Raw genomic sequence first — 61,901 nt, forward strand, 5'->3', positions numbered from 1 at the left:
CGAGGCCTTGGAAACAACGGGACGCTGCCCACCTAAAAGCTTCAAGGATGGTGCTCAGCTTGAAGGTACAGCTTGCGTGTCTGGGAAGACGTCAGATGCCAGCCCCTCTCTGCCAGTGACCAATGACAGGACCCCGTCAGGGAGCACAGAGAGCCCTGTGACAGACATTGACACCTTCATCAGGGCAGCCTCTGAGGCCAGGTCACAGTCTTCTCAGAAAGCAGAGCACAGGCCTCACCCAGGCATTTTTAAGGACCAGCCACCGGAAGGGGCTGGGGATGGCAGTTCCCACCCTGCTCAGTCCGTCAGGAGGGACCAGACATCCTCCCCAGCGAAGACTGGGGGCACGGGCTCACCCCCGCCCCCACAGTGGGCCCCCCAGCCTTCCGTTTTGGATTCCGTCCATCCTGACAAACATTTTGCTGTGAACAAGAACTTTTTGAACAACTACTCCAGAAATTTTAGCAATTTCCATGAAGCCAGTATCTCCCTGTCGGGCCGGGGGGACAGCACAGAGCCGTCTCTCTTATCCATGTATGGTGACGCCGAAGACTCATCTTCAGACCCTGAGTCTCTTGCCGAAGCCTCGCAAGCAGCTGCCGGGAAGAGCTGGTCACCTCCCCATTCTCGTGGGTCCTCTCCTAAGGCAGGGACTAGTGAGTCCGAGGATGAGCAGATAGAAATTTGCTCCACAGGTGGCTGCCCTGCCACCCTGGCGACTGCCCATCATCCCCCTGCCCAGGCTGCACTCCGTCGAGTTCTACCACTCCAGCACAGTGCTCTGAGGGAGCCGGTGGGAGACTCCTGTGAAAAAGCCTGCTTCTTGCCCGGCGCCTCCCACACTGCCATCCCAAGCTCTTCCCAGCCATTGTCCTTCCCGGATGTGAGCTCTCAGGAGCACAAGACGCGGGTGGGCATAAATGCTTCACAGAGCCACAGGTCCTTAAGCACAGAAGAAACCATGGCCCCCACCAACAAGAGCCCACTCATGGGAGACAGCCAGTCTTCTGAAACGACCAGCCGTGGTCACAACCTGCCATCTGCGCTTAGGAGCCCAACCATGGTAAATGGCTTGGAATGTGACCTGCTGGATGGGGGAGCCCCAAACCAAGAAGCAGTTGCTGCTGGCATGATGCACAGTGTGTACACCCTGGGTGCCGAGGGCCCCAAGAATGGAGAGGCTGTTTTGGCAAACCTACACATCGCCGAGAACCGCAACCTGGATGACTTACTACAGAAACCAAAAGCCACCTCCAGGAAGCCCATCATGGCCTGGTTTAAAGAAATAAATAAAAACAGCCAGGGGACACATTCGCAAAGCAAATCCGAGAAGGAACAGTCATCGGGGCCGGCTACAGGTCCGGGCTGCACCAGCCACAGCAAGGGGGTGGCTGTGCCTAAGAGTCCTCCTCCGCTGCACAAGAGTCCGGAAAACAAAGACCTGCCCGAGAAAAGCCCAGCGGAAACACTAAGTAACTGTCAGAAACCCAAGTACGGCCCGAAGCTGAAGAAACTGAATGGTAAAAGCAAGGTGGGTCCTGAGGCCCCTGTGGCCAGCTCTGGGAAGGTTAGTGGGACCGATCACAGGAAGACCTTGATTTCCCCTCAGGCCTCCCATAAAATGCTTTCCAAGGCGGCATCACACCGGCTCCACAGAGCCGACCAAGAAGAGCCGAACAACACTCCTGTGGATACCCCCAAGCCTCCCCAGGGCATATCTGAGGGCAAGCCACCCCTGGCTGCCTCTGGGTCACCGCGGACCTCGGCATCAGACACCAGCATCCGAACCTTGACTTTACCCCTGACCTCCCCCAGGACTCTCCCTGAGCAAAGTGCAAGCGGTAGGTTCCACATGGCTGTCTCCCCGGAATCTGACACAAGCCGTCCAACCACCGCCAGGTCCCCTGGGTGTGGAGCAGAGGGCAAGGTGCCCCGGGGTGACTCTGGGTCAGCCAGTCCCACAGCACCAAGGAGCAGCGTGGCCTTGGCGGGGGTCAGACAGAGCAAGCAGTTCACGCCCAGCCACGTGGACGTGGACGTGGTGGTGTCAGAAGCAGCCCAGCCCCGGGGGATCGGTGAGAAAGGAAGTGAAAAAATCACTAACGATGCCCTCGAAAAGATGAACCCACTGAAAATAGTTGATATTCCTTCTGAAAGAATGCCAAAGAATGCATGCGGTGACAAGCCACCTAACGGTGACAGACAGGGAGGGTTCTTGACCCAGAGCGGCTGTCAGGAAAAGAGTGGAATCAGCCCCCGGCAGTCAGCAGGATCATCCCCAAAACACCCACCTCCTCCCCCCTCTCACACCTCCCAGGTGGAGCGGGAAATGCGCTGGTCCTTCGGCATGGCCAAACCAGCCTCCTCCCCGCAGCTGCCTGCTAAAACGCCAGATTCCTCCCAGGGCCGATCGAGCCAGATGCCAGCCTCCCTAGGGGTGCCCAAGAATGGTGTACCCATAGGCCCTGGGGGAGAGGAACAGCCCTACTTCACACCCAGGCCAGCCACCAGGACTTACTCCATGCCAGCTCAGTTCTCAAGCCACTTTGGACGAGAAGGTCCTTCCCCACACAGCCCAAGTCTCTCACCTCAGGACCCCCAGGTCCCTGGGACGAGTGTCAGTCTCTCTGAGGCCAAGACAGCCAAAGGCATGACGAATGGACAGGGTATGTACAGTGTGAAGCCTCTGCTGGAAACATCAAAGAACCTGCCGCCCACGGATGGCGGGGATGGGGGTGCCGCCCCTGAGACAGAGAGCTGCCCCATCCCAGACAAAGTCAAAGCCGCCAGGAGACATTACTACCATGAGCAGAATTGGCCCCATGAATCTACCTCGTTTTTCTCTGTGAAGCAGAGGATCAAGTCTTTTGAGAACCTGGCCAATTCTGACCGGCCTGCAGCCAAGTCGACAACATCCCCATTCTTAGCTGTGAGCTCCAAGCCTCCCATTAGCAGACGGTCATCTGGCAGCATCCCTTCAGGGAGCCTCAGCCACCCCAGCGATGTGACGACAGCCAGGTCCCTGAGAAGAAGCCTGAGTTCCTGCAGTGAGAGCCAGAGCGACGCCAGCAACCTTCTCCCGCAGATGACCAAGTCCCCGTCCAGTATGACGCTGACTGTCTCCAGGCAGAGTCCACCAGAGCCGAGCAACAAGGGCCCCAGTTCAGACCCAAAGAAATCACTTGTCCCCGTGGGGATTCCCACCCCCACACTGACCCCGGCCTCACCCGCGAAGAGGAACAAGTCCTCGGTGCGCCACGCCCAGCCGTCCCCTGTGTCCCGATCCAAGCTCCAGGAGCTGCGAGCCTTGAGCATGCCCGATCTGGACAAGCTGTGTGGTGGGGAGGACTACTCTGCTGGTCCAGGCACCGTGCTCTTCAGAACCCAGCTGGAAATCATCCCCAGGAGGTCACCCGGTTCCCCGGCTCCGTCTCCAGCCGGCTCCCCAGCTCGAGGCCATCCAGGCCTTGACGGAGCTGCCTCCCTTCCATGTCCTGCAAACGGAAGGACCAGAGTCTACCCAGGAGGAAACAGCTCTCCAACCAGTGAGCCTGCAGTACCCGCTGGAGCCAAGGAAGGGGATGATGTGCGGGCCCTGCCTTCCGGAAGAAGCTGGTCGGTGAGGTGAGTACCCTCCCCTCTTACGTGAACCGGCCTGCTTCCACTGAGAATACTTTTAGGTTTATAAAAAAAAAGATGCAAAAGTAATAAGGGTGTCCCCATGCTATATCTCCCCAGCTCTTCCTAATCAACATCTTACACAACCCTAGTCCATTAGTGAGAAATAAGGATTTAACCCTCCACAACCAACCATATGCAAAGCCATGGACTTCAGCTTCGGCTGGATCGATTCCACCAATGTTCTTTTCTATTCCAGGATCCAGTCCAGACCACACTGCATTTTCTTTGTTCTTTTCTATTCTTTTCTTTCTTTTTTTTTTGGGGGGGGGGGTGGTTGTTGTTTTTGTTTTTCGAAAATGGGTTTCTCTGGGTAACAGCTCTGGCTGTCCTCACTCGCTCTGTAGACCAGGATGGCCTCAAGTGCACAGAGATCTGTCTGCCTCCTGAGTACTGGGATTAAAGGCGTGCCCCACCACCACCCAGCCACATTGCATTCATTATCAGTCCTGGAAGCATAAAAAGCCCCGGAAGCCATATATGCCTGCTAATGTGTGGAGCTGAGGACATGATACCAAGCAAGGTGGGGACCAGCAGGCTGTGCCTCAGGGACTCTCTGGATCTCTAAAAGCGGCTGGAGCTAAGTGGGAAATTGAACGTTTGAAGTAAACATATCAGAAGTTGTCTGCTAAACTCTGGCACTGGTCCCTTAATATGCTAGAGGGATCCCCAAACTCACATCCTCCACTGTCAGTGAAGGATATTCATGCAGGATTCTATGGTGACTCTGGAGGGGGAGTTACCCCCAACAGGAGGCTGGAAAGTCAGAAAACACCCACAGATGAGTCCTTAGGAAATGGCGAGGTTCCTTTTTTTTATACATATATCTAACCTTCTTCAAATGTATTTTTCACTTAGTTTGGATCAACTTCTTGCCTCAGCGGGGGACCAGCAGAAATTACAGGCCATTTTGTCATTAGTGGGGTCAAAATCTACCATTTCCACTCTCATTCAGGAAGCGAAGGCACAATCAGAGGTGAGTGGACACACAACAAATCAGAGGTGAGTGGACACACAAAATCCAGGGATGCGGCGGCGGCGGCAGGAGCACCACTGGTGGGTGGGGGCAGGTGCTGGTCTGTCTGCCACTACCTGGAGGGACTGGACCTTGCTGCGATGGGAAATGTCAAGTCCCCTGCAGCAGCTGCTCACCAGCCGAGGAAATGCTCAATGACCGGGTACCTCTGTCCTTTGCAGTGTGGACATAGACTAGTAAGGGGAGCCACCTGCTGGTAAGAGGCTCACACTGTTAGAGACCCACTTGTGCCCTGAAGTTGATTTAAGTAAGAGCTGCTAACCCCCAGGTTAACAGGACAAAGACAAAGAATTTAAATGAACCGTATGTGACCGTGAACAGTCACCAAAGAGAACGTGAGTTCCCATCTAGAATGCCTCTTGGGGTAGTAAGAAACTGAACCTCGACAGATGAGTATTTGTAGAGAAAAAGGCAAACAGGAATGACTGATAACATACTGGGTGACTCGAATCATCTGCAATCATTATTACAGCAATTACTCACACACCTGGTATCATCTGGGACTTCTCAGTTAAGTTGCAGCCTTACCATCTAATGGGCCAGGATGGTGAGGAGATTGGGGGTGGGTGGGCACAGGGGTGATAAATAGCTTAGTTCCCACTCCATTCCGATGTCAGCCTACTTGGTTCAGGTCCGTACAGTCAAGAGCCTTAGTGGAAGCGAATGCTTTCACTTTGAGTGAAAGGGACTATTCATCAGCTTGCCACCTCCTTTGATGCCAGGCATGTGTGACAGGGCCACAGTCTCACTCTGAGACATCGTCTCATTCTTGCCGGGCCTTCTTGACTCCAAAGGTGTCATAACAGATCAAAATGTGCAAGGACACAGGAAAGCCTCAACCAGACCCAGACATGAGATGCATTCTCGGAAGGCAGAAGCAAAGCAGTGGCGTCGGTGCAGACCGAATGCCAGGCCCGGCCGTGGGTCTGACCCCCGGAACAAGTGTACAGTTTGGTGTCGAGGACCATCCCTGCTTCCATCAAAACGTAGTTTTCTTCCCCTGTCCCTCCTTTGATTTCAGCTGAGTTCAGAAGAGAAGGCAGAGCTCGCCTTTCCCTGCTGTCTTTGTGCTTTTCTCACAGAGAGTGTGGTGTGCAGGCACTCAAACCGGAACTGCACAAACCAATGTCCTGTGGCCTTCTGGTGTACCATGAAAGATGAGTGAGGCCAAACTTCAGCCTGCTTTTCTGGCTACCACACACCCAAGCTTTGGAGGGAGGGCGCTGTTCATCTGGCTTCTCAATGCCGTCCCAAGTTTCTCAGGCAAAATGTGCCCTGAGCATCAGCTGCTAGTATACTTGTTTACCCAAATGCTTCTGCTTAAAATACACTGTCCCTGTTCTAGGAAGGACGGACATTGAAGAGCGTTTGTATCCCAGCATCAGACTACCTTCCAGAAACTGTGCAAAGACCATCATTCACTAAGCCTTGTGCTTCTGTGTTTGTTTAGAAAGCCTAGAGGCCAAGGTCACCTTTCTATCCCCTGGTCTGGGTGGTTGAAGATGCCCAAGTCTTCATGACTTACAATAGAACTAAACACTCCTCCATCAGATTTCATGATCAACTGAATCCATAAATGGTTTTCTGTTCCTTTTCACCCAATCCTTAAAGGTTATTGGTAGCTTTCTCTTGTATTGGTATGCCTGAGAACATCTTGAAGTCATTGAGGATTACTTCATGAAAAACCAAGCATTGTAGAGTCTTCAAATGTTAATGAATCATGTCTAAAATTCAAATTTCAAATTTCACAATACTTAGCCTACTTATATGTAATCTATCTCAAGGTATCTCTTGACTGATGTTTGAAGCAAGACAGTCTAACGTTATTTAACCCTAGAACACTAATAATATTCTAATCTTGTATGGGTGACAATTTTCACCTACCTTGTTTTATGACTGCTGGCCAATCAATTGCACCTGAAATTCAATAACCCAAATATGGGAACATTGGTGTCTAAAACATGGCTGCAGTGTGCCTTTATCTTGCTTGCCTCTTGGCATTTATCTTTTTGTTGTTGAAACCCAGGTTTGCTAATAATTGTGGACTTAGGGAGTTTAGCGCAATTGGTAGAGTGCCTGCCTAGCATGCACAATGGCCTGGGTTTGATCTCCAGGATCACATGCACCCAGGTATGTTGTAGGCAGACTTTCTCTGTATTCCAGCAGTCAGCTCTGTCCTGCCAGCCAGCTCCCAAATAACCACACAGAGACTTAATATTAATTATAAATGCTCGGCCGATAGCTTAGGCTTTTTAGCTAGCTCTTATAATTTAAATCAATCCATTTCTGTTAATCCATGCTACCCTGAGGCTCGTTTACCTCATCTACCTACTTCCCATCTTGCTCTGTGTCTCCAGGCATCTCCTCCTGACTCTACCCTTCTCCCCTTCTGCCCTGATTAGAAAATCCTGATTAGATACTGGACATTTAGCTTTTTTATTAAACTAATTACAGTGACAGATATTCACTCATTGTAAAGGGATATTCCACAATATGGTGGCACATTGCAATCCTAGTCCTTGGAAGATGGAAACAAGATCATACTATAATCAAAATATGCCATATTTAAAAATCTATTTCCAATTTTCAAAGAAGATCAGAAGTAAACAATCACCTTTGGGAACATAACAAGTTTTGAGGCCAGCCTGGGCTACATGGACCCTACCTCAAAATAATACTATATAAAACTAATAGACTTAGAGAAGTATGGCATGAAGAATTCCCTATGCAACAGAGCAGTGTAATGTGGTCAAATCTAGGGAGGCGGCAATCTTCCTTCAATGGCTTGAAGACTTGGAGACCTAGGAAAGCTCCTGCCTCCATCCTCATTCATGTTTCCCGGGTTCCACAGCTGCAGGGTGGATCCTCAAAACCTTGCACATAAGCTCACCTGGGACGGATATAAGAAGGCTAAGCTGGGGGCTCCTCTGCCATTTCTGGGTTAAATGGAGACCGTGTCAAGCACCTCCTTCATGAGACTTAGATCCAAGTTTCTCACTCTGGGTACAAGGAATACACAGTAAACGGTCTTGTTTTTCTTCACTAGAATAAAGAAGACACTTGCTTCATAGTCTTGAATAAAAAAGAAGGCTCAGGTCTGGGATTCAGTGTGGCAGGAGGGTCAGACGTGGAGCCAAAACCAGTCATGGTAAGAGGTCGCGTTACGAGGCTCTCGGGGTTCCGCGATAAGCCCCAGAATTTGATCAGGACACAAATTCCAATCAGATCACTGAATTTTGGTCCCTTTCACCAACATGAAAACGGGAGCATGAGAGAATGGCACACAGTGTTGCCACTGTCAAAGATTGGTGTTTTTACACATAGCTAACATGTGTGTAGGCCGGATGCAATGTATGTCAGCACGGTTATCTATAGTGTAGTCATTTATGTTTAAGCACTAGAAATGAAAGTCAAGTGCATAACAGTAACATTCTGTATCACTTGGCGACCTTGAGGCCATTTTTACTGGGCAAGCCCGAGTCTTATCTGTCTCTATGCCTGTTGCCCCATGGGAATACGGGTAGATGCTGCTGTGGTGGCGATTTGTAATTCGGCCCTGAAAGTTAGCATGAGGAAGCCCCTTCACCATAGATTTGCTGCTCCTCTCTCACTCTCGGTTGCCAAGGTTGTGAATGGATTTGTTCTTTCCCTTTCTGTCCTAGGTCCACAGGGTGTTTTCTCAGGGTGTGGCTTCTCAGGAAGGGACTGTGAGCCGAGGGGATTTCCTTCTCTCCATCAATGGCACTTCCTTGGCTGGTTTAGCCCACAGCGAGGTCGTGAAAGTTCTGCACCAGGCACAGCTGCACAAACAGGCCCTCGTGATCATCAGGAAAGGGAATGCGTGTCCCAGGCCCGCCCTCAGGCAGGAGCCTCCCTCTGCCCATGGAAAGGGTCCACTCCCCAGAAAGACCTTGCCGCTGGAGCCTGGGGCTGGTAAGTCATCCACTGATAGTGAGCAGGGCGTGAGCAGCTCCTGATAAAGCCGACTAGCCTGGACTAGCAAGATAAAATAGGAGTGAATAAAAGAGCCCTTACAACAGGGGATTCAGTGTTGAAGGAGAGATTTCTGAACACGCTGTCTCCTTGAGAAACACCAGTTGGCACTGTCTCCTGTTTTCAGCAGAATATAAGAAGATAAAGGGGTAAACATGTTTCTGTGTTTGCAAGTAGAGACTGCAGTCTTTATGTGCCAAGGGCTTAGGAGGGCCTCAGAATGGCCTCCCCTTGTATCATCCACACTGGCTCAGAATAGACTTTCCTTGCACTGTCCACACCAAGTTCCACGCTAGTTCTGTTCCACGCCTCAGACAAGCCCTGCCGACTCCCTCAGCATTTTTTCCTGCTGTCCGTCTGGAGGACAGGTAGCCCCCAGTTCAAGGCAGGCGGGCCTTTGTTTCTTCTTAGCATCCATCCTGACAGTCAGGAGTGGCCAAATGCCTCTGCTTAGTTTGGCATAGATGTGGCCTGAGCTAGCCATAAAGGCTTTTCTGAAAATGCTGAGTTTGATTCTGTTAGATACACAGAAACTCTTTTGTCCAGGTGCCTCTGCAGAGCACAGTGTCCTCAATCTTCTTGTCCTGTGAGGTCATCGACACTCTTCATAGCTGTGGTCCTTCCCAGTCTAGGGAGACACCCCAGTCATCAGCCATGGTCATGCTCACCTCTGTCCAGGCAGGCACCATCTAAACGGCTTGGTGTATTATTCAGTGGGAACTCAGCTTGTCCATGGAAACACTGAGCGCTCAATCCTGACGGCTTCCAGAATGTGAGCCGCATTCGTGAGTCCCCTCTGTCGTTTCAATGCAGGATTCCTGTACATGTCTGTGCATCTGGCCTGAACCAGACTCTGCAGCACCTTGAGGGCTTCTGCTTACCGCTCTTCCGTATTCCGTTGCGACCTCCTTCCAGACTGACAGGCAGCCATCTATCTGATGTGGGCCCGTCTGTACAGTGGAGGCACCTGGACAGCTGTTAAACCCCGATGACCAGGAATGCCCCTGCTCAGCTGAACCAAAAGTTCTGGGGAGTGGGGACCAGGCATGAGTACACTACAATGCAGTCAGGGGATTGCAGGAGAGAGCCCCAGTTGGTGACCACTGTGAAAGCCTACTCCCCCCCCCACACATTTTTTTGTTTTTTCGAGATAGGGTTTCTCTGTGTAGACCAGGCTGGCCTTGAACTCAGCGATCCGTCTGCCTCTGCCTTCCGAGTGCTGGGATTAAAGGCGTGTACCACCACCGCCTGGCTCCTTTCCCCCTTTTAAAATTATACCATTAAAAAATTATACCACTCACAGTGGCGCATGCCGTAAATCTCAGTATTTAGAAGGCAGAGGTAGGTAAATCTCTGGCCAGGCCAGCCTGGTCTGCAGAGGAAGTTCCAGGATAACCAAGACTACTACATAGAGAGACCCTGTCTCAAAACCACAAATATATATATCACTCCCAGTATTTAGCAAATTAGACCATGCGGACTGGCTCTAAACTGCAATAAGGAACTGGCAGTGACGTGGGTCTGACTGTAGTCCTAAGGACTGTATTAGGAACTGGCAGTGATGTGGGTCTGGCTGTAGTCCTAAGGACTGTATTAGGAACTGGCAGTGATGTGGGTCTGACTGTAGTCCTAAGGATTGTATTAGGTAGGCAGTTTCATTCATTCGTGGTTCCTCTCCTCCCTTCCAAGCAGCTAAGTACACCTTTCCACTCAGCTCCGTAGTACAGACTTACGGGAACTAAAAGGCAAGTGTACAATTCCTATTCAGTCCCCAGCCTGGCCTTTCCAAACAAGCCACAGAGCTGATATCACCATGGAAACACCTCTCCCCCCCACAAGAGCCAGATGCCAATGAAGGACGCCAGTGTGAGGGAGGCAACCATGCCCCAGGGACACAGGGTTTCCTCTCATGGAAGCTCGAAGGGCACAGGGCAAGGAAGGAAGCCCCACCCGGCTCCAGGGAGCTTCCCAATGAATTATGACAGTCTCTCATGAGCCTGGGCACTTCAATGCCTCCGCTTCCAATAGCAGATGGTGGCATTCTGTTGCTATGGCAGCCACGGTTGGCAGGAAATCGAATTTGATTCACTGAGTAGGGACTTCCATCCTCACCGGGATGTGTGCTACCAGAATGTGAGGCTTGATGAGAGAGCAGTGTCCCCTGGGCATTTCGGCCCGGGAGAGAAAGCATTCTCTGCTCTTGCGGGAATCCACAGAAAGCAGAGGATGCGGGTCCAGCAGGGCACAGCCAGGCAGGGGCCTCAACCCTGATGCTGGGATCAAAGATTGTAAACAGTTCCCAGCCGACAAGACTCAGGAGTAACCAGAGTCCGTGGTACCCCAGGCAGTGCGTTTGGGGGGCATTGGACGGGTGGCATGTGGAACGGCCCGTTATCTTTATCATGACGAACGTCCTTGCTACAGGGAGAAACGGAGCTGCTCACGATGCTCTGTGCGTTGAAGTGCTGAAAACCTCAGCCGGCCTGGGACTGAGTCTGGACGGAGGCAAATCATCCGTGTCTGGAGACGGGCCCCTGGTAATTAAGAGGGTGTACAAAGGTAAGTATAGCTCCATGAAAACCCACCCCTCTGTATAGGAACTGAGCTGTCCCTAATGTCTCTGATGCTTTTTTTTTTTTTTTTTTTTGGTTTTTCGAGACAGGGTTTCTCTGTGTAGCTTTGTGCCTTTCCTGGGACTCACTTGGTAGTCCAGGCTGGCCTCGAACTCAGAGATTCGCCTGCCTCTGCCTCCCGAGTGCTGGGATTAAAGGCGTGCGCCACCACCTCCCAGCCTAAGATATTTTCTATTCATTTTCCATATCAACCACAGATCCCCCTCCCCTCTCTCCTCCCGCCTTGCCCCTAACCCCCCAAACGCCCCCCCCCAAGGTAAGGCCTCCCATGGGGAGTCAGCAGGGCCTGGTACATTCAGTAGAGGCAGGTCCAAGCCCCTCCCCCTGCATCAAGGCTGTGCAAGGTGTCCCGCCATAGGGAGTGGGCTCTCATCTGTGGTGCTTTCAATGCTCTATGACATGGAGTTGTCTTTTGCACGTATTAAAATTCCCAAGGTCCAGGGAGGTACCAGGGTAAGCACTATCGTCAGGTAAGAGCACCTAATATCAACCAAGATTTCCAGTGACTTCAAATACTAGGCTGCAAAAAAAAAAAAAAAAAAAAAAAAGAAGGGAGATAAACAGTGTTGAACGGTTTCTTCGTGAACTTGAAATTTTCATTTTATGATCTTGGGAAATCGTTTGGGCTGGGGGGGGGGGATCTGCTTTTTGTTTCTGGGTTGTTGTCTTTGTGTGTGCACACGTGTGTATGGTATGCATATGTATATGCATGCTTGTGTGTGCACACGTGAAGGCCCAAAGCTGGTATCAGGTATCCTCCTCCATTGCTTTCCACTTTATTGACTGAGACAGGACCTTTGACTCAGCCCTGTGCTTGCCCGTTGAGATCTGCCTCCAGATTGCTGGGATTACAGGTGATTTATTTGCACACGTGCCTGGCTCTTATGTGAGTTCTGGAAATCTAAACTCTGGCCCTCACACTTGCATTCATTCTGAACAATCAGAAATTATATAATTGTATGGCTGACATCAGCATATAAATACTTACAAATAGACCAGACACTCATTTATAGTTAGATATAAGTAAGCTATCAAGTCATGAGGTTGGTTGTTCCTTCCTTAAGATGTATGTATTTGCTTTTTTTTTTTCCCCAGACAGAAAGGGTCTCACTATGTAGGCCCTGGCTGGCCTGGAACTCAGAGATCCACCTGCCTCTGCCTCCCTGATCTAATTTGGTCAAGTTTCTGAACTTGTGATCTCCTTCTGTAATTACATATCTACGCTGAAACCTCTCTCCACTCCAGACACAAAGTATTAATATGAACACACACCTGCGAATCTCTGAGTTCAAGGCCAACCTAGACTACAGAGAGAGTCCCAGGACAGCCAAGGCTACACAGAGAAACCCTGTCAATAATAATAATAATAATAATAATAATAATAATAATAATAATAATATAGGGAAGAGAGGCAGAAGGCCAAAACTGCCAGTTTGTGCAGCCCACAGAAGCCACAGGACAAAATTAAGCAGGGAATGCTGGCCCAAGTTGTTGGGCTGCTCCTTTCTAGAATTTCTCCGTGGATACAGAACTTCCATCATCATCCAGTCACAGGACCATCTCTGAGAGACCCACCTTCCCACACCAAGGCCATCCCTGCTCCTTCCCCTGAACCTGTCACATTTTGTTCTAGTTCTGTTCTCAGCCGTGGCCAAACACACACGAGCAGTAAATTCATCCCATCTTAGAACAGTTGTAAAACATCTCCAGCTGGACAGTGGCTCACGCCCGCAGTCCCAGCACTCAGGAGACAGAGGGCGCTGTGGTAAGTCTGAGGCCAGCCTGGACTACAGACAGGGAGTTCTAGGCCAGCCGGAACTACAAAGCAAGACCCTGTCTGAAAACAAAATCAAATTTCCATGGAAAGTAGAAACGAAGCCCCTAGTGGTGAGCTGCCGCCCTGTGTGGCTCAGAAATGTGCAATCAGAGCTGGAGCTTACAAGTTCACCAAGGGCAGGAGCCGAGCACCTCCTGGTTCAGTGGGCTGCCAGATGTAGGCATCTAGTGATGGGAAGGACTGGGGCTTGTGCCCCGACAGGGAACCAGAAGCAAGACAGCTTGCTTGACAGCTCCCAATAGCATCAGAGACAGGCTGTCTCTGTTTATGGTCCCACGCACAAGCAGAAAACAAGCGTGAATCTGGAGTCAGCCCTGTTCTATGTACTATGAGGCTTAGCAGTGCTAGGCTGGAGGAACCCCCCCCACACACACACACACATCCACTGACAGAGGAAGAACAGAGACCAAGCAGGGAAGCATGAAGCCGGTCAACTGTAGGAGTACTCTCAAGGAACAGCTCCCAGAGGAAGAAGGCAAGATGTGTGAGGCCATCTGATGCCAGCTAAACTCACACTGAGAACCCATTAGAAACTAAAGGCAGGCTAGCAGCCGGGCACAGTCATTACAGACCACATCTGCTGGCATCTTCATCTTGGACCTCCCCATCTTTAAAACCATCTCTGGCTTTCCCACCTTCTGAAACTTCCACCAGCAACCTGAAATTGATCATTACATTCAGTCTGTGCCTTAAACCAAAGTGAGATAGCATTATATACACCTACCTCCTGGATTCCCGTCATCTCAGGTCCCTTCCTGAGTACCAGCTCCAGACAAGGCACTGAAGGGTGTGGTGTGTGTGTGTGTGTGTGTGTGTGTGTGTGTGTGTGTGTGTGTGTACACACGTGTGCACCATACAAGTGCAGAGAGGCCAGCAGATGAAGTTGGAACCCCTGAAGCTCCAGTCATTAGTGGCTTTAAAGCCACCAGACATGGGTGCTGGGAAGTAGTCGTCCGAACTTACGGCCTCTGCAGAGCATCAGCGGCATCTTACCTGCTCAGCCATCTCTCCAGCACCTTTCAGTAACATCTTTATTATCACGTGTGTGGTGCTCACGGAGGCCAGGGCACAACTTTCCCAGTCTGTCACCTTTACCCACTGAACCATCTGCCAGCTCTAAAGACCTAAAGGAGCTTTCAGAACTGTACATCTGCTCAGTCTTTTGAGATCTGAGGTTTCTGAGGAAGTCCATCGTTCCTCTTCCTTCAGAAGTTTTCTCTCTGAACGCTGCCATTTCTTCCGCAGAGTGATTTAGGTCTGTCCGTAGCGGGAGGAAATGGAGTTTAAGCTCGTCTCTTGGAAGCCCGTGAATGGGCTCGAACCTCCACACAGCAGTAACACAGGCGTGTGGGCTGCTCTGCGTGGAGGCGAGCCATGGGTTAAGCTACCCCACGGTCCCCATGACCCGATGAACGGGTGACCAACCAACCACCAGTGCCCAGAGCCAGACAGCTCCGGGGCTCCTGGTTAATCCCGAGCTTGTGGGATGTTGGCGCTTTATATAGTGCCTGGTTTCCTTTGACCAACTCTGCGTTACTGGTTTGTTTGTTTTTAGTTTAGTGATTTTACTGTTTGAGGACATAAGACATATTTATGCCAGTATCCCAGAGGCTGGGAATGATTCATATTTGAGTGGGAGGACCCACTTAGTCTTATAGTAAATGCTATTCTCTATCCAAATCAGGCAGAAGTTAGCATCCTTATCCTGTGCCTCAAGATGCTTGTGAACAAGAAATCCTTTCTTAATTAAAGTGTAGACACCCCTAGGGAAGAACAAAGGCAAGTCTTTTGGATTTAAGGATTTGTGCAGCATCCTAAGTCCCTCAGGATCACACCAATTTGTGACCTTCTTGGCCAGTTCGTAAATCTGTTCCTTCACGTAGTTAGACATCAATGTCAGCCGGGTGGGGATGCCCTGGAGTAGGGCAGAACCCTCTGAGACAGGCCCTTCCCTGGAACCTGCATGTGACCCATGATGGCGGTGGTCTGGTAGCAAAAAAAAAGTGATTTGTGGTTTTTTTAGTCTGGATACTCCATTTGAATAAATACATTATCTTCCCTTTGTGAGTTGTGGGCTTGTGTATATGGGGAGGGACGTGCTCTACAGTTACTTTGTATTGTTTAACTTATAGTGAGACTCTCTCTCTCAAAAAAAAAAAAATGAAGCTTCCTCTCCTAAGACTATAGGAACATCGTATTTACCGCTTAAATCTTCAGTTACCTTTTTTAAGGATGCAGGCGCTACAAGTTTCTTCGGCATTTGTTCTGACAGGTGGCGCAGCGGAACAAGCTGGGACAATAGAAGCTGGCGATGAAATCCTCGCTATCAATGGGAAACCTTTGGTTGGGCTGGTGCACTTTGATGCCTGGAATATTATGAAGTCCGTTCCAGAAGGGCCTGTGCAGCTAGTGATTAGAAAGCACAGGAATTCGTGAGTTTTAGCAACGATCTCCTCCCCCAGATTCACTTCTTTTAACCAATCAGAATGACTTCTTTTAATGATGGGTTCTTGACTCAACCAACAGCTTCTACAGATGTCCCCGATTGTACTTGACATGAAGCCTGGACTCCGGAAACCTCCTTCCGGGACCACCAAGGCTGGGGAGTGTCATTTCTGTTCAGTGCCTGCCCCGCCCCGCCCTGCCCCGCCCCGCCCCCTTACATTTGCCGTGATATCAAGAGCTCTGCTCTTCTTCTGGACCACCTGGCTACACCTTTGCATCCCTCCCCTCTTACCACTCCCCAGCATCAGTCCTGGTGAGTAGGGACCAGAAGGGTAACACAAATGCCCCGGCTAAAATGATGTATGAATGTAGATTTATATAATTTTGTAAGTCAATGACACAGTGCTTTTAGGTATGTACCTGCAGTGGAAGGCAGAGTTATGGGTCTGTGTATGTTACCCTGAAAAAAAAAGAGACTTAAAGAAAATGAATTTATGACCTAGTTGTTAGGCAGAGCTCAGGAATTACGCAACAGTGAAAAAGATGACAATGTTAAAAAGTGCTATTTTTTAATGAACGTAATGTATGATGTGGACTAGGAAGTTCCGATCATTTTGTGTTTCTGAGAGTGTAGGTCATAAGGCTGCTACAGAGTGACAGTTCTGATGAATTGCAATAAATAGTTGTGAGCCTCCCTGCACGGGAGGAGGAAGGTCTAGCCTGAAAGCACCTTGCATCTAGTTCTCAAACTTGAGTGTATGTTTGAATACAAGACTGGTCAACCCAAGAGCAGGCAAAACCGTCAACGTGTTTCTGTTCCCACACACATGCACCACCACCTCAAAGGCAATTTTGAGAGTTAAACCCTTCAGTTGCAAGCGTAGGCATTCTGTGGTCCAAACTGAGGAGGCGCTTCTAAGCGTCCTCTTGGGGAGATTTCCTTGATGGTTTTTCTCCTTTCCCCCACCAGACCTGAAGAAGCATGGAGTTTGTAGTCCAGCTTTCTTCCCTGACAGAGCTCTGCAGCGGCTCAACTTTTTGCTATTTTGGTTTTTACCATTTTGCAAATTCTTCCTCTTGCCAAAACCAGGCTCCCACAGACCATTCTGACTCAAGTTGCTTATGAAAGCTGTCTGGCTGCTTGGAGCCTCTCTCTCCGGAGTCCTCCTTCCTCACAAAGCTGGCTTTTTCCCTTTGCACTGGCCCTTACTTTCTTAAATCCCAAAGCCTCACCAGCTTCACTTACCAAGCAAGGAGGAAAATGGAAAAACAGGGTGAGTCCCTCTCAAGGAAAAGGTCTATCCAGTGTTTACCACCCAATCCTCAGGTGGTGCCACCCAGTGTTGGGTCTTGAGGGTTTGGATGGAAACTGCATTTGCCAATCCCACATGCATGATGCTACGATTCTGTTTCTTGAACCCCCAGCCGGGTCTAGGGAGGCATCACCGAGGTGCTTGCTGTTGCCTCTGTACATTTTTCCTGAGCCCATCCTTGCTGGCCATCTGTAGAGTAAACCCAAAGAGGGTCCTCAGATGGGCACAGAACAGCTGGCTCCTTTTCAGCAGGTTACACAAAGAAAACTACAGTCCGGGAGTTAGCTAGAAAAGCCTGATTTAGCATCTACTTTTCATTACAGTTACAGTAGGAGTCTATAAGTGCAAGGTGCATGCTACGTTGTTGTTCCAGTCTCTGGGGTCAGTTTCTGCTTTCTTACTCAATGATCATTTGAAGTCAGCACGAAAACCTTTTTTTTTTTTGTTTTGGTTTGGCCTCCACTCCTTTACAGTCATGTCTGTTAGTAAGAAAAGTCCAGTCCTTTCTGACCAGATGGGACTTTCTGGGCCAATGGGGTGGTCTCTTTCTGAGTGTTCCCAAAGCTCCTAGCTAAAGAATACAAGGACGACCTCTGGCTTACCACACTACGTCGGGTCACCAGGCATTGGGACTCGACCTTTCCAGAAAGTCTTCCTGGCTAACAGTGGGAATGTAAGGGATGAAGCAAACGCTAGCTTACCGTCGACCCTGAGGTAGAAAGCTATTTATTTGTCTTCAGTGTTCAAGGCATGACCAGTACTGCTAATTAGTCTAATGAAGCCCCCACACTTCCTGCAGTGAACACTAATGGTGTTGTTGGAAACCTTTTTTCTTTCAAGTGGTCAGTCATTCAAAGTAAGCTATGAGGGTAAAATGTGTCCTGACATATAAACCGTAGTTGTGAGAAAACGGCTCAAGTAGGTTGGGGTCCATTTCCACCCTCCCACACATAATGCGTTGTATGGTCGACTTAATTGGCACCACACCTGTTGTACATTATACAGTATTCTTTATTTATGTAAAATAAAATGCCTTATATATTGAAGAGTAAGTGCAATAATATGAAATGGCCTGTACATTTAAAAAATGTTGTCGCCAAGTTATGTAAATCCACATCTCTGTAAACAATTTTTTTAAGTAATTTTCAAAAAATAAACACTGCTTACTACTTGACTTGGCCTTGTGATTGTGCAGTGAGCAATACCAGGTCTCTTTTTAAATGTGCTATTACCTTCTTATCAGCTACACTGGGAAGAGGAGCAGAGGCAAGAGCCCTTGGCTAGCTGCGCTCTTCCATGGCTACACACGGGATCTGGACGGCCTCAAAGCAGGGCACCTCTAACATCTGTTGACATCTGGATCTGGCTGGCTCAAATTCCTGGTCACTTCTTCCCACTACATATTGCCTTTAACAACCCTAGTAACTGCCTCTTTCTCCCCTTCAAGGCCGATCCATTCACACTTCCTCTCCACAGACACAGATATACTAACACTAGAACCCCCGGGCTCAAGACCCTGCTGCACTGGCCTGTCTTGCCGGCCATCCCAGAGCCTTCCAAATGGCCAGAATCTTGGCACCTACGCCCGTTACTGCAGACAAATCCCAAACCCACAATGAAAGACACCACCATAAATTCCTGATCTCCAATGTCCACTAGACTCTTTGCTACTCAGCAATTCTTTGCCAGTTTTTCCTCTCATTGTTCAGGAAAGGCATTTTTTTTCCTAAAAGGAAATCCTATCTTCCCCCTCACACTTTCACAGGGTGAAATAAAAACCATCTTTATTGAGGGTCTGCAGCTTTACAAAACAAGTCCTACACAGGACTTGAGAATATACATTCTCAAAGTAAGGTTCTGGTTGCCTTAGCAGAGAGAGTGCTTAACAGTGTAACTCCCTCTGAAGCCCGCTGAAATAAACGAGAGGAACTCTGGTTGTGATATAATATGGAAATAAACACCAGCCCATCTTATGAATTTGGAAAGTTCTATCAACATATATAGTAAGAGCTGAGACCAAACTAAAGAACAATGATACAGGTCACTTTTCTCTCTAAATAAAAAAAGACACTGGTGGCAGAAGAAAGGGAGGGTTCTGAAAAACGCCACCAACACTCTTCACTTGGAGAAAGGTCTAGACTAGAAACAGGTTGTGCTCAATTGGAATCCTCGTCATGCCTCAGGACAGTGGGGGAGGGGAAGCTATGGGGGGTGTAACTTTCCTTTTTCCCAAGCATCAAGTGGTTGGTCAGAGCAGTTAGTTACAGCCAAGGAATGAGCTCGTCTGAGGGACGCCACCAGGTAAGATCCCGAAATAGAAGGTCCAGCCTATGACCTCGCCCAGAAAGGCTACAGCCACCCGCCATCAATCCGCATGTGCTGTTCCTGATCCTGCCTCCCCAGACCAGGTGATGAGCACTGCTGATTCAATCAGCTGGTGTGCAGATCCTCCTCTCTTGGCCAAAGGGATGAATTCAACAACGCTAAACAAACCACACAGAATCTACTGCTGACAAGTCTCGGGCACATGGCAGGCTTAGAACTCTGATTTCACTAAATTAAACTAGGCCATATGAACATATGAGTGGTATGGAAAAAAATAAGCAAAACAGATAAACACAACTGATAAACATTTGACTCACAGTTTCAGACATCTTGTCCCTCGTCACTTGGCTCTGTCACCTTCGGACTGTGGCAGCACATACAGCATGGACAAGGATGACTGTCTACCACACAGTAGCTAGGAAGCAAAAGGTAAGAGAGAGGACAGGCCCCCAAATTCCTTCAGGAGTATGCCACCCTCCTGAAGGTCCCCGCGCCTCTCAACAGGGCCACACTGGCAGCCAAGCCTTCAGAATATGGGCCTCAGATTCAAACCAACTGGGTGTGGTGACAGGCAGCGGAGGCAAAGGGATCAGGAGTTTAAGGTCATTCTGGAGTATATGCAGTGTGTGGGTCAGCCTGAGGTACACAAGATCCTGTCTCAAAAAGACCAAAAAGAGGAAGAGTTCAGGTAAAAACAGACCCAGAGAGCTTAGAACCACTCTACCAAAAGAGAAAAGAGCCAGAGAAAAGGCACCTGGATTTACATCTCTATTCCACAAGAAGAATTCATGTGGAAATAAGAATATAATGTACATCAAATCCTGTGCAAAATCCTAAGAAGCAGGAGGAGCAGATACAATCCTTGCAGAGAACAGGACCACACACGAGCGATGTGCCCAGGAAAAGGTCTGTGACTCCAAACCTCAAAATGCACACAAATACACTGAGAAACATGATAAAAAAAAATTTTTTTTAAGTATGACTGAATAACCATATGAAAATAAAGTTCTAAAGTCCAATGTTTCCTTGGGAGGCAGCCAGACATGATGACAGCCTGTAACCCCAGCACTCAGGAGACAAAGAAAAGAGGATCACTGCAAGTCCAAGGCCAGCCTGGGCTACATGGTGGCATCCTATGTCAGAAACTGGGAAGGTCAGGCGGTGGTGGTGCACGCCTTTAATCCCAGCATTCAGGAGGCAGGCGGATCTCTTGAGTTCAAAGCCAGCCACCTACAGAGCAGAGTTCCAGGACAGCCAGGGCTACACAGAGAAATACAAAAAAACAGAAAAACTGGGGAGCTGGGGCAGTCCAAATTGCTTGCACTTATGTGGGTTCAGAAGCCAAGGATGGTCCTATACTTGTAACCACAGCTCTGAAGAGGTGGAAATAGGAAGGTCCCAGGGCTCACTGGCTTGCCAATCCCAACGTAAGAAAGAGGTGAGCTTCAGACCAAGGAGACCAAAGGCAATAGATGTTCCTGAGGATTACAAACATACGCACATTTAAAAAAATAGCAAACCTCTACAGCTCAGAAAAAAAAAAAACGTCAGGAGAGTCATTCAGAAGTGCCCATTCCCAATGAATAAACAAAAGGAAACAATGCAAAAGAGGGGAATGTCTAAAAACCAACACAAAATAGACAGCGAAGAACCCGAGGGAAAGTCACAGGCACAGCTTACACCAGCCAAACTGGCAAGCTCTGCGTTCAAGTGGAAGACCTTGCCTCAACAAAGATGGTGGAGAACGACTGGAAGACACCCTCCGTCAACCTGTCCTTCACACACATGTGCACCTGCACACATAAATGCACATACCTACATGCAAAAAAAAACAAAAACCAACCAAACAAACAAACAGGAGATGCAAGGTAGGGCTGCAGAATACTAAATAACCTGCCTGAAATAGAGGAGAAAAAAAGAAGGCTGAGACAGCACTTAGAAGAATTTATCATGTATAGCCAGAATCAAAAATTCTGTGCTTGTCACTGGGAGAACTAGCCAGAAGGCCCCCAGACAAGAACGTATTTACAAGGGACAGAATATCACTAATTGCCAGGGTTTGACAAGAATGCTTTATGCCAGAATGTTCATAAGTTACTCAAAATAATAGTAATAGTAGTAGTAGTAATAATAATAATAATAATAATAATAACTTTAGAATTTTAACCAAAGTGACTTCCAAGTAAAAGGCCACAAGCCACCCGGCACAGAAAAGCTTGGGACTGCATTCTCCCAACCCCTCTGCAGGAGGCCCTAGGAGAGATGAGAAAGAGAAGGTGATGAGCAGTTAGGGTGAGCACTTGAAGAGAGAACAGTCAGGGCTGCTCTTCCAAGGCCGATGAGCACCCACAGAAGTGAAGGGGGAGTGCAGCTGTGCAGTACAACGTGGTCTACAGCCCTCGACTAGCATATACAAGGTCCCAGGTTCAATCCCCAAGACTGCCAGTAAACAATCTCTGCTCTAAGAATGTCACGAGTGTCAAGAGAACCAGCAAATGAACATATAATGCTTTCATTTGAACACCACTGATCTTGACAATCAGATTCTAAGAAAAGTCCTACAACTCTACACATGAATCTCAATTATCAACAGGAAGTCAGGAAGTACTTTTAAAATTGTTGGTCAATGTAATAAAATACACATAAAATGTACCAATCCCATCACTAGGAGAGTGCAGTTCAGTAACATTAAGTGTTACATAAGTGTATAGCCACCACCATTATCTCCGGAACCTCATCATGCCAAACTCAAAAAGTTAGTTGTATTTTTATACATAAAAACACATATGCATTTTTTTTTCCTCTAAAAGCAGTAATCACAGTTAAGTACGGAAGAGTGCAGAGTGTGGCCTTGAAGTACTATTTCATGGAAAAAGAATTCATGGCTTTTTGGAGACACTGATGATTCCATATATGGGGTAAGAATGTACAAAGTAAACCTAGACTCTGTTGCCACACTAAGAGGTCATCAAAAGACAACTGGAACTAAACAGTAAAAACTCAAGATCCAGGCTGGAGAGATGGCGCTGTGGGTGGCAGCCTGCTGACCTGAGTTTGATCCCAAGACCCCCAAGGTGTAAGAAGAAAAGCAACCCCTGAAAGCTGTACTCTGATCTCCACACACAGTGGGGTGCAGACACCTAGGTGTTCTCTCCCTCTCCCTCCCCTTTCTCACTCAAATAGAAACAGAACTGTATTTTGATTTTTTTAAGCCAGGGTCTCACTATGTAACTCTGGCTGTCCTAGAACTCACTGTGTAGAATGGCCTCATTCTTCCTGAGTGCTGGAACAGAAGGCATGCACAATCATACCCAGACAGAAAATGTTTTTTAAAAAAATCTTTGAAGAGAACTTACCTGTCCAAAGATAGGAAACTTGAGTATTAATGAGGATAATTGTAATACAACACATGTCTGTTGTACCATACTATGAAAAATAACCAGGCACTGAAAAATAGTTGTGATTTCACTTATATGTGGCTTCAAAAAACTAATTTACTAGAACAGAACATAGCAAAGCAGTTAGAAGACTGGGATAAGAATAGACATGATTAATAAAAGGATATAAAGTTCCAGGAGTGGGTCTATTGCACTGTGATTAGCGTTCACAGTTCTAGAGCTGCAGAGGTAGCACAGGGGGAGAGCACATGTTTAGCATGCACAAGGACCTGGGTTCAATCCCCAGTACCAGAAAAAAGGTATTTCAAAGCCACTGAATCATTCACCATTCTCACCCCAATAAGCTGCTGAAGGTGCTTAGGTTCATTTACTCTCTACAATGTATACACAGATCGAAACAACATTACACCCCACAAATACAAAAAGTGCTTGCCAGTTACAGGGACATAAATAGGTACGCAGCTAGCTCACTTCCCAAAACTGGTTTTTATGTGCACGGGTGTGAAGGTAGCAAGAGGGCATTGGATCCCCCAAAGCCTGAGTTACAGATGGTTGTAAGCAAGCGCCCAACATGGGTTCTGTGAACCCAACTCTGGTCCTCTGCACCCGCAGGAAGCACTCTGAAGAGTTGAGTCATCGCTCCAGCTTGTTACCACAAATTCTTTAGGGAGAATCAGGAAACAAGGAAACTCGAAGAGTGTGCCCTACCTCTCTGTGAAGTGTGCTGGAAGGTCATGGAGATGATCATCCTGAAACAAACATTCTAGCTAAAAAAGAAATGTAAGATTTAAAATACCATCACTCCACAACCCCAAACCCCAGGATTATCTGCGGACAGTGACTCAAGGCTGTAAGGACAGCATTCAGAATGCTGAGGCAGGAGTTCGAGGACAACCCAGGCTTCACACTGTTCAGGGCAGCCCTGTCTCCAAAGCAAAGGAAAGGAGAACAGAGGCAAGCCTTTATCTGAGCCCAGAGTGTTTCGACAGTCTTCCCACAGGGAGAAGGGAAGTGGGGGCAGACTACCACAAGTCCACAGGATGAGAACGCATTACCTGGTCGATAACACACAAAGGTAGCATGGATGTGCCTCCTCATGAAGTACATACACACCACCACTAACGAAACAGTCTCACCAACACAAAGAAGCCAAACCCTGACACCTTCAGAGCCAATTCCCAGTTCCCAAGAGATACAAAAATCAAAGCATGTTAAGTTACACCATGCAGATGTGACCAGGAAAATCTAAACTGGAAATCTCCACAGGACAAATACTTCAGTTTCATGAACAACTGTTTTTCGAGAGAAAAATGGGAAACATTCGGGGACGAACCTATAGATTTAAAGAAACAAAAGATCTACCGAGTGGAAAAAGGAAAATCAAAGACATACCCGGATCTGGGCATGTGTCAAGCATCAGGAAGACTGGGATTGGAGGAAGCCCTGAGCAGCTTCTTCCAGGGCTGTCTCATGACCCAAATGACAGTTTTTAAGTGTATCTGCACTATGTTAACCAATTTTTGTGTATTTTAACCTTAATTTTAATAAAATACTTGGACATAGGTATGTTCATAACCCATATTTGGTTTTTCCATTTGTTAATCATACCTCCTGACAAGGATAGCTAACCACCAAGCAAATATCTTTAATACACCAATTAACATCTCCAGCAATTAACAATAGACACTGCTCTTTAAGGACCCAAGTTCAATTCACTGCACCTACATGGTGACTCACAACCATCAGCAGCTCCACGTCCCAGGAGGATCAAGGTGCTCTTTTGGCCTTGTGGCACCAGGCATACATGGTACAGACACACATGCAAGCAAAACACCCATATACAAGATATACATAACATAAACTTTGTTAAGTTATAAAAAGAGGGGGAAAAACCACTCCACTGACTCCATAATCAAGGACTGTATACTTTCCTGATAGTAAAGCAAAAAGAAAACACCACACCAACTGTAAAGACTGAGAAAACTGCTGCTGGTGGCGGCGCACGCCTTTAATCTTAGCACTCGGAAGGCAGAGGCAGGCGGATCTCTCTGAGTTCGGGCCCAACCAGGTCTACAGAGCAAGTTCCAGGATAGCCAGGGCCACACACACACACACACACACACACACACACAAAAAAAAAAAGAGAAAACCAACTGTATCACAAACACAAGCTTATATCCTGGTGAATGAATACATAACAAGGCTCATTACAAAATATGGGTGAAAAACAAACCAAAATTCACAGAAAAAAAATAATAAATCACCAAAAGATACCAAACAATAGCTAACCCCCTAACAACTAAAACTCGCTAGTTCTGCAAAAGGCCAAGACTGATGATGCCTTCTACTGAGTGCAGAGGCCAACATCCAGGTATGACATCAGCAAGGATCTTAGAAACCAGCCGGACCTGATGTGTTCTATTTTTAATGTTTATTCTTCCACAGTCTATTTCTGTGAATTTCCCCTATAAAAATCAGAGACATAAAGATGTATTCACAAGACTCTATCTAATAACCAAATGTAAGAATCTGAATATCTGATAGAAGCTAAGCAAAACAATGGAGCCACTCAAAGACAATGTTTACTCATCAAAACAAGCTAACTGCATGTCGGTGATACTTGGAGTGTACCCACTATTCTGAGTATAAATAAACAGTGAAATCTAAGATTAGACTGCAAATGTGTGCACAATTAAAAACAGTGTTACCATTCACACCTCCCTGAAAAACAGCACGCAACGTTAACAATACCATCACTTTTCCAGTGCTGCTCAAACATGACAGCTCTAACAAGTTTACTCAAGATGGGCTTAGAACTCCAGGACTCGGGGAGCTAGGCTGAACTACAAAGTTTGTCCTAGTCAACAAGATGAAAAGAGAATAGAGTGCTTTAACGGCAACAGCTCTATCATAACACACAATGGAAAGGCCACGGTTGGGAATCAAATGAACTTCGTAACGATCTCACATAAACTTAAGACTCATACTTCCCAGGCTACTGGGCAAGACTGGCCATGCCCGGCAGACATGAATCCTATGACCAACAGGCTGAGGGACACTACTCACTAGTCCCATATTTCTTTTGGAGGGTGAGTGATGAAAAGTTAAGGCACTTATAATTATATACCCACCTGGAGCTGGAGAGATGGTTCACCAGTTAAGAGCACTGGCTGCTCTTCCAGAGGACCTGGGTTCAATCCCTGGTACACACATAGCATCTCACAATTGTAACAACAGGCCCAGAAGATCCAATACCGTCACACAGACATACATGCAGGTAAATCAATGCACATAAAATAAAAATATGTAAATCACTTAAAAAATTATTTACCAACCAGTTCACAAGTAACAAAAAGGCCTAAATGATAGAATAAATCACAAAGTCCCAGTCAATCCTACCTCAGCAGAGCAGTGACATTCTTGGCCCGATAACATATTTATGGTTCTTCTAAAAAACGGCCAATTTCCCAAATCCCTATAATTTAGATAAATTACACCAGCATGTCCTTTATATTGCCTTGAGAACTTTTTGCAGCTACCTGCTGCTCTGGATCTGTCTCTCAGAGAAAAACAGCCTCCTCCTCCTAGTGCCCAAGTAAGGAAAAACTGGAATTGGATGCCATCCCTGTTTGCTCAGTCACTTTGGGATCCCAAGTTTGAGTAGCTACTAGAGGCTGGGACGATCATCTTCTGAGCACTAGAGATAAGATGTCACAAGGACGTCACAGGCAGAGAATGTCCTTACACAGCATCTGTTAAGACCACTGCACCGGCTCAGGTTTTGTTCAGAAAGCTCATCAATTAAACACTGCATGAAAAAGCCAAAAGGAAACAGTAACTGTTCATTCTTAGACATAACAGACATTCACACAGGTCTTACAAAATTCCACTGCCTTTGGCATCTTGGGCTAACAGCTTTTGTTACATGAGCAGCAGGAATAATTATTTCCATTAGAGAAGCATCATTCTTGCTTTTAAAAGGGTTGTAAGTGCCAGGCCTGGTGTTGCACTCCTTTAATCCCAGCATTTGGGAAGCAGAGGTGGGCAGGTCTCTGAGTTCAAGGCCAGCCTGGTCTATATAGTAAGTTCTAGGACAGTCAAATACATAGATTAAAAAAAAAAAAAGATACGATAAAAGCTGGGCAGTGGTGACACATCCCTTTAATCCCTGTACTTGAGGCAGAGGCAGGTGGATCTCAGTGAGTTCAAGGTCAGCCTGGTCTACAAAGAGAGTTCCAGGGACAGTCAGGACTGTTACACGGAGAAACCTTCTCTTGAAAAACAAACAAAAAGTAATAGTAGTAGTAGTAGTAGTAAAATAAATAAATAGAAGAGAGACTTATAAGCATCAGTCTTTGATGGGAGAAGGTTCCCTTCTGGATCTGGAGCCACTCACAGGCCGAGCCAAGTGTAAATAAACTCCATCCTGAGATACACATAGAGGTACAGGCCAGACCACTAACGACTGTGCTTAGGATTATCTGTTACTGATGAAGCAAGTACATTAGAGATACCTATTCCTTCTGCTAGTTTACTTCTAAACTCTTCAAAAGAAAAACAGTCAATTTTCACCAAACAAAACAGTCAGGGGCTGGAGAGATGGCTCAGCGGCTAAGAGCACTCACTGCTCCTGCAGAGGTCCTGCCCTCGATCAGTTCCCTGCACCACATGGAGGCTCACACCGGATGAACTCTGGCAGACACCAAGCACTCTCAAGTACACATACACACATGCAGGAAAAACACATACACATAAAATAACAAAATTAAATTTTAATTTATTTTTTAAATTTCAGTGTACTAGTGTCAGTTTTCAGTATCCATGTTTGAAAACAACAGAAACAAACAGGTTATTCTAGGTCTCTGCCCATGCATCATCATAAAGGGGATGGCAAACTATTACCCACAGCCAGCTGCCTGTCTCTCTAATAGTTTCCTGCCGTGTATTTGTACTGTCAGCGACAGCTTTCATTCAGCAGAACTGAGTTTCCGCAACAAACACCATGTGCGGCTTGCCAAGTTTAAAGCGTTTCCTAGCCGGCTCTTTTAAGACAGTTTGCCAACCATGCAGCTGAAATGTTACTATGCCATACTAAGTAAAACTTCCCTTGAAGCAAAGAAAATGACACAAAAATCAAATGACATGCTCACTCTGATTCAGGCACTTTCAAGATCATAGTTTATTTATTACTTCAGATAAAAAGATAGTATACATATTAGGAAGTCCCTTAAAATTCAACTCTAAAGTTATACGCATCTAGTATTTTTGCATCAAATGTTAACCAAAAGTTTCTAGACACCTGAAAGCCCCACTATTAACATGAACTATGGTAATAAAAAATTTGACATTTAATTTGTTCAATGTATAGTATTTACATTATGAAACCAATGGTACATAAACAGTGATAAAGAATAAAATCAACATTAAAAAGCAGAGGTTTGTAGTCTTACAATGTGCTAATTATCATAATTGTATATAAAATTAAAACATAGTAGAGCTTTCTTACAAATTTCTTAATCATCTGAGTTGCAGTCGTTACTTGCTACCAATTTACATGCAACATCTGCTAGAACTGATATCTGATTTTCTTTTCCTCAAGAAAGGATGAGTAGATAAATGATATTTTGGAGCAGACATTAATTTACTTGAAGATAGGGGGGAAAAAAGTACTCAAGATTAGTACTGGTCGCAAGCCTCTTTCCTACAGAAATCATAAAAACAGGGAGAGTTAAAGGAAAAAAAGTCCCAAAAGAGATGTACAGGCAGAGTATCACAAGGGGCACAGCTCCGAAGAGCCCTGAACGACCACACATCTTCCTCTCCTCAATGATGGGAGGTCCATGTGCCATCAAATAACAGTGACTGAAGCGAGTGAGGGGCACCAGGTGCACAACTAATTCAATTTTGCAAAGTACTGAGACGAGGCAAAGGTGGCCAGAAGACGGGGCGATTCATATATAATTCCAACTATATACAGCATAAATGGAATGCAGCCCATCTCAAACTGGCTCTGTGAAACAACTGGACCTTTATGATTTATAGCTAAAATTATAACAGAGTTACACAGGAAGCAAAATCCAGGGGCATTTTATATTACCTATTTACTGTGCTGTTTCAATTGAAAAATAATTTTGCTAAGTATACATCTCAACTGAGGTCTATGTAGAAAATGTCCTAATAGATACAGATATTTACCTTTGGTGCGTTGAAGGCCTTGTTGTGACTTGTCTGAATCATAGGCAAAATGCCAGGTGAATGTGCACGTGTGGGACAACTCAAGCTGAGGTAATCCAAAGCTGTGCATGAGGTGACTGGAGGGACCCTGGAGTCCAAGTGCACCAGAAACCCCAAAGGTAACAGTGAGGATGGCAGGAGGGAATGGAGTGCCAATATGGCAGTAAGGTTGCTTACCAACAGAAAGAGGAAGGCCTCTCGTACCAGCAGAATCCTGCGCACACACAAAAAGAAATCGCCACCCACCGTTTTGTAGAACAAAAGCCAATTATTAGAGTGGGAAAGTACAAACTACAGAAAACCAGAAGTCAATAGAAGAAAAACTACTGGTTCTCATGAGAAAAAGGAAACATTCCATTCTGACAGTTACTTGGTAAACGCAGCTACCACGGCCCATAAAACTTCATTGGTATTGGCCTTCAGACACTCCACTTCTGGGTCTAGGTCGAGAAGCTGCCGTACTCTCTTGGTGGCTAAATCATACTGCTCGTCCAGAAGAGGGGCAAAGGCATTCTCCAAAACATCCGAGGCATGGGCTAGGTAAATGAGGGCCAGCAAGCGCTTGTCCATTCGGTGAGGGTCATTTACCCATTTGTCAAGAACAGCTTCTTGTACCTTCTTGATGAGGCGCTGCTTAATGTTGTTATTGGTGAGAGGATGTGTCGTCATGTCAAACAGGAGGAAGTTCTGTTTCTCTGTCGTCAGTACACCCTTTTCTACCAGGTTTTTAGCTAATCGTTCCCGTACATTTCTTAACTGATAGTGCAATTTTAATGGATTCCACGTCTCACCTAAAGAAGAACATTCCAAAGTTAGAAATGGTGGGTATTATTTGCTGAACTGCAACAATAACAACAAATGAACCATCAGATAAGCAAAGGAACTTTATTCCTGCCCCTTCCCCACTAGATCAGGCAGTCCAAGCGCTGGGTTCAAGGCCAGCAGCCAACGCTTTCTCAGGCACAGCAGTCTTCAAACCACAGCCGCCCTTAATCTAAGAAAGTACTCAACCACACACTAAGTTTTGTTCCTGCCTGCTCTGGCTGTTATCAAAAAGCAGTCAGTAAGGCGGAATGTAATGTGGGGGGAACACACTCACCAGGTGGAGGCAGGAGGATGGCAAGTGGGAAGCATCTGGGCTACAGGTATACAAAGCATCACAAAGGCCTAGGTTCAACCCTCAATACTACAAAAAGAAAAAACAAACAAAAAACACCAAAACCTCTACAATATAAAAAGCAGCAAATTTTTCCCCACCAATCTTCAACAGATGAAAGGAAAATAAAAATAAAGCTCTTGATTATAAGCTATTCCTGAAACTGCCACTAAGACCGTCTATAAAGTTTGTATGGACAAGGATGAAAAGTTACATAAAGCTGACCCCTGAAGAGAAAACATTGTTTTGGGTTTTGTTTTGTTTTGTTTTGGAGACAAGGTTTCTCTGTGTCGTCATCTTTGCTGTCCAGGAACTCATTCCATACACCAGGCTGGGCACAACCTCAGAGATCCGCCTGCCTCTACCTCCTGAGTGTTGGGATTAAAGGCGTGAGCTGCCGCTGCCACTGCCGCCACCACCACCTGGCATTGTTTTCAGTTCTTAAGTCTGTAATCTATAGGCCCTTACTTTTGAGGCAAATATTTAGTTAAACTAAGCATTTCCCATTAAAATCATTTATTTTTCACCCCAGCATGGTGTCACAGGCCTTTAATCTACAGCTGGTCGACAAGGCGAGTTCCAGGAGAGCCAGGGTTACACAGAGTTTAAGGGGAGGGAGGGAGGGAGAGAGAGAATGAATGAACCATTTATTCTCTTGTACAAAATTTGGTAAGAAACAAAAATATGTGTAACTTTGTTTACCTTTCAGATTATATGTAACAAGTCTAACTGTATTTTCCAAATGATCACCAATGAATACACAACTATTTTTTATAGTTTCGGAAAAAAAAATACTAAAGTACTTTTCTAAACTACAACACATTAAAATCAACCTCAAGCACCTTTCTTCAGTGTAAAGACTCTAAGCTACATTACTGAAACCACTAAGATGGAGCTATTAACTGAAAATATACTTAAATTTTCAGTTCCTCAACTTTACAAGACACATTTTTAAGTACCAAAAACCCTAAGTGGCTGGTCATTAGTTACTCACTAGCTAGCACAGAACACTGTTAGCATCACAGGAAGGACTAATGAACTGTGGCACCTGGAATGTATTTCTATTTAGATGGCCACAGAAACTATTCTGATTGTATCACCTAACAGTAAAGAATACCCTTGACAAGAGCGCAATGGTTAAGAGCACATGATGCTCCCACAGAGGACCAGAGTGATCCCAGCACCCACATCAGGTCCTCACAGCCACCTGTAACTCCAATTTCCTGGGAAACAATGCCTTAGGACCTTTGCGGGCACTTGGTACCCATACAGGGACACAATTATAAAATAAAAATTCAAAACTAGCCGGGAGGCAGTGGTGCACACCTTTGATCCCAGCACTTAGGAGGCAGAGGCAGGTGGATCTCAGTGAGCTTGAGACCAGCCTGGTCTACAAAGTGAGATCCAGGACTGTTAACACAAAGAAACCTGGTCTTGAGAAAGAAAAAGAAAAGAAAAAAAGAAAAAAGAGAGAAAAAACTAAAAGACTATCCTGAACAGCAAAGCAATCCTTGCTGTCATTAGAAATGTGTGGAAAATTAATTTAAAGTGACTGTTTGCAGATACTGCTCATAAAGCATTCCAAATCTTTGACTCTCGCTCAGATAGTGAGACACAGAACTGCCAAGTACACTACCTAGAGGCATATCCTAGGGAACAGAGCAGAAGTGAGGATTCCAAGCACAGCACAGCAGCCACCCTGACTCAGTCACCCTGCCCAAGTCTCGGGTCAACGGTCAAAATAGCTAAAGCAGCTGAACGATACGAGGCAGAGTACAGACAGTCCACAGACCTGCACTATAGTCTCAAGTCTCAGAAAACTAAGCCACCCAAGTCGAAGTGAGAAACTGTGAAGCTAAGCAAAAAGACAAATACCAAAAAGTGCCAGGAGTTTTCAGAGAGGTGAGAAAAACCTGAATACCAAACTAAGCTGAGGGGAAAGGCCTGAGTGTCCAGGACATAAAGGGACCCAAAAAGACCACACTTTAGAACAAGGCTGAACTAGTCTCAAGTGAAAACTACTCTAGACCTATACTATCCAAGCTTTAAAGCATGATCCACAAGTAACTTAAATGTCTGTCTACCAAAGCAAAAGCCAACACTTTTCCCCCTGGGGGAAGGGAGACAATACTGAGATGGAATTCAGGACCTCCCACATGCTAGGCAGGTACCCTAAAAATCAAAACACTCTTTGGACAAAGATGGCCAAGTTAAAGCACTTAACAATCTAATATTCACAATGCTGAGTGTTCAATTTTAAAACAGTAACAAAACATTAGATTTGCAAAGAACAAAATGTACCCCAAAACTAATGGGAAATGGAAATAGCCGAAGATGAGAAAATCAGCAGACAAGGATTTTTAAAGAGAGCTAGTACAACATCTACATAATTTAAAGGAAATGTGCACAAAACTATTTCTTAGGAAGAATAAATTATCTGGGACAGCCTTTTATTACATTATTTGGTATGTATTTGTGTGCACATGTACATGACTCAAATGTGGAGGTCAGGGCAGCTTGCAGGAGTCAGTTCTTTCTTTCCATCATGTGGAATCAAACTCAAGTTTAGGTCGTCAGACCTGGCAGTAAGTACCCTTAACCTCTGAACCTCTCACTGGCCCAGAGAAGAGTCATTACAATTTTATAATTTACTTTGGAAAAGGAGTTTAAAGTATATGATAAAAGGCTGGTACTATGAATTACTAATAATTAAGACCATTTTATGCATTTCAAGAAAAGCATTTCAAATAAAAAGTCACAATAAATCAGTGTCTGCCAAGTGCATGCAGGCTCAAGTGCGCTCATACACACACAAAAAAGCAAGTTACTTGATAAGGTAGTATTTACAATGTTCTTGGGAATCACAGTAATATATACATACATACATACATACATACATATATATATATTATATATATAATATATATATTTTATATATATAAAATCAAGAATATAAACATTAAGACTTAATTCTAATCTTCTAGAAATTACAATTAAGTGAGAGAAACCTTCATAATTTACTGGCTTAGAATAAATTGGGAATGGGGCCCTAAGAACAAAATGAGGCATTAGATATGATTTAATAGTAAGGGTTATTTCTAAGAAAGGAGCTACATCCAGACTTCCAGAAAGAACAAGCATCTAAGAACGGAAGAAACAGCACAAGCGCACAGCAGTGATGACCAAGGTCTTAGGACTTCCAACTTTACCTTATCACCTGACAGCTGGGGTTTTGGAATTTACTGTTTCCTAATGCCACTGTCAAGAAGGCAGACAACCCTAAGCTACAATCCAACAAGATATATTAGCTGACTTGGGAGAATTCAAATTAATACAACATAAGATGATAACCATTTACATAAATACTTAAAAATCTATATTTGAATTTTACAACTAACTATACCTACACTAATCTCTAAGTTATCAAAGACATACTATCTCCTAGCAACACTAGCTAGTTAGGTATTACTGTCTGAATACACTAATATTTTCACAGAACTACAGTGCAACCCAACTGTGTTCTAACAGTCTGTCGGACAGGACAGGCCTCACCCTCCAGACATCTTGGCCATCCATCTATTCCCGAACACTAAACTCGGGCAGCCAGGCTTGGCAGCACCACCTGCTTGTATGCTGAGCCTTCTCACTGGCCCACTCTAATCCTTCTGAAAAGGCATACTTCCTTTTGTGTGTACAAATTTTACCTTTTAAAGGTCTAATCAAAAGTTTCCCTTCAACATCTACGTTTCCTCAGATTTTTTTTCTGAACCACCAAACTTTTAGAGAGCCCTAAGTAGTAAGTTATTAGACACGTAGAGGTCTTTGAAAATATTTTAACATCACTTCAATCTGCAATGTTTCCTTTAAGTTCACAGTGCCTACTAGGTCAGTACTATGCACCACTGCAATCAGACAGCACACCTACAATGCTAGGCAGGGCAGGCATCAAATCCAGAGTTTTGCACATTCTAGATCCTTAAGGATCAGACCTCTGATGAGGAAAACTTTGAAACAATTGAAATTTCAAAAGAAAAGAAAAAAATGTTCTCACCACCAAACTGGCCACAGACCTACATACTTCAATCCATAGAATGGACGGCTCTGTGAGAAAGCCACTTGCAGCCAATGACAATCTCAATACACCTGGGGCTCACATGGTGAAGGAGAGGGCTATTGCATGTTGTCCTCTAACCTCTACCCTGGGCCAGGGCACACTCACCCCTCCCATACACACTAAAATAAACAAACAATTTAAAAAACTTAGTTATTAACCAACCAGCTGAAATCTGGTCCATATGCTCAACAGGAAGCAGGTGACTGTTTTTCCCCTGGGCCTTATGCATGGAACTCCATTACTAAGATCTGACCAGAACCACTGTTCCCACACTAGCAATGGGTTTTGTTTTCTGCTCCCAAGCTGGATCCCCTTCTTTCATGTTAACATGACAACTCTTTCCTAGTATGTCCAGGGCCATAATAGTATACAGCAGTGATAACTGGTGTTCATATGTCAACCCACCAAATGAGTGACTCTTTGATGGGAAGCCCCATCTGGCAAGGCCATGAGGTTATTGACTATGAATGACCAGTTGCTCCTTGTATTTCTCTCATGTGCTACTTCATTTCTTCCCTAAGACCTGCATTCCTTCCTTAAGAACAGCTATATCTCCCCATTTACCATGCATTTCCATGTAATGTATACATGTAATCTCATGATTACATCTCAATCTTATGGGCACACATAAGTGTGGATAGTCAAGATGTTTTATTTAACTGTGTAATTTTGATGAATAGAAACATACTAAAATATGCTTCATAACTGTATGTATTGTTCCATGTGGACTGTAGACACTTAGAAGTCTTGTTCTCCATCCTTAGCCACTGATAAGACAAACTGGCCAAACAAAGTGTCCTCATGGAACTTTCACAAAGTGGAATTGCAGGTACCTAAGCCCTTCAAAGAATTATAGTGAACTAGAAGTGATAGTGCAGGTGCCTGGCCTTGTTCTATCTTCTACATTGCATATCTTATATTCAAGAGATCAATGGCACCTATGTTGCCTTAAGCTTGCTCCACAATGAACACTTTGCATATACTTCTCCACCAGTTTTACTGCAAGGCTTTAGGTTTAGTAGACCAGCTCTTTATATTATTAATCACATATTCTTTGCCTCTTCCTCAGACCTCTCATTGGTTCATTTTCTTCCCTTTTTTAATCCTTGTAGCTATCCCTTTAAGAGACAGCCAAAACTTTTACAACCTAGAGCTGTTGTCAGTCACTAAGCTGACCAAGTCTTTACCACGTGTGACTTCTATGGCCTCTTCAAAGAAAGAATGCCTGTGTTCCAAAGATATGACTTTGGAAGCTTGTTTTAAATTACTAACAAGTTGCTAATGAATATGTGTGTGTGGTATACACACACACACACACACACACACACAGGCGCGCGTGCCTGAGATTTTGTAACAGCAGGAACAGAGGAGTAAGGATGTAGAAGGACTAAGAATGGAGAAGAAACAAAGGGCAGAAGAATGAAGAGCACTGGCCTGTGTGTATGAAATTATTATAGCAATCTTTCACTGTTCCCTCGCTCCTTATGGAACCCTAGGTAGGGGTTAAGGGCAGGTACCTTACCCCTACACTAATATATTCCTAATAATAAGATCTGCTAAACACAAAATTCTGACATTTATAGCCAATCTAAAAACATGGGATATTGTTTAAATATCTGCCTCATGAATTCTGACCTAATCCAATGGACATCCTACTGTATTTCAATACTTTGGGAGAAAGCTTATAGAATCTCTTCAAAGCTCACTCCAGTGAGAGGTACACAACAGCAGCTCAAGCTGAAAACCAAGTTCAGTCAGCAGCCATACAATGTTAACTAGTTAAGTACAACCACCTTAACCTAGCAACCCAACCCCATAGGACAATACTGGTTTGGGTATATGCACTGTCAAAGGAAATCCAGTGATCCAGGACACTGACTAAGCCCAATGAGCCCTGGTATACGTAAGATCAAGAGATAGCTTATAGTTTATGATGACATCCTCACAGCATGGTTCACTCTAAACATAGTAAACTGTGCCAATAATTCTGACAAAGGATTGGGGACAGGCCTCTAACTGCAGCACTCAGGAGGCAGAGGCAGGTGGATCTGAGTTGTAGTTCAGCCAGGGCTATAGAAGTGAGGAGACCTTGACTCAAAACAAACAAACAAAAGATGAAAGCTTGAAGGAAGACTATTCCATCTTATTTAGTATCTGCTCTCTTACATAAAAGGAGCTAAGAATTTTTTTAAATTATCATCCCTGCCACCATTTTTCATAATTTAAAAAAAAAAAAAATTCTCTAAGCAGAACTCGATGTTTACATTTCAATACATCAGCTTACCACTAAGTAACTCAATCCAGTTTTGGACCGTCTCTGGAGGCTGTGTCTCCTTAACATGCTTTAGAGCTTCATCAAGAAGAACATCCCCTGTTGGAGCATCCGATTTACAGATCACCTAAAACATAAGCGGTCAGAAATGATCCAATGATACCTTTTTCCCTCATAAACTCATTAGATGAAAAACAAACAAGTATGCAAATATTTCATGCTGAGACTTTACAATTATAGTAATTCTAGTTGATGCTGAACCTTGAGTTATTTAAGGCAGAAATTCATTCATTAAAACATTATCTTAGACCCAGAAACAGAACTCTATGGAAGAGTTCACATAGTAAAGGCATTTTACATGAGTAACAAAATGAATTTTCTCAAAAAAATGTCATTAAGGAAACATTGACAAACTGGAGCAAAAGAGCAAAATTAAGAACCGGCTCCCTTGAGCATAGATTAATAAAGATATGAAGGGGAAGTACAGTTTTTTTGTTTTTTTTAATGTCACTGCTAGCAGAGCCTTAATGATTATGTAAAATTACTCTATCTCCAGCAGAAGAGGGTGAGGATGGGAAGGGGCCAAGAGTTCAGCACACTGGCTGCTCTTCCAGGACTTGGGTTGATTCCCAGCACCAGCTCACAATCAGCTGTAACTCCAGTTCCAGGGAATCCAACACCTTCTTCTGGCCTCTGTAATTACAGCATGCATGTGGTGCATAGACATGCATGCAAACAAAACACCAGACACAAAAAAAGAATAAGCCTCAAGAATAAGAGTGGAAAATCCTGGGGGCTGAGTAGGAAAGCAGCCCACACTGCCACACTTCCCAGCCACCTTAGATTCCCATGGGCTTCACTCAGTTATCTCCTAAGAAACACATTTCTAGTTGAAATTTTGTAGTACCAAAATTCAATCTACTACAGTATCTTAGAGTGGCTATTAAAAATGTTAAATACAAATGTTCTCTCATACTTTTCTTCAAAAAGGTGCCCTTCTTTTTTTTTTTTTTTTTTTTTTGCTGAATCTCACAAAAGATTAAAATATATAAGATCTTTTTTTTTTTTTTTTTTTTTTGGTTTTTCGAGACAGGGTTTCTCTGTGTAGCTTTGCGCCTTTCCTGGAGCTCACTTGGTAGCCCAGGCTGGCCTCGAACTCACAGAGATCCGCCTGGCTCTGCCTCCCGAGTGCTGGGACTAAAGGCGTGCGCCACCACCGCCCAGCTAAAATATATAAGATCTTATTCTTCAGGATTATACATGAAAAATATATAACCATAAATCTAACCTTAAGGAAATGAAAAAAGTGAAATTAATTTTTGAATATTGGATTTAACCCAAGATAGCCAAAAATTGGCCCATAATAGATATTTGTTTGAAAGCTGAGCTATTTAGTGTTTCTACCAATACTTTTTTTGAAAAATCCAGTATGTTTTTATAGTACAGCTCAAATTTCAATAGTGGCATGATTGCTATGCTGGACAGTGCAGATCCCAGAAATATTCAGACTGTTCATTCCATAGTACTTAGTTAGACCAAAGTTCATGGGAGAGAAAGGATCATCAGGAGAAGTTCTTGCACATGGTGTGAGGCCATCCACCACAGTACTGGCACCCTACCAGTGGTCACACATACACACCAACCTCCCCCTGCAGCCATCAGTTGCTCCTTAACTGGGGGTGGAGCCTCATGAGACCTCTCCACTCTGTGCTGGGATGCTGACTGGCTTCATCTTGTACAGATAACCCCAGCTGCTGTGAGTCTGCGAGTGCATGAGGGCAACACTCTGGGCCCTCTCAGTCCAGTGCTCCATACTGAGCTCTTCAGGAGGCAAATCTTACTACATTTCATTGCCCCTGCTCAAAACGAATCCAAGATTCAAACAAATTCTAAATTCCTTTAAAATTTCAATAACAGCCAGGCAGTGGTGCTACATGCCTTTAATCCCAGCACCTGGGAGGCAGAGACAGGTGGACAGGTGGATCTCCGAGTTTCTGAGGCCAGCCTGAACAAAGAGTGAGTTCCAGGACATCCAGAGTTACAGAGATAAACCCTGTCTTGAAAAGGCAAAAAAAGAAAAATAATTTCAAGGTATGTGTGGCTTTGAAATAAATATGCTCTTTTCAATAAATTCTTGCTACATCCAAGACAGAAAAGATGGAAAGAAGATAAAACAAGACCTCTGAGGAATGTATTATATAGATAAAAGAGTTCCCAAAGCCCTCAGGGCTTTAAGAGAAAAACATTAGATTCATACAAGAAACCCCACTGGAGCCGCAACCTTAGAACAGAGAGGCCCGAGGTCAGGTGTGCAGCAGTGACATGGGGGGGGGGGGCTCGGCCAGTGAGGACAATGTGGGCAGGTGCGGCCAGGACCTACAGAACAAGAGGAAAACAACCAAAAGCCGAAGGAGGGGCTATAAACAGAGTCTCCCTTAAAGCCTTTGAGAAGACAAATCAACCACGTCTCCTAACTCTGGTCTCCAAAACTGAGAAACTTCTTTCTGGCTGAAAGTCACTCTGGCTGTCATTTGTTAAAGTGGCTTTAAAATGAACTAAAAACAGAGTGGTGTAAGACGCCTTTAATCCCAGCACTCAGGAGGATCTCTGTGAGTTTGAGGCCAGCCTAGTCTACATACTAGGCTCCAGGACAGATGGGACAAGAGACACTGTCTCAAAAAAAAAAAACAAAAAAAAAAAAAACACCTAAAAAAGTTGGCTTTCAAGAACAGAAGTAACGAATGGGGAAAAACAGCTACTTCTGGACTTCTAACTATGACTGTCTTAAGTAAATCAGCAATTACTTTTAAAATTTAACTTACTAAATCATATAGAATATTTTCCAACAACCTTACTTTCTTCACATCCCTCAGAACTAAACTGAGTAAGTTGCTCAACTGTTTCCCAGAGTCTAGCACGGTTCATGACGTATTTAAACACTGGATGCAAAATGAATAAAGGACAGACTATCACCAGTCGATGGCTCTTGCTCATGCACAGCACAAAACTGACTCCTGTTAGCACAATCTTTTTACTTAGGACTCTAAGGAAAAGTTCTAAGTCCTAAATTACTAAGCTGTGTATGCATTCTATTGATAACTACAATGACAGCTTCCTCAGGTTGTTTTTCTCCTGAAGTTACTATGGTTGCAGACAAACAAAATTGTAACCTGTTTTATGATATAGTTATCCAAAAGAGCAATTTGTTAAATTCTCTCAATGCTAGCTCACTTGTCTTAACGGCAAAGGGCTGGCTTTACCGCAGAGGTGCTATAAGAGCGTTTCTATGGTGTCAGCCTGTTTCTAATCTCAGCAATTCAGGGACTGTCAGAAAATCTAAATTCAAAGCCTGCATAAGCTACACAGCAAGACTGTCTCAAACAAATACATCCACGTTACTCCACCTACCCAGTAGTAAGCTCAAACACAGGCCTTCACACATACTAGGGAGCACTCACTCTTAGCTGAATTCACTCCAATCCAGCAATATTACTACCTGCACGTAACTTTCATTAACACATTAACAGCACGCCTTCTTAGAAAATTGTCATCCTCTGGCTTATCAGTCAGAAAGTTCAGAGTAAGGAATGAAGCACAGGCTTGTAATCTTAGTGCTCTGGAGATCGAAGCAGGAGATCTCCAGGTCAAGGCCAGCATGAGCTACATAGTGAATTCCAGGTCAGCCTTGGTGAAAAAGAGAAGACTCTTGTCTTAAAAAACTAAAAGGCAACAAGATGTTTGGTTCTGGCCTAACTTTTGGATTTATAATACAATTACTAAAGAAAAAATGGTTTTGAAAAATCAGGTTTTAAAATAACATGCCCGAAGTGTAGAACAGACTGGAAGAGAAACAGTCTTGAATAGTTGAGATTGAGACTCAAGTTAAAAATCCAAAACAAGTGTATATATTTCTGTTCTACCAACAGAAGTGCCTACCTACACCTTCACTGTGGAGAAGAGACAGAAAAAGCAATTGCAGTCTTCCAAAAAGATGGGTGTCCTATGAGTAATTAATTTGCATGAAACTTCTGAATTTTCTCAAGTTCTCTCAAGGTCTTCAGAAGCAAATAAAACGGGGCATCTTCCTAAGATGCGGTGGTCATCGATCCTAAGTGACTGACATCCTTTTTCACATATGCAAAGATCCAGAAAAACCCAGAATGCCGTCCAGTAAAGACAATTTTAAACTATTTAAACATTTTAAAGCTATTAGAAATATCATCATTTATACAGAACAAATTCTTGCAAAAGGGGGAGGGGTATTATCAGAAGTCCTCTTACCTTTCTTGTTAAAAGACTTTTTCTTCTCATCCCACAAGCCTCTAGTTGTAACCTTCCTCGCAAGGCTAATTCAATTAACATACAGCCACGCAATCCAGATGATATACAGTCATTCCAAAATGATGTGTAACCCTATTTAAAAAGAACAAAAAAAACAAAACAGCCAATTTACCTTGACTCAAACATAGAAATATCTTTAGCCAAAGCCATTTTGAGTACCCTTCACCACACATATGTACTAAGCTTTTTCTTTTAGGCCTCCAACCAGCTCCCAAACCATGACATCGAGACTTAGCAGCTTTGAATGTCCGGCCTTAGCTCTTTCCTTGTTAGCTCTTATAACTTAGCCTGTTTCTCCTCATCTACGTTTTGCTTTGAGGCTTTCTTACCTTTTCTTTCTGTATGTCCTACACCTGTCTAGCTGGCTAGCCACTGCCTGGTTTCTGGCTCCAGGAGTGTCCCTCTTTTTCCCTCATTCTCCCCTCCTCCTCCTCTCATTCAAGCCTAGATTTCTCCTTCTATTAATTCTCTCTGCCCACCAGCCCCACCCATCTCTCTCCCGCCTAGCTATTGGCCATTCAGCTCTTTATGAAACCAATCTGGTGCACCTTAGGCAGGTAAGGTAAAACAAATGTAACACATCTTTACATCATTAAACACAGCATAAACAAGTAAGTGCAGCACATCTTTACACAGTTAAAGTAATATTGTTAAATATTGCCTAGTTAAAATAATATTACACAACACAACGTCTTTTTATAACAAAACACTAAAACTGTACTTAGTATATTGTTAAACAAGGATCTGAGGGAGGGTTGTTCTTTTTACCACAGGTTCTTACATATGGATAAACAAGAAATAACTTTAGAGTCAAGCCAGACAAGGTAGCACATGCCTATAAATCTATTACTGGGGATATGGAGCATTCTAATAGCTCAAGAGTTCAAGGTCAGGGCTGGAGAGATGGCTCAGAGATTGAGTACTTATGCCTTTACAGAGAACTGGAATTTCCAGTACCTACATGGTGGCTCAAAACTGTAACTCCACTTCCCAGGGACCCAAATCTCTTTTCTGGACTCCTTGGGTACCAGACATATACATACTGCAGGCATGCATGAAAGCAAAACATCCATACACACAAAATAAATTAAAAATTTTCAATAAGTAAAAATGACAATAGAGTCCCAGCAATGGTGGCTCATACCTCCAGCATTCAAGCTGATCTGGGCTACATAGAGAAGGCTTCCTGTACTCTGCCAGGTCAAAGTGATCAGCTCATTTTTAAGAAGATGGCTGACCATCGGAATTCATGGAACTTCACTAATAGATGTGGAGATTAAAGTGCAACCCTCAATGTTGTGGAATATTATTTTAAGATGTGTTACAGTTGTTTATGCTGTGGAACATTTGTTTAATGATGCAAAGATGTGTTACATTCTTTTATGTTGCATTGTTTAACAATGTGAAGCTGTGTTACTGTGCCTGTCTACAACTCCTGATTGTCTAATAAAGAGCTGAACGGCCAATATCAAGGCAGGACAAAGGATAGGTAGGGTGGCAGGCAGAGAGAAATAGGAGAAATCTGGGAGGAACAAGAAGAAAGAACAAGAGAACAAGGAGAGGACGCTAGGGACCAGCCACACAACCAGCCACAGAGTAAAAGTAAGATATACAGAAGAAAAAGGTAAAAGCCCAGAGGCAAAAGGTAGACAGGATAATTTAAAGTTAAGAAAAGCTGGCAAGAAACAAGCCATGCTAAGGCTGGGCATTTATAATTAAGAATAAGTCTCTATATGCAATTTATTTGGAAGTAGGGTGACAGGCCCCCCAAAAGAGTAAGAGCCAACAACACCACCCCAACTACTACCTTTAGTTGTTGTTGCTGGTTTTTTGATACAGGGTTTCTGTGTGTCCTAGCAGTCTCAGAATTCACAAAGATCTGCCTGCCTCTGTAATGGGATTAAAGGCATGCGCCATCACTGCCAGGCTCAAACTACCACATTTAATGAGGGGTTTTTTGTTTTTAGAAAGAGAGCATTTAGATAAAGGGAACTAAAGGGGGAAAGCACAGATAGTTCTGTCAAGGCATGATGGCACATACCTTTTAATCCCAGTGCTCTGGAGGCAGAGGCAAGAAGCAGGTGGATCTGTCATTTATGTAGACCAGCATCTGACTACACGGTGAGATCCAGGGCAGCCAGAACTGTAATTGAACCAGTAACTGATAGAAATCAAATAAGATCTAGAGCAGTTAAAGCCTTGGGAAGCCTGGGAATTGATTCCACATGAAATTACATTAAAGCTGTGTGGTTCTTGCACACAAATGGGTTCCTAGGTAAAACACCACAGTATAGGCAGAGTGCACTTCATGAAGTACAGTGGATGTGGTGAGGACACCAGTCTGAAAATGCTAGCTGGACAGAGTTAGCAGTTTACCTTTGATGGTGGATAGCAGAAGGCTAAATGTGACTGTCCCAACTGTTCTCATGTTATGAGTCACCCAGAAATGTCAGCAAAACAAGGTCTTTACTATGGAGTTCAGGGTTACATTTTATGAAAACCTGGGTAACACACATAGGAAAGTAGGTGAATGGAAAAAAAAAATTCTGTGCCAAAGTTTCTGGGGTTTATCAGAAATAAACAAGATAGATGAAGCCAACAAAAACAGAGCAAGCAACAGAGTAGCCCAGTATTTTTGATAACCTCCTAGTAAAACCCTTATCACAAAAGCATGATCAGGAATTACCAGAGGGAAGTTTTTGGTTTTTGGTTTTAAAGTTCAAGTAAAACAGACCCAAAAGAACAATGAGGGTAGTATAACTGACCAGATAACAATGCCACACGGGATTGGGTATTTTAGGGAAAAAGTGAATCCGGAGAGTACCAAGTGACTGTAACCAACCTTAGCCAGCCCAGTTCCCAATGAATCCACAACACGGTCTAGACCACAAGTTAGCAGGGGAAGCGCTCAGTTGGCCTTGTTTCTCTAAAAAAGGAATTACAAGAGCCTACCGGAGGACTATATACTCAGAGCATGTTTTATGTGTGTCTCAGCAAAAATCTTCCCTCTCTCCAGCACAGCAAGTTAGCCACTTCTAATAAAGGAGCTACAATCTGTGGAAAAGACTAGTACTGGCACTATCAAGCAGCTACATTTTTAGTTCAAGAGGTAAAACTAGCTGTGTTTACATATACAGCTGTGAGAGAATAAAGAATCAATGATGTATCCAGGTGGTACCCAACTCTAACTCCTGGAAGCCAAAGGACCAATTCAACCTTAAAGAGGTTTGAAATTCTCTAATCAGTAATGAAGGAGGCATCTTTGAGGCTCAGTCCAACAAAAGGGAACAGAGCAGTCAGACTCAAGAGAGTACTTATGGTGATATTTCATTTGTACTGAAATGGGATTTTATTCGTATGTTAATAAATAAAATTGCCTGGGGGTCAGAGCTAATAGCAAGCCATAGCACAAGTCTGGCAGGGGTAGCACACACCCTTAATCCTGATCACATGACAGGCAGGTCTGTGTGTGTTCAAGGACACCACCAGCATGGAGACACATGCCTTTAATCTCAATACCAGCCATAGAGACCTAGAGGTCTGTATAGACAGGCAGTGACGAGGAGGTCATGTGGTTGGGTTTACAACCAACGAGAAGGCAGAACAGAAAGTCAATAAAAAGACAGACACACAGGAAGTAGGTCTCTTTCTGAGGAAAGAACGGCAGTTGCAGCGAAGGATAAAAAAGGGTTTTAATCTCAGCTCTCAGCTACTGCTCTGACCTCTTGGGCTTTTAACTCTGCAATTTGGCTCTTATTCATTTAATAAGACCGCTATATCTACAAGTACTGGCTTATCAGATAGCTGTTGATGAAGCACCAGCAACTGCCAGAGAGACCAATGGGCTGTAAGACAGTGCCTCTCACCACCTCATTCATCCTGTACAAGATAACTCAGACTGAGTTCAGTCAGAGGAACTTTAAGATTGGGAAGGACAGACATTCCACAAGGATCCAGAATAGGACAAAGCATACAACAGAGCATGTCAGAGATACTGTGCTGGTTAGGTGAGATGCCAGCAAACCTAAAACAGGCCCATGCAAAGTCCCAGCATGTGCAGCTCACCACACTGTCCAGCTGTCTTTAATAACTACCAATGCCCTGATAGACAGCAACTTTCTAACAGAGCTAATGGGCTGCATCCTCCCAGCTGACCAGTCCTCTGCTGCTCTCATGGGTCCTCAGGGTCCCAGCCAAACGCAAGCGGCCAATCTTTAGGGTGGACCTCATAATGTTGTATAAAACTAAAGTGAAACTGGCCAGGTGTGTGTACCTTTAATCCCAGCACTGGGAGACAGAGACAGGTGGATTTCTGTGAGTTCAAGGCCAGCTTGGTCTACAAAGTGAGTTCCAGGACTGCTAGGACTACAAAGAGAAACCCTGTCTCGAAAAACCAAAAAAGAAAAAGGAAAGGAAGGGGGGAAAAAGGAAAGAAAGAAAACCACTAAAGTGAAATAAACTGTCTTTCTCATTCTGTGTACCACTCTGCAAGGAGTCCGGCAGAAAGAACTGTATAGTAACAAATGAGGCAAGGGAACATATTCCAAAGACACAATCATCCCCACCACGGGGAGTTTCATGGTCAACATTAGAAGACAAGACTGCACTGCACAAGACGACCTCCAACGCTGATTTTCCTCGGAAATGACCATGACTGGCGTGGATCTCCAACGGCCTGCTTTCTTTCCTCTCCAGTGGCTTGACTTGAGTGGGAATGGGGGCACTGTTTACTGAGCCCTCAAAGGTACGAACAACGAGAAAAGTCCTCTCCATCACAGTGAAAAGGTTACTTCTTAGTCCAGATCTCTTTCTTAAGAAGGAACTTAAGAGCTGGCAACTCACAATGAAATACAATGTAAACATACTCTGTAAGCCTACTAAGAGGGATACAACAACCAGATGCTGTAAGATTTTTCATGTATTATACAAACATATACAATACGGAAAAGTGTCCTTAATCCATATTTTACATAAAATACAAAGTAAGACAAAATGAAATATGACCTGAATTTACAATAGTATGAAAACATGAGTACAGGTCTGTACTTTAAAGCTTTAATTGTTACTTCACGTGTGAGAGTTTTCACATGCAAGTACATGTGTGCACTATGTGTGCTTTGTGCCTGATGAGGCCTGAATTGGAGTCACAGATGGTTGTGAACGGCCATGTGGGTGCTGGGAACCTAACCGAGGTCCTCTGGAAGAGCAGCAACTAAGGTTCCATTTCTTTTCTTTTGTTCCTCCTTCCCTTCCCTCCCTCCCCTCTTTTTAATGTGCATGTCCTAATCCCAGCACTCAGTAGGCAGAGGCAGGCAGAGTTCAAGGCCAGCCTGGTCTACACAGAAAATTAGGCCAGCCAGGGTAACATAGTGAGACCTTGTCTCAATTTTAAAGAAACAAAGGAGAGGCAAAAAGAAGAAATGCAAATTCGTTGGCACAGTTCTGTAGAACGTAAGTTACATTACTTTTTTTAGTACATGGTATTCTGTATGCACAAAAACACTGATCTTGTCACTTATTATAGTAAAACAAGAAAACAATCTAAAAGTAAATAAAAATAAATTCAGCATCTGCCAAACTTTTTGCTATTGGATCACTTTTATTTACTGCATGCAGGTAACAACTTGCCGGAATATTATAACTGTCTAAGAACCAGGTTTTTAAGTCCTAATACAGCAGAGTTGAGGAGATGGAACAGTGGTTAAGAGATCTTTCCAGAGGACTTGAGTTTGGTCCCCAGCTACCTACTACAATCAAGTCACTTACAACTAACTCTAGTTCCAAGACTATCCAACACTGGTAGCCTACGAAAGGTACCTGGACTCAACATAGAATATACAGACACACACATTTAAAAATAAGGGCCAAGTGTGGGGTGGTCACTTCTTTAATCACAGAACTATGACAACAGAGTAAGGTGGGCCTCTGTGACTCCTGGGCCAGCCTGGTCTATAATAGCAAGTTCTAAGACAGCCAGAGTTACAAAGTGAAACTGTTTCAGAGTAGCCTTGGCTTCTTTTTCTTTGCCCTAGGAACAGCTCTCCTGCCTTGGTTCCTCACCCCCTAAAATACAATAATGCCTGCTCCTAGTTCACCTCTTCAGGCTCCGTGGTGTCTGCAGTGCTACTGACCTGATCAGAGACACAGTGAGAGCCTGGGCAGTTGACGGTCCCGTGTCCTCTGGCCTCAACTCATCCCTTAGCCACAGCTTCCAAACCAGCAAGCACCACCATTTCAAGGGACATCAACACATGTTCACTGGGAAGGGGGCTCCACAGGGCTGGTGTGGGGACTGTTTGGGGAACCTCAAACAGCAGCTCTTCTCCTCTGTCTGGACTCTGCCTTCTCAGAGGCCATGGGCTCTTTTGCCTTATGTTAGCCCTTGGCATCCTCCTCTCCATGAGAAAGAGGCAGCTGTCTCCACTTCCCCTCCTATAGTCCTTTCTTTCTCCCGTGTCTCGCCTGCCCTGGTATGTCCTTTTGTCTGTACCTCCTAGGAAGTCTGGGGAAAGTGGCTCACTTAAGGATTGCCAGAGGAGACAAATGAATACTGTATTTACGGGGGCAGGAGTGGGGGTAAATAAAGACACTGTTTTAATGATCCTAGTGCAAAGATTACAAAATTGGAAAAGCAATTCATTTTTATATAAGCATGCAACTATGTATTTTTTCACACACACACACACACACACACACATCATGACCCACTTTTTAAGTAGCTGAGAAAACTATTAGTAACAGCTGACAGTAATGGCTACTTTCACTTTAGATTTTTCTGTACACATCAGAGAAAATGGAGCAAGGGGAAATAAAGACTAGTTATTCAAACTCACAAGGTAATAATTAAGACGCTATCAGTAATATGATAAAGGCAAAGTATTAAAAACACTAAAAATGTGCAAATGGCATACCAACTTCCAGTTTCTCAAAGCCAACGCAGACCCCTGAATATAGGCTCTCATCACTAAGCCTGGCTCTTCCAATCCTTTGGATCGCAAACAGCATTTCTCTACTGGGCCCAAGTCACAAATTCATTCCCACACAGCATCCTCTAATTTTTTCTTCACCATAACTATCATAACTTTTAGTTACACACATGCACACACATCTTTGTATATTTATGCATCTGTCTCCCTTAGCACAGTACCTAACATAGAGCAATTACCATAAGTAGAATTTTGAGTGGATTTTTTTTTTAAATTCCTTTCAGTACTAAGGAGTGTCACACACACCAGGCAAGAGTCTTTATCATGGAGACACTTTCCCCAGATGCTAAGATTTTATTTTGAGTGTGTGCGTGCAAGAGTGCGTGCATGAATGTATACACCTGAGGAGGCCAGAAGAGGGTGTCAGATTCCCTGGGGTTGGAGTTACAGTCAATGTTGAACTTGAAACTCAACTCTAGAAAAGGAGCAAGCACCCTTAACTGCTGAGCTATGTTTCCAGGCCCATTTTTTATTTTTTGGTAACCTATACTTTCCTAAATATAGACTATTTGTATTTTGTTTAAAAGGCATATTTCTACCATACTCATGCCTTAAACTCAATCCAGCCATCTTTTTTCCTTTCTCCCATAAGCTATAGTGATAATAAAATCTTAGTTGTGTTTTTTTATTTATCGTTTGAGTCATTGCATGCATGTGGTGTAGACATAAACCCAAGTCAAAATACTCATATATGTATGTATGTGTGTGTATATATACATATATGCATATTAAATGTATCTTTTAATCTTCACCCAAGACTGGCACCAAATTTCACAAGTTCCAATAATTTCAGGCCAGTGAGACGGTTGTTTGCAAACCTGATACCCTGGGACTCACAAGGTGAAGAGAACCATTTTCACAAATTGTAATCTGACCTCTAAATGTTCACCATGATGCACATGTACATGCACACACAGAAATAACTGTAAACATTTTTAGTAATTCCAAGACCCCCCCCCCAATGATTTTGGTGTCTCCAGTTTTTCCACTCCTTTCTACACACACATCTTTTAAAAATCCTATTTATAGTATTATTATTGTCTTTAAAGCCCACTACTGCTTCTAATATCAATCCCAGCTTTTTACCACCCTGTGCCAATAATTTTCATGTTCCTTGTTATACATAATGTCCATCATCACTTATTTTGACACAATTTTTATTTGCGGTTGAGTAAAACCGCTTATTTTCAGAAGAATAAGCCTTCTCATATAGGCTTCCTGTGTATCCTGTCTAAAATGTTTGTTTCCGGTCTGTTTCGACACAGTTCGCTGTGCTCAAGTATCTCCAAGCACAGAAGCACAGAGCACCTGGATCCTAAAACACTTGAGAGCCTGAAGCAGAGGACCACTTGAATCAAGGAGTTTGGGACTAGCCTGCACTTCACTGTCTCAAATAAGACAAAGAGGAGGAGCTAAGAACGCAGTTCCATGAAAGGAACTCTGGTATGTTAATGCCCTGGGTTCAATCCTCAGCATTGTAAAAAAAAAAAAAAAAAAAAAAAATTAAGAAATATGGAAATAGGGGCTGGAGAGATGGCTCAGGTGTTAAGAGCACTGGCTGCTCTTCCAGAGGTCCTAAGTTTAATTCCCAGCAACCGTATGGTGGCTCATGACCATCTATAATAGGATCTGATGCCTCTTCTGGCGTGCAGACATACACGCAAAGCATTCGAATATAAAATATAAATAAATAAAAATTCTAAAAAAGAAATATGGAAATAGAAAAAAACTGAGGACTGGAAAGATGTCTCAGGGCATAGCACTGCTTGCTATGAAAGCATGAGCATGCGAGTTCAAATATCTAGGACCCAATGGCCGGATGTGCCTGTAACCTTAGCACAGGTGGATCCGGGGAGCTTGGTGGCCAGCCAGATTACACCATATGCCCCTCCCCACCACACACACAAATTACATTAACTTTTACAATTATTTGAGAGTATAATACAATTACATCATCTCCCCCTTTCCTTTTCCTCCCTACAAACCTCCCATATACCTCTCCTTGCTCTTTCACATGCATAGCCTTTTTTCATTACTCATTGTTACTTACAGGAGCAGGGCTAGAGATTCTGCTCCATTGGGAGATTTGCCTATCCCCAGCATGGCAAAAGCCAAGAATGGTGGAGAACAGGTGCAATCCCAATCTCCAGAAGTGGAGGCAGAAGGAGCACATGTTCAGGGACCTCCTCAGCTACACAGAGCTGGAAACCAGCCTGGGCTACCTGAGACCCTGTCTCAGAAATAAACAGTGGGTAAAAGCGCTTGCCACCCAAGACCTGGTCCTCCAAGTTTGATCCCCAGAACCACATAATGGAAGAAAAGCACCACTCCCACAAGCTGTCCTCTGGCCTGCTTTCATTCAGGGGCCATGTGCTGCACACCCCACACAAATAAATATAGAAGATGTTGTCTTAAATAACTTTTTAAGGTTGTAGAATCCTGGCCTAATCACCTTGTGTGAAGATTCTGGCCTTGAAGGTAGCAAGGATTACTTTCTTCCCCTAAAAAAAAAAAAAAAAAAAAAAAAAAAAAAAAAGCACCACGAAGAAGAAATAGAAAATCCAAATGTGGGAAGAACTGATTACAAGGGCAGAAGAGGCCGGACATTGGCGAGCTTTCTTCTAGAACCAGAAGGCATAAGCAAACAAGCCTCACTGGTGCCAACTACACCTGGCTCTTAGTACAGCACAGCTGTCAATCACTGACTTCGGAAGTTTGGGGGCCGACTATCTATCTCAGGAGAGCGAGCAGTGTTCTAGAGAAGAGAAAGTATGAAAACAATCACAGACTCTGGGCTTACATTAGGGAAAGGAAACCAAACAGACTTCAGGTTTCCAGATTCCCCGGCCCAGATGGTCTGGGATTACAAAACGGGGGTGGGGGTGCTTTATGCACACTTCACACAATGCAAGCGCAGTGAAAAGGCACAGATAATTAGTGGATATCTGCCTCATTCAGTTACTTATCCAGTCCAGGAGGGTCAGGAATAACGACAATGATGGAAGCTGGGCTAAGTGGTAGAGCACTGGCCTAGCATGCTCAAGGCCAGACTTTGATCCCCAGCACTGGAAGGGGAGATGGAGGAAGAGGGAATGTCAAGCACCAGTCAACAACATTTTCTAACCTAAGTCACAGAACAGCCCTTAAGTCTTATAACAAGTTAGGGGGCAGACCACAAGCAGAGGTCTGTTTTGCCCAGGAAACAAAGAGGTCTAAGAATTCAAAACATTTAGTTTAGCTCTCCCAACTGGGAGTCAAAAAAGGCAAGGCTGTAAGTCAAAACCATAGATAGTTTCTGTTGGTTAGGTTTTTTTTTTTTTTTTTTGCCAACTTGACACAAACTAGAGTCACCAGAGGAGAGCCTAAATTGAGAAAAAGCCCCCATAAGATCAGCCTATAAGCAAGCCTGTAGGGTTTTGTTTTGTTGGTTTTTATTAATTGATGATTTATGTGGGAGGGCCTAGCCCACTGTGGGTGGTAGCACCCCTGAGCAGGCGGTCTTGGAATGTGTAAGAAAGCAAACTGAGCAAGCCATGAGGAACAGCATCCACAATGGGCTCTGCTTCAATCCCTGCCTCCATTTTCTTCCCTTAGTGACAGACTACAACTGTAAATTGAAATCAACCCTTTCCTCTCTAAGCTGCCTTCGGTGATGGTGTTTATCACAGCAGCAGAACTGTAACTAGGGCAATAGTCTGTGACTCCCAATCTGAGACTCCCTCCCTAGTCCCTAGTCTCCTCCCTCTATTTCCTCTAAAGTCAGTATCCAATCACACTGGAATTATCTGGAGATCTGTCTCCTATGTAGACTGAATGTCCCTTAAAATTTAAAAAAAAAAAATCTGAAACATCAGCAAAGGGGCTGACACACGGGTTCCATATTTGGACTAACTGGGAATATAAATACCAGTCGAACCTGTTTTAATCTCAGAAATCTCAAACCCTATTCAATGATCAACTAAAATTCATGTAATTTCTGGTTGTTTTGTTTCTCAAGACAGAGTTTCTCTGTGTAGCCCTGGCTGTCCTGGAACTTGCTCTGTAGACCAGGAAGGCCTCAAATTCACAGAGATCCACCTCCTGAGTGCTGGGAGGATTTGGGGTTTGTTTGTTTGTTTGATGGTATAAAACTATTTAACACTGTATTTAAGAAACCGGAACGAGGGGTTTGGAGATAGCTCGGCAATTAAGGCCCATGTTTTACAGAAGACCCAGGTTCGATTCCTAGCAGCCACGCGCTGGCTCACAGGGAATCTGATGCCCTCCTCCTGATGCCGCTGGGCACCAGGTTTGGTTCCTAGCAGCCACACGCTGGCTCACAGGGAATTGGACGCCCTCCTCCTCTGATGCCGCAGGGCACCAGGCATGCACATGATAGGCATGCACATGCTAGGCATGCACATGCTGCGCATGCAGGAGTGCAGTCAGAACACTGTTACCCGTGGACCTTTAAACACAAAAGAAAGGAAATGGAGCTAGGGCAAGGGCTGTCGCTTAGAGGTAGAACCCTTAAGAATACAGCAGACACATGGCCCCAAGTTCAGTCCCAAGAAAGGGATCCCGTGACAGTGACCACCAGGTGCAGGCATGTAAGCCTTCAATCTGTAGTCTTTCTCAAAAAGCCAGGAGTGGACAGGTACAGGTTATCTTCACATGGTCACCAAAAATAACTCTGCAATTAAAATTTTAACTCATCATTTTCTACAGTTTATATGCTAAGGTGTTCCTCAACCTCCTAATCTCAGTTAAATTCTGTTATAAATAAAATTCCTCTCAATACAGTTTGTTGTTCTTTGAAAGGAAGGAGTTCACTGTGTTGCAGACTGGCCTCCAACTGCTGAAATCAGCAGTCCCCCTGAATCGGCCTCCCAAGTTGTCAGGGACATATGTCCCCCCACCGACCCTTCCTAGGGCTAGGGATGTAGCTCAGATCATGCAGGTAGGCTGCCAAGGCCCTGGATAACAACCTCACCACATACACAAAACAAAAAACAAACACACAAGCAAAAAACGTTTCTAAAGTGATGTAAGTGCAAACGTGTAAGATTTTTTTCACTGTCTCAGGACCAGTTTTCATCATGCCCACTATCTCTTCCCTCATGAAATATAAGATGAACTATACTCTATATTTACATGCTGGATGTCTAAGCTTTAAACATGAAAAGAGTTTTTCCAGCACTACCTTCAAGACCAGTGTTCATTCTCTTGGGAATGAGTTTACCTGCATTAAGTGTAGTGCTTACTTAGAATGTTTACTGAATCACGGACACAGGTCAAGGTGAGACAGTCAACTGTAGAAGCCAAATTTCTACACTACATCTGTTTCTGTTGACAACAACCGAACAACTTCTCTAACAAAGCAAGTGAACCAAGTACAACTTACTAAGTTTAAAATGAATTCACTTTAGGGATGGCTATGCAGTTTGGCTGCGGAGTGCTGCTTGTTTAACAGGCACCAGGCCCTGGGTCAAATCCCCAGCACCATCAGAACACTGAGAGGAAAGACAGTGCTATTGTAATGTTTGCTGTCCCTGTCTCGTGTGTGTGCGTGTGCGTGTGCGTGTGCGCGTGCGTGTGTGCGTGTGTGCGTGTGTGTGTGTGTGTGTGTGTGTGTGTGTGTGTGTGTATGGGCATCCACACGCGAATGTGATTGGGCCAGCTTGTGTAGTCCCAGGACCAACCTCAGATATCAGGGCTTGCTTTCTACCACTCAGATTTCACTACATGTACCTCCCCGCTCCCCCAGAGGACACAACACTGACACACACCACTTCACTGTAGGCCAGAGCACCACTTGCTGGAGTTGGCTCTGTCCTGTCACGTAGGTCCCTGTGATCAAACTCAGGCTTGGTGGCAAACACCTTTATCAGGTGGACCCCTTCTCACCTTTCTTGAGACAAGGTCTTGTGTTATTCATTGGGGCACACACCAGGCTAGTTAGCCTGGAAGCTTCCTGGGATTCTCCTGTCTCCAGCAGCCATCTTGGTTCAGGAGCATTAAAATTCCAGAAGGGCCTTGCCCAGACCCAGCTTTCGGAGCGCTCTGGTTATCCGAACTGAGATCCTCCACTGGTTCAGCCAGCACTTGACCCTCTGAGCCATCTCCCAGCCCCTATTAGTTGTACTGTAACTCTAATGTTCATGAAACAAGAAGAGAAATATCCTGTTTTCTTTTTTTAAGTCTGTATGTGTGTTAGTTCATGCTACATCATAACACTGCAGTGTATACACAAGGTTACATTGCAAAAGTGCAGTACACTAACAGGCTGCAATCTCTCCAGCTTATTTTTCATATAGGCTATAAATTTCATACTTGGCTTAAAAAAAAGAGATGAAAATTCAAATCCTTCAAAAACATCAAGGGGGATATAATTTAGTATTAGAAAAGGGAATATAATTAGTATATCGTATTAGTATCATAAAATTCAAACTTCTTTTATTAGATTTTCAATTACTACAAACTTTTACATCTTGAAGTTCTGAAAACATGCTGAATAGACTTGAGAGTAGAGTAGGTTATACAATAATTACATAGAGAGAGGAAATTTTGTTCCTAAGGAAACAGTTATACATCTTGGTAAGTACTGTATTCCAAAGAGTCATTTCAAAGGGAACTCATCTTTGGACACAGTGTGAAAAGCACACGAAGTCACTTCCATCTTTTAAACTTCCAAGCTAAGTTTGGCAGCACGCCCTGTCATCTCAATCCTGGGGAGGAGGGAGGGGAGGATCACCAATTCAAGAATAGACCTCAGATTCAAGAACTGCCCAGGCTATAGTGTCAATTTGAGGTCTGCCAACTTACCATCTTTTCTCTAAATAACCACGCCTAATCACCACTTTTCAAGAGTTACTGCAGTAGAGTTCTTAAAAACATTAGACATGCTTTCTTTAAAGGAGATGTTACTAAAGGCTTTTAAAACTTAGAAAATCAGGTGACTGAAAAAAATAAAACCATACTAGAAAAAGACATCACGAGTAGACCAGAAGAAAACTCAAAGAACCATGTTAGAGAACATGACACACACAAGAACACTGATCTGAAAAAGTCTCCAGAATATCACCACCGTGACCCCTCAGCCTACTACTCTTCCCTTTGAAGACTCCAGGAGACCAAGTGAATGGACAGGTCTAACTACAGCACAAAAGAACAGAAGACACCTGAAGAAGACACTATCCTAAAGCTGTCAGTAGCCCTAACATTTGGGAGGTAGAGGCAGGAGGATCCAGAGAGGGTTCAAGGAAACAAAAAGAAGCAATCCTAGCCGGGTGTGACAGCACACGAATCTAATCCCAGCACTCACTTGGGAGGCAGAAGGATCTCTGTGAAGACAGCGAGGACTATGTAGAGAGGCCACCCTGCCTCAAGAAGAAAGGGGAGGGGAGGGGGATGAGGGAGAGGAGAGAGGGAGAGAGAGAGAGAGAGAGAGAGAGAGAGAGAGAGAGAGAGAGAGAGAGAGAGAGAGAGAGAGAGAGAGAGAGAAGCAACAATTCTGGTGCTAAAAACAATGGAGAATCCCACCCCCTCCCCTAGCAAGACAAAATGGGGAAAGTGTTAACAGTAAGTGGCACAAAAGTATGATCCCAAGCATTTGAAATGACCATTTTCCCACTGTGTGCACGTGTGCGTGCAGGTGTGCGTGCATACACGATCATGTAGAGGTCAGAGGTCAACGGCAGTGCCGCCTTTCAGGTGCCAACCACCTGGTTTAAGCCGACGGTCTCAGACTGGTCTGGAGCTGGCTGAGCAGACCAGGATGGCTGGTTGAGGAGCTCCCTTGAGCCACTTGTCTCTGCCTCATCTTGTGACAGACACCACTCCCAGCCTTCAGTTTTTCACACTGAGTGCTGGGGAGCAAACAGGGCCTTTGTGTGGCAAGCACTCTACCCACGCCGCTATCTCCCCAGCCCCCATACTCCAGATTAAATAGTCATTTAAAATAGTCAAATTGGGGCTGGAGAGGTAGCTCGGTGGTTAAGAGCACTGGCAACTACTCTTCTAGGAGACCCGGGTTCAATTTTAAGTGCCCACATGGCATCTTCCAAGCACCTGTAACTCTATAATTCCAGGAGATCCGATGCCCTCTTCTGGACTCCTCAGACATCAAGAACACACACTAGATGCACATCCACACAAACATGTGGGCAAAACACTCACTCATAAAATAAAATACATAAAATAAAAATAAGTAACTCTTGCTGGACGGAGGTGGCGCACGCCTTTAATCCCAGCACCCGGGAGGCAGAGGCAGGCAGATCTCTGTGAGTTCAAGACCAGCCTAGACTACCAAGTGAGTTCCAGGAAAGGCGCAAAGCTACACAGAGAAACCCTGTCTAGAAAAACAAAAACAAAAACAAAAAAGTAAATCTTTACATAGGTAAGTAAATGAAATAATCAAATCAAACCTCAAGTATTTAGATCTGTCACCAATAAAGTGATTCAAAAGTTTTTATTTAAGGGGTCAGTGTTACAGTTACTGGTGCTACAGTATGTGTGAGACCCTTGAGTTTAATCTTCTAAAACCAGAGAAAAAATTGTTTTAATATAACGTTTTGGTTATTTAAGATAATTCTTACTGAAGTATCCTGAAACTACTCTAGTGGAGGCATCTATGGAAAAATCACAGATAAATCACAGAAAGAAAAATACCTACCCACTTGCCCTGCCCTACCCCATACCATCCAAAGAAATCTTGCTAATCAATTAATTTAACTTCACGGTGAACCTTTGTGACATCCTATCAGTGGTCTCTATCAGTCACTGACACTTCACTCAGAATAACTACCAGAACCCTTTAAAGGGCCCCAGGTAAGGGTGTTTCAAGGAAAGAAAAAACCTGAAATGCCAACTTGAATTAAAAAAAAAAAAAAAAAAAAAAAAAAAAAACTGCTTGTCAGGACTGAATTAAAAAAAGAAGACATGAGTGCTCCTAGGTAACGGCTGTGGAAAGGGTTTATTGTAGATTCGAGGGAGAAAAAAGCCAGAGGCATGTATGTGAAAGGGTCCAGACTAAACCTGGCCAGTGAGGGAGGTGATGGGGCCCTGAGAGAGGAACCAGACCCAAAAGGCTGGGAGTGAGCCAGGAGACAGAAAGAGACCAAGTAGCCAAAATGGTTGGGTTACCCAGGAAAAGCAGCTAGGGAAGAGCAGTGAAGCTCAGGGGTTAGAGAGGCTGAGGGTAAGGACTGGGTGAGAAGTCCAGAAAGGAGCCAGGACGCTATACCAGGTATCAGCGATGCTGAGAGTGCCAGGTGGCCAGCATCCGCTTTGACAGGCACACCAGTTAGCCATCTGTCCTAAGTGTGAGACCTAACAAGGTCTTTAAACAAATTCCATGTAAGTAATCTGAAGCCAACTGCTTCTCATGTAGCCCAGGCTGGCCTCCAACTTACTGTGTAGGTGAAGATGACCCCGGAGCTTCTGATACTCTGGCCACCCAAGAGCTGGGATTATAGGCATGAGCCACCAAGCCGCTGGTGCAGAGCTGGGACTCCCATTCAGAACTTCCTGCAACTCACTCTACCTACGAAGCTATATTCCCGGCCCCTAGAACTTTAGTTAATAACAAATTTACAGACTGAAATCTAACACAGGCTGAAGTGCCTAGGGACAAGGGAAGAAAAACTCCTGGCCCTTGAAAAGTGAATAAACCATGCCTATGATTCTAGCACTAGGGAAACAGAGGCAGGAAACCAGGAGTTGGAAGCCAGTCTCCACTACACACCAAGACCCTATCTTTAAGAAAAATTTTAAAAAAAGCCAAGGGGGACCCTTCCAAAAAAGACTAGATGCCTAGTTTCTAGGACTCGTCACTAGTGTGTATACATTCGATGTGAAGAAAATATATATATAAGGGAATCCCTAAAACCAAAAAGGCAATGCAAAATCCTAGCCTACATTTTTAAAAACAAGAGAAGAAAATGCTAAAGAGTAGCTAGTGTCTGGCTGAACCTTGGCCATGACTTATGAAGTAGACTGACTATTTACACAAAAATAACCACAAGAGATGGTTTCAACTACCTGGCATCAAAGAACTTCAATATATTAAAAAAAAAAAAAAAAAAACACACACTATGTAAATTCTGTAGTACCATTAAATTTCAACAAATTCTTTCAATTATCTTCATGGGAACCAATCACAGAAAAATAAGTGTTGACAGCTTTAGCTTAAACATTCAGAGGAATGCCTCTAAAATAAAATGTACTTTCTCTCCATTCTTCCTCAGTGTGACAATACCAAAAATAAGTTTGTGTTAAGTTTGAGCTTTACAGGGTTCTATCCACTCGGAACCAAAATGCTAACCCAGGAATGTAGTCCTCTTTTGCTTTTCTTGTATATTCTAAAAATGTCTCATAATCTGTTCTGTTCCAGAGGGGGGCAGGAAGCAAAGAAAAAATGTACAGTACCAAGAAGCTTACTTTCTAAATCCAGTATTCTCTAAATGAATACTTCTAAAATCGCATTACTACGACACTAGCATCTAGCTTTTAAATCCCAGACAAAAACAAAACACACATAATACCACCCGCTTCCCTCACTGTGGCTGTAATTCAACAGGCACTGTGCCCCCTTTACAGCCAGAGGGCCATCAGTGTCTTCAAGCTGAACCGTATTAAGGCACTTGACCATTTCCATCAAGAAATCACTTCTCTGGACAGTACCTAATATCCGGGGAACACAAACAGTCCATGGAAAAAACTCACCTTTCTGCCGCTGGGAAGTTTTGGGGACCTGGAAAACTTTTTTATAGGGATGAATTGGGGTTTTTTTGCTCTTCCTTCCTGAATTCTGAAAACTTACTTAAAAAACAAGATCCATACCTTTCTGTCTGACTCCCAAAACGTGTTGTCTAGAGTTTCCACACTGGAACGAAACAAGCTTCCGGGCCACCTCATCATACATGATTTATGAAATAGCCAAACCTGCAAGTCTGTCTTTACAAATAACTACTTTTTAAAAATGGATGGGTATGTAATAGGGTGACACGTTATCTACAGAGTCCAGAAGATGAAAAGAGACTGTCACTAGCATTTCTTCAACCTCTGTGTAAAATTCCTGGATATGTGAGGTGCGAACGACCTTTCCAAAAGTCAGAATACAACTTGAGCCGATCTCAATCTTTGCGGCCTTTCACCAAACCGCAAACTTGGTATTCCCAGCCCTTCACGACAAAGCCCTCCCCTTAAAATGGCAAAACTGAGGGCGACAACGGATGAACTAACCGCAATACTAACTTGTCTCTCACTTAAACCACTTCACCCAAAAAAAAGTTACTTCCTCGGTTTCATAACAATTTTGCATTGACTTTTTCAACAATACCCAGTAAAAAAAACTTTGCTAATTCTTAACAGCATGTCGTAACTGAAGTTTTCCATAAAAGAGGCCGGCAGCGAGTGGATCCGTGAACCTCCCCCAGGTCTTAAAACCTGCAAAAGACTCAAGAGTTGGGAGCGGCGGTACCTCCGAGTCGTTGGGTCTACCGAGCGGTCTCAGGTTGGAATTGCAACCGTTTGCAGAAGAAAGCGAGGAAGAAATGCAAAGCTCGCCAACACTTCGAAAGGAAAGAGTGCTTGTGAACAGAAGAAGGAAAAAAATCCAAGCACTCGGGGGGGGGGGGGGGTCGGTACCGGGAGGATCGGGAGCGCACGGGGCCCCGCCAGAGAGAGCTGACTCCCGCACTCCTCGGGACAAGTTGATCGCTCCAGGACGCAGGGTCCCCGAGCCAGGGGCAGGGGGGGGACAGGTGCGGCCTCGGCCGGCGCCCACCTGGAGCCCGCGCCCCCTCGCCGCCAAGCCACCCCGCCCGGCCCACCGCGCCCGCACCTCTCGGTCCTTGAGGCCCAGCAGGAGCACCTCCTCCATCAGGGTCAGCCGCGTTTCCTTGGAGTCGCCCTTGTCGTCGTCGTCCTGCTCGTCGCGGCGGCCCTGCGCCTCGTCCTCGCCGCTGCCGCCGCCGCCGCCCGCCGCCCGCTCCTTGTCGGCTGCGTTCCGGGAGGCCTCGGTGCGCCGCTGCACCAGGCCCGAGCTCCGCTGGGTCAGCGAGGTCATGGCTCCGGCCGAAGCGCCCCACCGGACCGACAGGGACGCGCGGGACCGGCCGGCTCGCCCTCACGGCCCCGGCCCCGGCCGCTTCCGTGTTAATGCTCCTCGGCGCTGGGGAGATGTCCGCGGGCTGCGGGGCCGAAGGCAGGAGGCATGAGGAGCCGGGTCTGGGCGAAGCCGGCGGGCCGGGAGTCGGCGGGGTCCACCGGGGTGCCTTCCGCCCGCGCCTGGGGCCCCCACACCGCCCAGGATCCCGAGCGGAGGCGGCGGAGGAGGAGGAGGACGGGGAGGAGGAGGAGGCGGCGGCGGCGGCGCTTCCCAATATGGCGGCGCGCGCTGACGTCACCGGAGGATGTGGCAGCGCCGGCGCGGGGCGGGGCCGGGGTGCCGGAAGCGGCGCGAGCGAGGGGCGTGGCTCGCCGCCGCCGCCGCCACCGCCGAGTGTTTTGGTTCGTGGGACCTGAGGCCGCCAGCGGTGACGGACCCCGCTGTCATCCTCCTCTCCCTTCTCCTTCACGGTCTCACCCTGGCGCCAGCGACCTGCAAAGCCTCTCCTGGATCCCGGAAGCCATGCAAGACCCGCTGCCCCCTTAGCGTCCCTATCCGTCCTCGGTGACAGCTCCTGAGCCACTGTGGTCCCGGGGTCCCACGACCCATAGGAAGAACTTGGATCGTGGCCTGGGGGGGGGGTGACTCCAAGGCATCAAAAGAAGCCATCTACCCCCAGCTGTTTAAAAGCGTTCGTGTACTGTGTTCTAGCGTAGAGAGGTGAAACGAATTAACGAGTTGTGTTTGTAAAACTTTTTTTTATTTCCTGCCTCCAGCTGGGGCTGTAAAAGTAGCCGGGGCGCAGGAAGCACACGGTACAGTTAGGACAGCCGACCTTAGGATCGTTTTTTATGGCGACACTAAACCTCTTGAGTCTCATGCCACGTCTCTGTAGCCCTAAATCTCTTCCGATGTAATTACTAGGTTAAATCCTCTTGGCGTGCTTGGCAGTTTGTGCAAATCAAGTTACAAGGAAAGCTGCCAAACCCGAGACCGGTTTGGAGAAGCAGAAGGGTGGAACTTGTGAGAGAACATTATCCAGAAACGGGATCGTAGAGCCATCCGCTGTTATTTAAAATAAACAATAACCACAGGCAGTGAGTAAGTGAGGTTTATTAGACAGATTCTTCCCCTCCATAAATACATTGGCTTAACTCCTAAAAGGACAGTAAGTCCCCGTAGGCCCTCCCACACCCCCAGCCCCAAGCGACCTTCCCTTCTTTCCTGCGAAAACAGTTTGTTCTCGGGCAATTTCTCCCATTCACATCATCTGCATCTTTTTGTTCCTTCGCCTCGCTGCTGATTCTTTGCCAAATGACTTGAAATGTTTCTTTGTATTTTAACTGATTAACTCATGAGGTTAAATCCAAAGGTACAGACTTGTGTGTACAGGCTGTGCCTGTTCAGCTAGTTGCTTCTCTCCCTGTGGAAGTTTAAAATGTAGTAAAACGTGAACCCTCGCTGGAGAGGTGGTCAGTGGGTAACAAGCTTGAGGACAACTTAGAAACTGGCTCTGGGGCCACAGACACATTCCTGGAGATTTCCTTGCCCGTGAGTTGAGCCTAGCCGAGTGGGCAAGCCCCTAGGTTCGGGTAAGAAACCTTGTCTCGGAAACAATGTGAGGCGGAAGGGGAGTGAGTAAGCTACTTCCTGATGCTAGTAACATGAGGACCAAACTTCAAATCCCAGCATTCTTGGGCACAACAATGCATTCCGTAATACCAGCCCTGGGGAGCTGAGAAAGATCCTGGAAGCTTGTGCAACTGTAAAGAATACCTGAGGTCAACCTCTGGCCTCCACAAGTGAGTGCACAGGCAAGGGCAACATATATAACACACGCACAAATACTAACACACACACACACACACACACACACACACACACACACGGAGAGCAGCACCTAAGGAATGATCACACACAATTTTTTGTTGGTTTTTTTATTTTTTGAAACAGGGTTTCTCTTGCCTCTGCCTCCCAAGTGCTGGGATTAAAGGGGTGTGCCACCACAGCCTGGCCACAATTCTTTTTTTTTTTTTTTAATGTGGTGCC

At 45.0% G+C, this 61,901-nt stretch overlaps 2 protein-coding genes across 7 annotated transcripts in view; one reads left to right on the forward strand and one right to left on the reverse strand.

The window, feature by feature from the left end:
• Pdzd2 (PDZ domain containing 2) overlaps nucleotides 1-18,109 on the forward strand; it is a 384,162-nt gene extending 366,053 nt beyond the window's left edge. For all 6 annotated transcript variants that reach the window (XM_076551730.1, XM_076551729.1, XM_015995051.3 and 3 more), the window contains 6 exons: nucleotides 1-3,624; nucleotides 4,537-4,654; nucleotides 7,761-7,862; nucleotides 8,377-8,647; nucleotides 11,132-11,266; nucleotides 15,450-18,109. The exon at nucleotides 1-3,624 is cut by the window's left edge and continues 352 nt beyond it. In XM_076551730.1, the coding sequence (XP_076407845.1) occupies nucleotides 1-3,624; nucleotides 4,537-4,654; nucleotides 7,761-7,862; nucleotides 8,377-8,647; nucleotides 11,132-11,266; nucleotides 15,450-15,613 (4,414 nt within the window). In that variant the 3' untranslated portion in view covers nucleotides 15,614-18,109. The remainder of the gene's footprint in view (nucleotides 3,625-4,536; nucleotides 4,655-7,760; nucleotides 7,863-8,376; nucleotides 8,648-11,131; nucleotides 11,267-15,449) is intronic.
• Nucleotides 18,110-27,813: 9,704 nt separating this feature from the next.
• Golph3 (golgi phosphoprotein 3) lies at nucleotides 27,814-59,810 on the reverse strand. The gene is made up of 4 exons (XM_006976113.4): nucleotides 59,586-59,810; nucleotides 40,716-40,847; nucleotides 36,447-36,561; nucleotides 27,814-29,683 (listed from the first exon to the last, which is right to left on the reverse strand). The coding sequence occupies exons 1-4, from the start codon at nucleotides 59,808-59,810 to the stop codon at nucleotides 29,259-29,261; spliced, it is 897 nt and encodes a 298-aa protein (XP_006976175.1). The 3' UTR covers nucleotides 27,814-29,258.
• Nucleotides 59,811-61,901: the final 2,091 nt, after the last annotated feature.

This window comes from Peromyscus maniculatus, chromosome 15 (assembly GCF_049852395.1).
Source record: "Peromyscus maniculatus bairdii isolate BWxNUB_F1_BW_parent chromosome 15, HU_Pman_BW_mat_3.1, whole genome shotgun sequence".
NCBI classification, from domain to species: Eukaryota; Metazoa; Chordata; class Mammalia; order Rodentia; family Cricetidae; genus Peromyscus; species Peromyscus maniculatus.

Excerpts from the sequence above, each read along its gene's own strand:
- Golph3 (XM_006976113.4), bottom strand. The coding sequence starts at position 59,810 with ATGACCTCGCTGACCCAGCGGAGCTCGGGCCTGGTGCAGCGGCGCACC. Across the intron at positions 40,848-59,585 it reads TGGGCCTCAAGGACCGAGAG|GGTTACACATCATTTTGGAA; the intron begins GTGCGGGCGCGG and ends CTTTTTAAATAG. Across the intron at positions 29,684-36,446 it reads CTGGATTGAGTTACTTAGTG|GTGAGACGTGGAATCCATTA; the intron begins GTAAGCTGATGT and ends GTTCTTCTTTAG.